Source organism: Gymnoscopelus microlampas, assembly GCF_963454915.1.
Source record: "Gymnoscopelus microlampas genome assembly, chromosome: 16".
NCBI classification, from domain to species: Eukaryota; Metazoa; Chordata; class Actinopteri; order Myctophiformes; family Myctophidae; genus Gymnoscopelus; species Gymnoscopelus microlampas.
Window position 1 is genome coordinate 43,703,615 of NC_139953.1, and position 64,863 is coordinate 43,768,477.

General features: G+C 42.3%; 1 protein-coding gene and 1 long non-coding RNA gene across 2 annotated transcripts; one reads left to right on the plus strand and one right to left on the minus strand.

Annotated features, from left to right (window-relative positions):
• Nucleotides 1-10,165: 10,165 nt before the first annotated feature.
• Nucleotides 10,166-60,108, plus strand: LOC311063901. The gene is made up of 2 exons (XR_014602652.1): nt 10,166-10,268; nt 59,721-60,108. It is a non-coding gene; the product is annotated as an uncharacterized lncRNA (long non-coding RNA).
• On the minus strand, nt 50,926-52,248 carry LOC311062756 (E3 SUMO-protein ligase ZBED1-like). Its single transcript, XM_084081976.1, has 2 exons — nt 52,185-52,248; nt 50,926-51,818 (listed from the first exon to the last, which is right to left on the minus strand). The coding sequence occupies exons 1-2, from the start codon at nt 52,244-52,246 to the stop codon at nt 51,164-51,166; spliced, it is 717 nt and encodes a 238-aa protein (XP_083938102.1). The 5' UTR covers nt 52,247-52,248; the 3' UTR covers nt 50,926-51,163.
• Nucleotides 60,109-64,863: the final 4,755 nt, after the last annotated feature.

Here is a 64,863-nt window from a genome sequence, read left to right on the forward strand (position 1 = left end):
AACAGTTCAGTAAGATAGATTGATTGTAATGGATGAATTGGACTGGGTCAGGCTGACCTAAAATGGTGTAACTAATCATGAGATTTCGTTTTATTGTGTGCCAAGATCTAGGGCAGTGTTTATCAACCCTGGCAAACGTCCCAATTTTGGTCAGCGAGTACTGCTGAGGTGTTCCGCGCCGTTTGAAGAAAGTGTGAACCCAGACCCTCGAGAACAACAGCATCGTCCGTCAATCGATACGGCCATCATCCGTTTCCCGAGTCCATTCAGTGTAGCGACCATCACCCATAGGAATGCAAATATGTTGTCCTACCTGGTAGGTACTGTATAAGGCAGGGGTAAAAAGCAAAGCAAAGCAAAGCAAAGCAAAGGCAGGGGTACTCAACAGGCGGACCGCGGTCCATGACTGAACCGCGGGACACCTCTCTGCGGACCCTGCGAAAATTATAATTTAAAAAATAAATAAATAATTTCTATAACCCTAGCCTACCCCTAACCCTAAAACCGAAATAAAGTAACAAAAAACGGGAGGGAAAGTACCCGATTCCGCCGAAATCCGCGGGAAAACAATCGCGCGTGCGTGCATGTGCGGACCCTAGCCTTATTCAAAAAAGTTTTTGTGGACCTTCAAGATATGTTGTTGAGTACCCCTGGTATAAGGGCACATGTACCGTACATACTTTGGCACTCAGTATTACTAAGTGGGTCGGAACGGGTCGATACGGCGGACCTGAACGTCGTAACTGCTAAGAGGGGCTGTCCTGTCCCAAAAGCCCATGTTATAACCTGCCATGATGAATGTCCAACAATAAAACAATACATAAGTGTTAGTTTTCTTATAAAGTGCTTCTAAATCACTCCAGTGTGTTTGTGTCAACGTTTGTAGTGTTTAATTACTCCTCCAAGCCACGGAGAGAATCTCTTGCAACTCAAGCCGTGGTGCCGTGGATATAACCGGAAAACTCGCCCCAAAACACGCTCGCCCCCATTTCTTTTCGCGGACCAGCGGTTCTTGTATTCCTGTATTTGTTTTACTGAGGATAAGGTTAGAAATAAGTTTACGGTTAGCCATATTATTAGTTTCACTGAGGTTACGTTTAGGAATAAGGTTAGGTTTAGGCATAGTTTAATGAGGTTACGTTTAGGAATACCAGGTGAATATCACCGGATTTCCCCGGGGGTGACTGTTTTGGGGCGAGAGTTTTGGTGGTCGTCTGTAGTGGGCAACAGCGCATGCGTCCGCAATAACGCTATCAGGATCAGATTATTAAATATTATTATCAGATATTAGAAGTATATTGGGTACCAAATATAAGTATATTTGGTACCCAATATACTTCTAATACCAAAGAAGAACTTGAAGTGAAGTGAAGTGTGTGTATGTGTGTGTGTGTATGTGTGTGTGTATATATATATATATATATATATATATATATATATATATATATATATATAAAAAATATATATAGGTTCACAAAACATCTACTGATGCACAAACATCATCAGTGTCGTTTCCTGAGTCACTGGGTGTTTCGGGTCTTGCAACAAGCACCCTCCTCCAGAAGTCCCAACCAAGGCTGATCAAACAACGGCCTTGTCCAAGTGGCATGTTACTGCCCCCACTGTCTCTTGGGGGCTTAGGGTACCCTCTTGAATGTTGCAGGTTTTACCTCAGTATGTAGCTTGCTTTGGGTTCTTCCCCTCAGAAGAAGTGGTTAGGGCTGCCAACCCTCTCCATCCCGGGTTGCCGTCTCTCCGGCCGTCCTCTGTCTCTCCAGATGTCAACACACTCTTCGTGGTCGCCACCCACTGGTCACTGGTACTCCCAGAGTATTTCAGTTAACAAAACATCTACTGATGCACAAACTTGGACACATCATCAGTGTTGTTTCCTGGAGTCACTGGTCAACAGTATACTTCTAGAATTGCATACAGTTGCTTCCAGTTTAGTCTTTTTTTTTCTCTTATGTGTTCCTTTCTTCTATATTATTTCTCTATTTTAAAATCTTCCTGTAACAGTAGATGTTGAGAGCTTGCACAAAGAATGATCTCACACACTCTTTTACATCTGTAATCATATGACACTAAAGTTGATTCTGAATTGTGCTTGCAGACTAAATTCTTCCACACATCCCAAAAATACTGCTCAAAGAAATGTAGGGAACACTTTGATCCCTTAATTATTTTGAGTTTTCATGAACTGTGTATATACTGCTAACAAGAACTGCTCAAAAGAATTAAGGGATAAGTGTGTTCCCTTAATTATTTTGAGCAGTGTAGTAATGTTAGGAGATTATAGCTTGTATTTCACTCTATTGATAATAATCCATTAGGCTTATAGCATAGTAATAAAACATCTTGCACATCTGTGTGTGCTATAGGGCTTTGCACAGGCTTTAATTTACTATCCCATCATAAATCATGTAATAAGACTTAATAGTGATCATAGTCATTAAATTAGGTGTCATTATTCGTCATAAATCATAAAAAATACATCCCTCAGTTTACCAGCATATAATTAAAATAATCAAAATGGTTTGATTGATTGATTGACATACTTAACAGACCTTAACGTCTCCTCCATAGTATATCATGTACAGTATACATCTGCTGCTATGCTCACACACCTTTATATCTTACCCCAGGTACTATGTGTAAATATGTAGATCATTTGTTTGTCTTTGATTGATCTCTCTCCCCCTGCCGGCCCCCTTCTTCTTCTTCCTTTCATTTTATCTATGGAAATAAAAACAGAACTTGCACAAAAACTAATTTCACCCCCTTTTTATTTCTGTAGTGTAAACCTGTTATGTGACAATAAAGCTTCACGTCACAATTTCATAATGTACAGTAATACAACTTAATAATGATCATAGTTATTTCATTAATTGTAACAATTACTGTCATACTTCATAAAACATACATGTAGAAAGGTAATTGAAATGGTGCCCCATTCATCGCACATGCACACAGCACAATGACATCAAATCATGATATAAAAACTCAAATTCTGGAAAACAGTCCTAGATTATATGATCAATATGGTTTACATGGTCATTTATATTCAGTGTTGGGAAAGTTCACTTAAAATATGAACTAGTTCAAAGTTCAGTTCATAATTCAAAATTTTGAACTAAAGTTCATGGTTCAAAAAATGAACTAGTTCAGTTCTTTTTCGTTCTTATATATATATATATATATATATATATATACATATATATATATATATATATATATATATATATATATATATATATATATATATATATATATATATACATATACATACATACATACATACACACATACATACAATGGGTAAATTAAGTATTGAACGCATCAACTCTTTTCCAAGTAAGTATATTTCCAATGATGCTATTCATATGACATTTTTACCAGACATTGGTATTAACTCTAGAAATCCACACATGTAAAAAAAAAAATACAAAAGTAAAGTACATAAATAATTGTATGTGGTATGAAGTGGAATAGCACAGGAAAAAAGTATTGAACACACCACGAAAAAGCTGTATACTTAGGCAAGGAAAGGCAAGGAACCATCTGAAATCTGTTAGTAATTAGAATTTCTACCTCCTATCTGTGCAAACCAACATCAGCTGGGTTAGTGCAAATGATGGGCTATAAAAAGGTGTTTTGTTTTACCAAGCAGTCAAACAAGAAACATCTCATGATGGGTAAAAGCAAAGAGCTCTCTCAAGACATTCGCAACCTGATTGTTGCTCAGCATCAGAATGGAACTGGTTACAGACTTATTTCAAAGCATCTGAATATTCCAGTAAGCACCGTTGGGGCCATAATCCGCAAGTGGAAGTGGCATCACTACACCATCAATAGGCCACGCACAGGAGCTCCTCGCAAGATTTCTGACCAGGGAGTCAGAAGGATGGTCAGAACAGTACTCAAAGAGCCAAGGACCACTCGGAAAGCTCTCCAGAAAGACTTGGCGGCAGCAGGTACAAGTGTTACAGAGACAACTATAGGCAATGCACTCCACCGCCAAGGCCTCTATGGACGCTCAGCCCACAAGACTCCATTCCTCAAGAAAAGGCATGTCGAAGCTCGTTTAAAGTTTGCCAAACAGCATTTGGACAAGCCTGTGGAATACTGGGAGAATGTTGTCTGGTCAGACGAGACAAAAATCGAACTTTTTGGCTGTCATACTACACACCATGTTTGGAGGAGAAATGGTACTGCACATCACCCAAATCACACTATACCAACAGTGAAGTTTGGAGGTGGAAACATCATGGCATGGGGTTGTTTCTCATCTTGTGGTACTGGCAGACTTCATATAATTGAAGGAGCAATGAATGGAGCCATGTATCGGGATATTCTGGAGAGGAATCTGCTGCCATCCACCAGGATGATGAGGATGAGACGTGGCTGGACCTTCCAGCAGGACAACGATCCAAAGCACACAGCAAAGTTGACTCTCAAATGGTTTCAGAGAAAGAAAATCAAGGTGTTAGAATGGCCCAGCCAATCACCTGACTTAAATCCGATTGAACATTTGTGGAAAGAACTAAAGAAAAGGGTTCACCAGAGGGCACCAAAGAATCTTCGAGATTTAAAGACTATCTGTGCGGAGGAATGGGCCAAAATCACCCCTGAGCAGTGTGGGCGATTAGTTAATACATACAAGAAGCGACTGCATTTCAGTTAGCGTGTTCAATACTTTTTTCCTGTGTTATTGCACTTATTTACACATAATTATTATTTATGGACTTAAATGTCATGATTTCTTTTCATGTGTGGATTACTTGAGTTAATACCAAGAAATAAATGTACTGAGAAAAAAGTTGATGCGTTCAATACTTATTTCTCCCATTGTATATACATATATAATAAGGGTCTCTCTCTCTCAGCTAAGGGTTCCTTGACTTGAAAAACGTTCAATACCCAGGCCTGTGTTATTATATTATATGAATATAATCCAGGATTATGCCATTTGTAGCCATACTGTTTTAATAGCAGACCTAAAAGCTCACAATGAGTTGCATCCACGACGCATTGTGAGATTGTATATCTGCTATTTTAGGCACGGGACACCGTCGTGCTGCGAAGTGTAAATTAGGCTTTATCCCAGAGAGAACAAGAGCAGCAGAGAGAGAAAAAAAAAGGCATCAATAGCGAAAAGTTGTGAAAAAGACTTTGTTTTAAACACAAGCAGTACACCCGCCAGCCGGCCCCAGCAACGTTGTTGTTGTTCATGTGTGTGTGTGTGTGTGTGTGTGTGTGTGTGTGTGTGTGTGTGTGTGTGTGTGTGTGTAGCTAATACAGCGCAGAAGCTTTCTTTAATTACAAAATGATCTTGCGTCGGAGACTCTGCTAGAAGAACAAACAGCTGTGGTCATTATCACTCAGCATGCTACAGTGACACAACAACTTATAAACGGACATTTATTTTATAAAGCTAAGTGTTGCTTCTCTTGCATTTTTAACCCGAGGGGCTATCTGTACGTCTGCACGTAGACTGAGTTCACTCCGCGCTGCGCACTGTGCGCAGAGGAATTGTTTTCTCTTTTTTGGCTGATGGTGCGTTCAAGACGCCTCGGAAACACAGAATAGGATGAAATACAACATGACAAACTGATGTAACCATGGAAATTTGGGACACTCTTGAACGAAGTTATACTGTGAGAGAACGCCGTTCACAAACGCCAGAATGAACGCGTTCACAATAACGTTCATCTAGCAGATATACAGTACGCTCAGTTCATGTTCGCCCAAAATATGAACGAGTTCATGAACGAAATTCATTGAACGCGTTCAGGCCAAACACTGTTTATATTATAAATAAATAACACCACAATCATTTGGAATAACTTTAAGTGAAAGAAGAAAGAAAAAAAGTTATTGTTAAAACTAAACTTTTGTAGATAGTAGTAATGTTTTAAAATAAGAAAAACAAAAGAGATGGAGAATGACTCCACAAGAAGAAGAGAGTCCTAATGGAACCTTCTACTGACAGGAGCATTATAAATCTCCATGATAGTTTTGCTTGTCTATCCAACTCCCTGACAACATACAGCTGTTTAATTTGATCCTCACAGTGAGCTGATTTATATTGGAACATTTTTTTTCTCTCCCTTAGTGAGAATCCACCGATATCTTTTCAGAGCACTTACCTGACTGAAACTCTTCTCACACTGTTAACACTGTGACAAGAGTTTTCTCCAGCGTGGACAAACTGGTGTCTCTTCAGTTGGCGTGATTCACGGAAACTCTTGTCACAATGTTTACAGTGGAAAGGTTTTTCTCCAGTGTGGATACGCTGGTGTTTCTTTAGGTCATGTGACCGACTGAAACTCTTGTCACAATGTTTACAGTGGAAACGTTTTTCTCCAGTGTGGATACGCTGATGTTTCTTTAGGTTATCTGACTTACTGAAACTCTTGTCACAATGTTTACAGTGGAAAGGTTTTTCTCCAGTGTGGATATGCTGGTGTGTCTTCAGATGACTTGACTGAAAGAAACTCTTGTCACAATGTTTACAGTGGAAAAGTTTTTCTCCAGTGTGGATAAGCTGGTGTTTCTTCAGATTACCTGAACAACTGAAACTCTTGTTACACAGTTTACAGAGGAAAGGTTTTTCTCCAGTGTGGACACGCTGGTGTGTCTTCAGATGACTTGACTGAAAGAAACTCTTGTCACAATGTTTACAGAGGAAAGGTTTTTCTCCAGTGTGGATACGCTGGTGTTTCTTTAGGTAACTTGACCGACTGAAACTCTTGTCACAACGTTTACAATGGAAAGGTTTTTCTCCAGTGTGGACATACTGGTGTCTCTTCAGGTCACCTGACTGACTGAAACTCTTGTCACAATGTTTACAATGGAAAGGTTTTTCTCCAGTGTAGACACCTCCACTTGTCTCCCCCCAATCATCACTGTCTTCAGTGACTTCAGTGTCAGATTCAAGTTCAACTTCAACTTCAGAGCAGTGTGAAGAGATGTGTTCATCATCAACTTCACTTTTCACTTCTAGTAATGTCAACATTGATCCATCAGACTCCTCTTGTCTTTGAAGTATCTCCTCCTGTTCCTCTTTAATGTGTGGAGTCTCTGGTTCCTCCTGGAGCAGACTGGGGCTCCTCTTCTGTTCAGGAGAAACCTCCTCTTTACACACAACCATGTGCAGGATGGCTAGGAGCAGAAAAATAACATGATAGTGAACACTGGATTCCTAAAATGTAAATCTATTGTTCTATCTTCCATGTACATAGCTATTACCTACTAAGACTGACAAAACAGTTACTAAATAAGTACAGGTTGTTACAGGTGGTTCTGGAAACTCTAAAGCAGACTCAAAAGTGTTAGCAAGATTATAGAAAAATCACACCCAGTGTGAAGAGAGTGGTGCCTTTCATGAGTTCATTTCATGCATGTACAGTATGTATGTATGTCACCTCCAAAGTAGACATATCATAGGTCATGCCACTAAGTGCATGACGTTATGAACCAGAAGCAGCTCCAAGCACAAAAGCTTGACATGTCTGGTGAAAGTTATTGGGTCGTAGTTTAAAATGTATGTACACTTATTCTTATGACCAGGCCCTGTACAGTATGTCTAGATATTCGTCTGTGAATCTGTCTGTGTGTCTGGGGCTAATTTCACAAACCACTGTACCGATCAGCGCCACATTTCTTGAATGCTGCCAATAGGTCAAGCAAGTTTTTTTCCACATCTGATGGAAGCCATTGTTCCCGCGTTAATACAAATACAAATTAAAAATATTGAAGAAAAACTAAGAAACCTTCCTAACGATGATGTCGCTGGTAGACACATTTTTGAAGTGTCCACAGACCTCCTACGAGACACAGACTGAGTAAAAAAAATGTCACTATTTTATCAGGAGCATTAGTGAGGATTTATTATATGAAGATAGGTTGAAAATGGGTGAAGTCGGCCTTTATAGACCAGCTGAAATGGCTTTTTGCAACCATATCTTAACGTAATTCCCAGTGAAACAGGAGCTGGGTGTCTCTGAGCCAATCACAGATGAGTTTTCCAGCTCAATATTTATAACAGTCACACAGCGAACAAATATATTAAATATGTGATCTAAACATGTTGCGTTGCACACTGCAACAAGGCAGTGCTGAATCAAGTGTATGTTACAGCATTGTCTATTTTTCACCTCAAATATTTTTGGAAACATTTAATGTACTGTTTATAACTCCACACCAAATCTCTTTGTTTGAAATCAGCATTTTATAAAATGCCCCCCAGCAAAGGGATGTTAGGGTTGAGGTGGATACACCTCAATGCAAGAAGCTTCTAAAAAGCTTGTCAAAGATCTGTTATCTCACACAAAACAGACCCATTTCTAGACCTCTCACCCCACCGGCTTCGAATGCTATCAATGCATTGAATGGGAGATTATCACGTTTTATCAGACCATTGAATGGGCGAAGTAGGCGAGCTACCGTCTACCCCGCGATTTGTCAGACCATTCATTGGGCGTAATCAGGAGCTACTGACCTACCGACGGAGGCGGAGCAGTCCCCACAACAATATTTACGATTCTGTCCATATCGGTACATAACTCGAACGGCGCTGAGTAGGCACAGGCGAGGGTCGCACCGCTCCGGACGGCAACTCAGTCGCCTTAGCTCCTTCGGTGGCCCGTCGCGGGGCTCCACCTCGCCTGAGACTGCGCGCCTCCGTCATGGTCCGAAACCGAAACAACCAAAACCAAAACCGAAACTAAAGTATTTAAGTCATCTCCGTCGGTAGGTCAGTAGCTCCTGATTACGCCCACTGAATGGTCTGATAAATCGCGGGGTAGACGGTAGCTCGCCTACTTCGCCCATTCAATGGTCTGATAGAACGTGATAATCTCCCATTCTATGCATTGATAGCATCCGAATCAGGTGCTCACCCCCTACAGAGGCACACCATAAAATCAGTTTTCATCTACTACAAAACTTTTACCAGGCATGTCAGGCTTTCATGTGCTTCTGATTCATGACGTCAAGCACTTAGCGGCTTGAGCTGTGTGACAGACAAACCCTGTTCTAGAAGCTTTGGTCTACGGCCACTCTGTAGAAAAATGTACAATTTGGTGCAGTTTTTCTTTTGTATTGCATTTGTGAAAAAGAGGACGTGCTTTTGGATATTGTAATGAGAATAAAACATGTTAAAAAGGAATATTGAGTGATATTTAATGATGGCTATGAATATCCAGATATTATCATTGTCATTATATTTTTTGCCGAGATTCTCTCTCTCTCTCTCTCTCTCTCTCTCTCTCTCTCTCTCTCTCTCTCTCTCTCTCTCTCTCTCTCTCTCTCTCTCTCTCTCTCTCTCTCTCTCTCTCTCTCTCTCTCTCTCTCTCTCTCTCTCTCTCTCTCTCTCTCTCTCTCTCTCTCTCTCTCTCTCTCTCTCTCTCTCTCTCTCTCTCTCTCTCTCTCTCTCGCATTGCATGCGCGCATTTTAAGCTGGAATATAGGCTCGATCAAACCTACCTACTGTTTATGCAGCGTTTCACTTGATGATGTTGAATCTAAACTAGTCAACTGGTGTCTACCATATTGACAGCAGAGGAAACAGTGAAATCAGCGTGCGCAGGGCAGGCATGGGGCATCACGGCCACTTGTGTTTTATTTAGTTCATTACTGTTACATTCAGTGCGTCCCATATTGGTTCACAACGGGACGATGGGACCCTGCCCTGGTCGGCAACGCGGAAAGTAACTTGCCTAATTATAATAGTAATTCCTCCACGCTGTAGATAGACCTTTCTACTAATTAGTATTCATTTCTAACAAGAAAAAAAAAACGGGAAGCCCGGGAACCGAAGTGAATTCCCGGGATGGTAAAAAAAACCGAATTCCCGGGATTCCCGCATCCCGGGAATCCCGGTGTTAAACACTAATACCCAGTGAAACAGGAGCTTGGTGTCTCTGAGCCAATCACAGATGAGTTTTTGAGCTCAATATTTATACCAGTCACACAGCGAACAAATATATGAAATATGTGATCTAAACATGTTGCGTTGCACACTGCAACAAGGCATTGCTGAATCAAGTGTATGTTGATTACATAATCAATAACGCACCATTCGGCCATCTTCTTTGTTCAGATTGAGTAGCACTGTCCTCTGGTATGTAGCATAGGCTGATGAATCATAGCTGTTTGAAACACTTGACAAGTGTTTAATATAATATGTTAAAATTGGTTAGTACCCACCGATTAGAAAACCCAGCTCATTGGCATGGTTAAAGTGTCCGCCCTGAGAATGGGAGGTCAGGGTTCAATACCCCCGGCCAGGTCAAGACTATAAATAGGACGCAATGTCTCCCCGCTTGACACTCAGCATAAAGGGTTTGATTGGGGCAAGTCCCTGTGTACATCATGGATCGGGGAAGTAATTAAGATTGGAAAAATTCTCAATAATTATAAATATATAATTGTTTTGGCATCTATTGCCAACTATGTCCCCATTACGACCACGGATATTCTCTGAAAGTGTGAAAAAAATGCTTAGTTAAAGGGCAAGACCACTTTGGTAGAGGTTTGGGTTGTGTAGTTACCAAAGTGTTCTTGCCCTTTAACTAATGCTAATGTTGAGCAGGGTCGACTCTGTACCCTCTACACCAAATCTCTTTGTTTGAAATCAGCATTTTATCAAATACCCCCCAGCAAAGGGATGCTAGGGTTGAAGTGGATACACCTCAATGCAAGAAGCTTCTAAAAAGCTTGTCAAAGATCTGTTATCTCACACAAAACAGACCCATTTCTAGACCTCTCACCCCCTACAGAGGCACACCATAAAATCAGTTTTCACCTACTACAAAACTTTTACCAGGCATGTCAGGCTTTCATGTGCTTCTGATTCATGACGTCAAGCACTTAGCGGCTTGAGCTGTGTGACAGACAAACCCTGTTCTAGAAGCTTTGGTCTACGGCCACTCTGTAGAAAAATGTACAATTTGGTGCAGTTTTTCTTTTGTATTGCATTTGTGAAAAAGAGGACGTGCTTTTGGACATTGTAATGAGAATAAAACATGTTAAAAAGGAATATTTAGTGATATTTAATGATGGCTATGAATATCCAGATATTATCATTGTCATTATATTTTTTGCCGAGATTATCGTATAGTGACAATACTTACTGAGGTGTGGATGGTCTTCAGGTTCCTCCTGTTTAATAGAAATGTCCCTGGCTGAGTCTGGAGAGTTCATCTTCACCTGCAGTCTGGACTCCACACACTGGTCTGAAATGAAGCAATTGAATAACTGGAGACCTAGTGGTGTCAAGAATAACAATAATATTTGCAGATGCTAAAGACAAGATGGCCTAAGCCCAACTCTGCAACATATGAATCTTGGGTGCAAAGATTATAGGATTCAAATTAGGGAATCATGCTTAACTCATTCTGTGCCAAGTAAATAAATGAATAATGGCCAGTAGTGCGATTTCTCGTTTGTCTTTGTTTTTTATCAGAGGAAAACAAGGGAGGCAAGTTACAGACGTTTGCCCAAATCGAATAACAAGGAAGCGAATGGTGACTAAGATTTTGCGATCACGTGATCTCCTGTTTCTTTGTGTGCCCGAGAGTGAAATGGCGGATCACAGGTTGGGGAACAGCGCCATCTAGCGTGAACACTGAAAACACTGTTTGCCCAAAATACATCCCCAAGTTACAACTAATGTTCACAAGTAGGGATGGGATCACATAACCAGCCTTTATTTGACCTCTGTGATTATATTTTTGCCTAAATCAGGTCCTCATGACACTGGCCACCTCTGGTAAAATCGCCCAACTCCTAATTGAAAAGGATCATGCTGTTCACGCCCTTTTTAGTATAAAACACGCCCCTTTTAGTATAATGGCCTAACTCCCTAGTGTGACTTAGGACAAAATAGGCCTTTTTTTTGGCCTAAGTCACATGTTTTTGTGACTTAAGCCAAATTATTTACTGATTTAGGCCATTTTGTAATTTGTTTTGCTTTTTATTTTGGCCTAAGTCAGATTTAATCCTATTTAAACCTATTTAAATCTCTTATGTTACATAACTGACAGACAGTGTTATTTCTATTTAAATAGTCATAATTTGTTATAAACATTTTGGGTGAAATGATTAAGAAATATCATATAGTTTTGTTCTGGATCAGTTTTTTATTTTTCCTGAAAACCTTGAAAAAATTACTTAGGCCATTAGTTTAATAAGGTGACGATATGAAATATGAAATCTAGCCTAGCTGTAGCAGCCTACAATAAGAAACATTCACCTCGATGAATAAGGAATCCATGATCACACATGCCACGGTGCACTTTGATTCCAGAGGTTTGATATGCTTTGTGCGTGCGCTCTCTGCTCTCACTTTAACTGACAGGGGAACAACTTTGTTCCCATAGCCTATTGAGCTGCAGTAATCTGATCCCTGGTCAGTCAGTCTATCATAGCAGCACTTGATTCTTGCAACAAGAGCCCCACGGGCTTCTGCTTCTTTCACACCCACAGGCGGAATACAGAGAACAACGATTTGTTGTGTATAAGCTTGTCTGGCACCTAGTTGATCGAGTTGAGAGAGCAACGTAGCACATGTAGCCAGTAACAGAACGGTCATTTCAGCGAGAGGCAAGCATGCAGCCAATACACAACGACGATTGTGCAACACAATGGGAACAGTGGGGTGTTAGACCAGCGCCATTCTGGGAAAAAATACATAAAAAATAGACCAGCGGGCGGCGAGATCGGCAAGTCAAGCGATAAATAGTGGGGGGACATCCGGTGCCTATGGTACGTACAACACAAGACAGCACGACCCATTTGTTTCATCATCGGAATATTATCATGATATATTTTGTCATGATTATTGCATAGTAAAAAATGTATATTGCGACAGCTCTACAATAGAACGAAAGAGAGAGAACATTAAACGTACTGAGGTGCGGGTGGTCTTCAGGTTCCTGTTTAATAGAAATGTCCCTGGCTGAGTCTGGAGAGTTCATCTTGACCTGCAGTCTGGACTCCACACACTGGTCTGAAATGAAGGAATTGAATAAGGACCGTGGACGTTAGGGTTCCATGGCTCTACTTCCCCTAAACCATGATCATTGGGTTATTATTAGTCCCGGAACAGTATTATTGAGAATATAGTCAATCCTGGGAAGAGCCGTCTCTGGTACTCGTCCAGGCTGCGTAAACACTGGAGAGTCAGCCTCGATGTATGATTTTATTTCTTGTTATGTATTTGTTGTGTGATATTTGTATGTACTCTATGGACCCCCTGTGTGCCTGGAATAAAGTTTGAATTGAATTGAATATTAACTAGAAAAAGTGCTCAAGTGCAGCACTTGAGTCTCCGCAAGCACAAGTCTCCGCCAGCAGACTTGTGTTGGGAATGTTCTACTTCTGTGAATGTTCTACTTCTTATGTTCTAATTATTATGTCCTATCCGTCCTGTCTATGTAAGTGTCCTATCCGTCCTGTCTATGTAAGTGTCCTATCCGTCCTGTCTGTGTAAGTGTCCTATCCGTCCTGTCTGTGTAAGTGTCCTATCCGTCCTGTCTATGTAAGTGTCCTATCCGTCCTGTCTATGTAAGTGTCCTATCCGTCCTGTCTGTGTAAGTGTCCTATCCGTCCTGTCTGTGTAAGCGTCCTATCCGTCCTGTCTGTGTAAGTGTCCTATCCGTCCTGTCTATGTAAGTGTCCTATCCGTCCTGTCTGTGTAAGTGTCCTATCCCTCCTGTCTGTATAAGTGTCCTATCCGTCCTGTCTATGTAAGTGTCCTATCCGTCCTGTCTGTGTAAGTGTTCTATCCGTCCTGTCTGTATAAGTGTTCTATCCGTCCTGTCTGTATAAGTGTCCTATCCGTCCTGTCTGTATAAGTGTCCTATCCGTCCTGTCTGTATAAGTGTCCTATCCGTCCTGTCTGTGTAAGTGTCATATCCCTCCTGTCTATGTAAGTGTCCTATCTGTCCTATCTGTCCAATTATGTATCCTATCTAATTGTTACAGTATCCACCATTTCTCAGCCATTTCGTGATGGTTCCTGTCTTACCTCACTTTGAAAGAGGCACAGACTCTTTCAAAGTGATGCCATGTATTTATAGGCCGCTATACGTCACTAGCCAATCAGATCACACTATTTCACCGTATTGTCACGTGTCACGTGAGGCTTGACCAATCGGTGTGTCATATTTAGAAAGTGAAAACAAAGTCTCCTGGCGGAGACAATGACGGCACCGACTAATCCTTGGCATATTTATCCTAGTGGAAGCGTTCGCTACACATGTGTTTTTTGTTTATGTTTTTTCACGGCTCACGCTACTCAAACACTAGCGGGATTATTATTTCTTGTCAACACTCAAGTAGAACTATGAGAAGGTATAAGCCAGCTAAAATAATGTGTCATTATAAAAAATATATAAATGATATATGATTAGCAGTCCACTTCCTCCTGTTGGTACGGATGGATTCAAATTGCATCGTTCCGTACCCGAGTACGCATGATCCAGATCCGAGACTACCTCCGGAGGTGGTCTCGGGTACGGTACGTGATCCGTTTCGGGGAACGATACGCAACGTTCACACTATCACAACATCAGCCAAGTGGTCCAGGGTGCGCACCCGGGACCATAGTGTGAATCCGCCCTTAGTCTCATTCCAAGAGGACAGCACTGGCTGGCTTTCCTCCGTGGTGGAAAACAGTCCTCAGGCACTGCCTGGGGTGTGGTGGGGGGAGATAATTAACGATTCTGTCCCTCCCTATCGGAACTCGAACGGCGCTGAGTCGGCTCTAGTGGACCTTGCAGCGTTTGGCGGTATCTCTCGTTGTTCAAGTCCACTAAAACCTATAATACTTTGGTGATCTGAAAATAGCAGATCTACAAGGTATTGAATAATGATGCATCCCAATGAGACCCGTTGCGCACTATTCACTAAGCTGTTTACTCCCATATCTTTTTTACGTAAAGGAATTTACACAACTTCCCATGTTAGTAGTCTGATTCATTTATCTTTTTTGACGGTGAATTTTACAGGAGGCACGCTCTTTCTCACGTCTGTTCGGAGGCAGACTTACATAGGACCAAAGCTTGCGTATGTTATTAGAATGCATTATTCTTCATGAAAAATCTATTACAATAGTGACAGTTTTGTTCCCTTCTTTTCAGTATTTAGAGCTGAATCAATGTTCCCTTTAAGTGTTGGCCTTTTTGTAAAATTGTGATTTAACAATAAACTTATGAAGTATACACGCTATATAATTTGAAGAAATTAGGAGAAAGCCTTGTCTATTAAAGGTGAGTTTGGAGCTAAACTGTCAATTTGCAGCCCATTAAAGACAGGGAAACTATCACATTAACATTACTGTGGACAGAGTAAAGATCCAACTGGTTTACAAGATACGTTTACACCTCATTGCTTATTATGGAGATTAACCACAGTAATGCTATACAACACTGATGTAACTATAGGGTTACAATGATAATAGTGACGTCAACAACAACATGCTACAAAACAATGTATATCAATGTCTTGCTGCTAATGCTGTGGAGCTACAGCCTTATATAAAGACTCTCGTAGATGTATTTTTCTATTGATTTTGACTTTTTTTTTTTTTTTTTTTAGGGTTAGTCCATATTATTTAACAAATAAGTGTTTTAACCCCGTTTGTGGCCGATCGCCATTTTTTCTCCTCGTTTACTTTTGGTTTACATCGATTGTAAGTCCGTCTTTCACCAGATGCGCCCCTCACTAACGCCCATTGATAACCTCCGACAGAATCGTCCACAAAGGGGATTAAAAAACGTCTTTGTTAAAGAATATGGACTAATACATTACACAAACACGATGGACACCAAGTTAACATTTGGGGCAAGCGGGTAATCGCCTTATATTTTGCATTTGTACATGTTTGGAGAAGTACGGGCTTTACTGGTGACATTCCAGGACAATCGAGGGGGGGGGGGGGTCACTAAGAGTAAGACTACTAACAAAACAGCCTGATCGCCAGAGAATTAGTATACATTGCACGGATTTGTGCACGTCATTCCGTGCATAGTCGCCTAGAAACCCCCAAATTCCGTGCATATGTACGGGGAGTCCCACGGTGGGCGTAACCAGTCGCAACCCGGAAAAAACAGGAAGTGGAGCAGTCCCCACAACAAAATGTACGATTCTGTGCCTATCGGTACGTAACTCAAACGCCGCTGAGTAGGCTCAAGGGAATGTCGCTATGTTCAGGACGGCAACTCGCGCGCTCGGTGGTCCTTCACAAAGCGACAATTCCCTTGAGACTGCGCGGCTCCGAAATGGTTTAGTCACAATGGGGGATATGCGAGGCGGCTATGCACGGAATTTGTGGTTTTCCAGTAGTCTATGCACGAATTTTGAGAAACGCTGAAAAACGTTCAATGAGAACGTTTCCTCTGGCGATCGGGTTGAACAAAAGGTCTAAATCGATCAAATACATCTATGAGAGTCTTTATCTAAGGCTACTATGGAGCTGTTGTTTGTGTTTATGATCACTTCATAACAACCTAACAACTAAGACTAAATAGATTTATGTTCCAACTTAAATTAGTTAATAAAGACAAATAGATTAAACAAAACGTGATCCGTTCATCTTAAATGTTATAAACAGATGAAAGCCAACATGAATGTGTTGATCTTTACCTGCTGTGTTTCAGTGGTTGAGCTGCTAACAAACGTCCTCCTGCTGCTTAACGACGACACTGTTTAGAAACGACACGTTTAAGTTTTCTTTGTATTTTACTTTTATATAAATCTATGGTATTTTAAAGTGTCAACAACAGTCAGTCAACACACCATGTTGTTTTCACTACTGCATTGTGGGTATGTTCTTCTTCTGACGAACACATTGTCTAGACACCAGTTGGTATATAGCTGCCCCCTGCTGTTGGTCTCGGGTACTGTCCATTGTTTATAGACAGTAACAGTACTATGTGAGCTTCCTGACCTGTAGACAAGAGAACATCCATCTAGGAGTAAAGCAGTTCATCCAAGTAAGCAAATTAAATGATTATTATAGAAACAAAGGGTGTTAATCATTAATTTAATAAATGAACCAATTAATAATCAATAGTTCATTCATTACAGGCAAAATCTTCCCACAAATGTAAAATCCAAAAGTATTGAAATTAGCAGATCTTCAAGCTCACGAGTCACGACACGTCACATGTTTTGAGCTTGTAGATCAGCTATTTTCACAAGTCTTACACAACACTGTTGTGCAACATAATATAACATAGGGCTGATGTCCTCAATTTGTTGAAAAAAATAAACACAAAGAAAAAAACTATTACAATTATTTGATTAATCAGAAAAGTAATCTATAGACGAATTGCTTAGAAAGTCATGGATAGTTGCAGCCCTACATCCATCACAGCTTTCATCAGTGCACATTGATGCTGCACAGGTCTGATCACGTCTCATAGAAATGCAGGATACAACATACACTAATATATACCATGTTACAGGATGCAACATATACCTTGTATTAAACACGTTATTACCCATATCATTTTCAAACGATATAACTATATCAATATGTCTATGAAAGATTCAGACTGTATGGTATATTCAGACTGTGACACAGTAAGATTATCACAATTATTTCAAAGCAATGAGTTTGTCTATTGTACCAGAATGTTCTGGGAAACAGGAAACAGTTCAGTAAGATAAATTGGACTGGGTCAGGCTGACCTAAAATGGTGTAACTAATCATGAGATTTCGTTTTATTCAAGATCTAGGGCCACAAGATGGTATAAAAACACACCCACAATCCTATTTCATCAGTCCTGTCTGCAGGTATGGCTCTGTTATATTAACAAATGTTATATAGGTTCACAAAACATCTACTGATGCACAAACCTGGACACATCATCAGTGTCGTTTCCTGAGTCACTGGGTGTTTCGGGTCTTTCAACAAGCACCCTCCTCCAGAAGTCCCAACCAAGGCTGATCAGACACCGGCCTTGTCCAAGTGCCATGCTACTGCCCCCACTGTCTCTTGGGGGCTTAGGGTAGCAGGTGAGCTGTTGGCAGCAGGTGTTGGCGACACTAGGAGGCTCTGGGCACTGTGGGTTGCCTCCGGGCCTGACCAGAAGTGCGTCTGACCAGAAGTGACTTCTGTGCGCTGTGTCGTCGTTGCCGCTTTCCAACATCTCATTCTGCCTTGATGGATTTCTAAACCCTCTTGAATGTTGCAGGTTTTACCTCAGTATGTAGCTTGCTTTGGGTTCTTCCCCTCAGAAGAAGTGGTTAGGGCTGCCAACCCTCCCATCCCGGGTTGCCGTCTCTCCGGCCGTCCTCTGTCTCTCCACATGTCAACACACTCTTCGTGGTCGCCACCCACTGGTCACTGGTACTCCCAGAGTATTTCAGTTAACAAAACATCTACTGATGCACAAACTTGGACACATCATCAGTGTTGTTTCCTGGAGTCACTGGTCAACAGTATACTTCTAGAATTGCATACAGTTGCTTCCTGTCTTTTTTTACCAGCTTGCAAAGCTGGTCTAAGAATCGACAGACCTACTTTCAACACATTACAGATTTGCATTCAACACATTACAGATTTGCATTCAACACATTACAGATTTAAATTCGACACATTTGTGTGATTGGCTGTCCTTTAAGCCCCCCCCCCCTCCCCCTGCAGCTAGCCTTAGGGCCATTACTGGTCTCAGCTGTGCAAACAAAAGACCTGCTTGAATGGAATGTTAAGTAGGCCTCTCTCTCTCTCTCTCTCTCTCTCTCTCTCTCTCTCTCTCTCTCTCTCTCTCTCTCTCTCTCTCTCTCTCTCTCTCTCTCTCTCTCTCTCTCTCTCTCTCTCTCTCTCTCTCTCTCTCTCTCTCTCTCTCTCTCTCTCTCTCTCTCTCTCTCTCTCTCTCTCTCTCTCTCTCTCTCTCTCTCGGAACACTTTGATCCCTTAATTATTTTGAGTTTGAGACACGCCCCCTTCCTATACAACCCCATTATAACTTCAAACTCCATTTTTAACATGTTAGATTTATCAAAAACATCCATCCTTGTTTCTGGTGACTCACCCTACCCTCCTAATACGCGAGGGGCCGTGTTTTTTCAATTACTTTTTTCATTTATTTTTAATATTTTTTTTTGGAAAATGAAAAAATTAAATACAATAAAAAAATTAAATAGAATAAATGAAAAAAGTAATCGAAAAAACACGGCTATATAATGGGTTTGTATAGGAAGGGGGCGTGTCTGATAAAATGATTATCAAATATCTAAATACTAAATCAAGCAACTTAAAAACGGTCTGGGGGGCTCACAAAAGCCTGAGTAGACGATAAAATGACCCAAAGTTTTTTTGAAAGTGAAATATCCCTTTAATTATTTTGAGCAGTGTAGTAATGTTAAGAGATCATAGCTTGTATTTCACTTTCTTGATAATAATCCATTAGGCTTATAGCATAGTAATAAAAAATCTTGCACATCTGTGTGTGCTATAGGGCTTTGCACAGGCTTAAATGTACTATCACATCACACATCACGTAATACGACTTAATAGTGATCATAGTCATTACATTAGGTGTAATTATTAGTCATAAATCATAAAAAATACATCCCTCAGTTTACCAGCATATAATTAAAATAGGGCTGTCAAACGATTACAATTTTTAATCAGATTAATCACAGCTTAAAAATTAATGAATCTATGATTAATCACCATTCGAACTATGTCCAAAATATGCACGTTTTTTCTGTATATTGTTGTGGGAATGGAAAGATAAATGAAATAAGGCTGATATATCCATTTAACATACAGTATGTATGCATGTTTATTATAACAAAATAAACAAATCCATCAATACAGCATGGAATTATGGACAAAATCGTATCCAACGATAACAAATTATTCTAAGTCTTGGGTCTGAGAGTCTAAATCTCATCAAATGCTCAAATGCTGAACAAATAATGCACCTTGATATGAAAAGGGTTGAAAACCACTGCTCTAAACAAAATAGGACGGTGTTAGGAACATTCTTTCTTTAACACACTAACTGGCCAATTTGGCCAAAAGCCATTTCTCTTATTTGAATGAAACCTCTTTTCTTTTTTTTGTCAAACCAAAAGGAACATGGCCAACACAACATGGCCTACACAATTACATGTGGCCCTCTTTATTCATCCTTTAGCCAGTTGCTGAGGCACACCAACTTGTCCACATTTTCTGAGAGTAAAGCTGACCGCTTCTTTTGCACAATGTGACCTGCAACTGAGAAGAGTCTTTCACATGGAACTGTGGATGCAGGAGTGGCTAGATATTTGCGAGCCAGTGGGGCCAGCTGGTCATGAGCTCCTGCATGAGATGCCCACCACTGCAAGGGACAGTCCTCCATACTAGTGGTGGGCTCTGCTCTGTACCTGTGTATGGCTCTGTCAGGCTGTAACTCTTCCTCCGATTCTGAATCTGAGCCCAACTGTAGAAGAATGTTCATTTTCTTCTTGGGTGGTCCATCTTCAGAAGTGTGGGGAGATCTTCTGGGTGGTGAATGCAGCATGCCTCCAAGTGTGGTCCACACCGCTTCTCTGTCTGTCTTGGGCAGGCTCTTTAAGTCTTTAAAGCGTGGATCCAGTGCCGTCGCCATCTTGAGCCATGCATTGTTGGTATGTTCTTGGCGGGAGGCTAGGTCTTCCTTGAATTTTCCCTTGAATCTCACCACATATGCAGGGTCCTCATCAGAAACTTCCATTACGCGACGCAAGTGGCAGAGGCCAGGTAGTACCACAGAACAGGAGACGTAGGCCTCCCCACCCAGAAGCTCAGTTAAATACCTGCAGTGGAATTCACTCACACACACACACACACACACACACACACACACACACACACACACACACACACACACACACACACACACACACACAGACAGACAGAGAGACAGACACACACGCACACAGAGGGAGAGAGACAGACAGACAGACAGACAGACAGACAGACAGACAGACCCACACACACAGGAGAGACAGAGACAGAGAGAGAGAGAGAGAGAGAGAGAGAGAGAAAAGGAACACAAGTAAATTACTTGGACACAAGTTGTTACATTTAAAGGTAGATTAACGTTCAATATGAATTTAATTTCAGCCTACAATGGATGGTCATTATATGATGGAAGGCTTACCTGCAGGGCTCTAGAAGGGTCTCCAGTTTCTGGATTTTGTCCCATTCTGGTGGCGTCAGCATAACAAGTTTATGCTGCTGTTGATCCAGGGTTGCTTGTATTGCAGCTTTGTTGCGGATCAAGCGCTTGACCATTTCCAACGTAGAATTCCACCGCGTTGGAACGTCTTGGATCAGTGGCTCCTCCGTCTGTTGGAGTTCCTTTTGTTCTACGTGCAGCTCCGCTGTGTTAGCCGGGCTGTGCTTGAAATGGCCCACAATTTTGTGACACTTGGCCAACGCACCGACGAATCCGCTGTCAGCGAGACTCACAGTGATGCTTCTCTGTAAGATGTGGGCAATACAGGGCATGTGCTCATACAGCATAATACGAGCCGCAGCAATCATATTGCGCGCACTGTCAGTCCCTACGGTTGTAACTTTCCCTTCAATGTCCCACTTGCGTGCAACAGTTTCGAACTGTTTTGCACACGCCTCCGCAAAGTGACGTTCTTCTGTTTTCATTACAGTTAGCGCAAATGATTGCAATTCCCATGTCTCAGTGATTTGATGTGCAGTTACTCCCAGGTAGTTATTGTTACTCACTGACGTCCAGTGGTCTCCTGTCAGGGCGACATAATCCGCTTGAGCTAAAGCCTCTTTTCTTTTCTCCTTTTCAGTGTCATAGAGTGTGTGGATTCTGGTCATTATTGTGCCTCTTGATGGTGGCTTGTAGGATGTGTCGAGGGACGCAACTTTCAAAACATCGGCAAAGCCCTTGTCTTCAACTATGCTAATAGGTCTACAGTCCTTTGCAACCCATTTGGCAATTGTGTTGGTTAATTTATCCGAGGTGGACTTGCTTACTGACCTGCGTTCATTCAGCGTGGTCTGACGCAGGCCAGGTGTTGCACTGGAAGCCGAAGCCCCAACAAACGCATGCTTAGCGTTGAGATGGTACTTTAAGCTTGAAGTGCTGCGGTGGAACTGAAACTCCTTCTTGCAGTGCCTGCAAACAACTATTTGCTTATTTATTGTTCCATCTACGTTCTTTTTTAACTCAAATTCCCCATCCAGAGGGCCAACCTGATCGTGTTTCTTCAGATTACTTGACTGAAAGAAACTCTTGTCACAATGTTTACAATGGAAAGGTTTTTCTCCAGTGTGGATACGCTCGTGTGTCTTCAAATAACTTGACTGAATGAAACTCTTGTCACAATGTTCACAAGGGAAAGGTTTTTCTCCAGTGTGGACACGCTGGTGTGTCTTCAGGTCATATGACCGACTGAAACTCTGGTCACAATGTTTACAATGGAAAGGTTTTTCTCCAGTGTGGACACGCTGGTGTTTCTTTAGGTCACCTGAACAACCGAAACTCTTGTTACACAGTTTACAGAGGAAAGGTTTTTCTCCAGTGTGGACACCTCCACTTGTCTCCCCCCAATCATCACTGTCTTCAGTGACTTCAGTGTCAGATTCAAGTTCAAGTTCAATTTCAGAGCAGTGTGAAGAGAAGTGTTCATCATCAACTTCACTTTTCACTACTAGTAATGTCAACATTGATCCATCAGGCTCCTCTGGTCTTTGAAGTATCTCCTCCTGTTCCTCTTTAATGTGTGGAGGCTCTGGTTCCTCCTGGAGCAGACTGGTGCTCCTCTTCTGTTCAGGAGAAAACGCATGCTTAGCGTTGAGATGGTACTTTAAGCTTGAAGTGCTGCGGTGGAACTGAAACTCCTTCTTGCAGTGCCTGCAAACAACTACTTGCTTATTTATTGTTCCATCTACGTTCTTTTTTAACTCAAATTCCCCATCCAGAGGGCCAACCTGATCGTGTTTCTTCAGATTACTTGACTGAAAGAAACTCTTGTCACAATGTTTACAATGGAAAGGTTTTTCTCCAGTGTGGAAACGCTGGTGTGTCTTCAGATGACTTGACCGACTGAAACTCTTGTCACCAGATGGTGGAATGGAGGCAGACAGATGAGCTGGCCATCTATCCTCCGGTTCCAATAGGAAAGGGGGTCTGGCAGTCCACCGACTGGGTTCAGCAAGGTGTTGGAGAGTTTTCCCACGGGTAATATCATCAGCGGGATTCTGGGCGCTGTTGACGTATTTCCAGTCATCGACCTTCGTCAGCTCTTGAATCTCTGCGATACGTGTCCCAACGAAGACTTTATACCTGCAGGATTCGGACTTGAGCCAGGTGAGTACTGTGGTGGAATCACTCCAGTAAGTGACTTTCTCTATTGGCAGGGTGAACTCGGCCATTAAGGTAGTGGCCAGCTGGGCACCAGACAGGGCGGCACTGAGTTCCAGTCGAGGCATGGAGGTTTGGCGCTTTGGTGCGACCCGGGACCGTGCCATGATGAAGGACACATGGATGTTTCGGTCTTCATCTGTCACACGGAGGTACGAGACTGCACCATATGCCCGTTCAGACGCGTCACAGAACACATGGAGTTCATATCTGGATCCCGGTCGGTCAGCACCTGATGGCACATAACACCTTGGCATTTGCACCTTCTCGATCTCTGATAACTCTGACTCCCAGGACGTCCATCTCTCCACCAACTCAGCCGGATGGATAGGTTCATCCCAGTCCCTCTTGGTGTGCCACAGGTCCTGGACTAGTACCTTGGCTCGAGTCGTATATGGGAGAATGTAGCCCAGCGGGTCGTATTGGCTGGCTAGGGTCCGGTATATGCTGCGTAGCGTGGGGGTCTCTGTGCTCAGAGCAGAGCGGTGCCGGTAACCCAGGGTATCTGGAACGCAGCTCCATCTCAGTCCTAGAGTGGACTCTTGAGGGTCAGTTCCGGATTGGGAGAGCCACAGGTCAGTGCTGTTTGACCTAGCTTCTGGTGGAAGATGCTGGACGACTTCTGCTGCATTGCTAGCCCACTGGCGCACCTCGAAGCCTCCTTTGGCCAAGACACAGCGGACTTTGTCCAGGAGGGCTTTGGCTTCTGCAGTGGAGGGCAGGCTCTGTAGGCAATTGTCCACATAGAATGCCTTCTCTACAGAGTCCTGGATTTCGGGACAACTGTCCGGATGGTCTCTGGCATGTCGTTGGAGAGCATATATGGCGCAGCAAGGGCTGCATGTCGTGCCGAAGGGGAGTACACGCCATTCATAGACGGTGGGAATAGCATCTTTCACTTCTCTCCATATGAAACGCAGCAGTGCAGTGTCTGAAGGCAGCAGGCGTATCTGGTGGAACATGGACTTTATGTCTCCGCTGATGGCCGTAGAATGCTGCCGGAACCGGATGAGGACCCCAAGCAAGGAGGGACCCAGGGTTGGCCCAGGAAGCAGACAGTCATTCAGGCTTTGTCCAGCAACCCGGAAGGAGCAATTGAAGACAAGACGGTTCTTTCCACCGTGCTGTCGGACGATATGATGAGGAAGATGCCAGCTCTCACTCTGAGAATTCTCCCCATCACCTGCTGGCACCACCTCGGATACATATCCTGCCTTCACCAGCTTCTGGATCTCGTTGTTGTGGACTTCAGCCAGCTCCGGGTTCCTTTCCAGTCTACGCTCGGTTCCACGCAGTAGTGGGAGGACGACCCCTGGTGTAGTGCAGAGAGGAGGGTGGTTGGGAACTCTCAACAGTGGGGTTGCGTACCGTTGGACTTCCTCACTCTCAGGGATGATGGTGGTGCACTTGTCCAGAAGGTCCATGGCATAGGTGTCATGCTTGGATCGTGTTACCTCCTTGGGGTTCCGATGTGGGAACGTGTCCATTTTCCAGAGTAACTCCACATTCCGAAGGAGCTCAGCGGAGAGGTTAGGGGATGGAGCTGGGCTGCTCCTTGTGAAGAGTGTCCATGCTTGCTGTACCCCATGGGCATGAGTGAAGGGATGGGCTGGACCTTGTACTGCCCAGCCCAAGGATGTGTGGATGGCGACAGGCCCTCCTGTAGGCCCCGTCACCACAGGCTCGATCGGGGTAATGAGACCCGGGTAGTCGGACCCGATAAGGAGGAGAGGCTTCACGTTGTCCAGGTTAGGCAGTGGGAGTCCCTCAAGGTGGGCATAGTGCTTCTGCAGGGCACTCCCTTGACAGGTGTGTTCAGCAAGATCGAGTTCTTTAGCAGTGAAGGCATTTTCAATCGGATACACCAGGTCAGGTCGACCGGTAGGGGAAATGGAGAAGGCTACTGTTGTGCCCTTCACCTGAAGCACATCTTGTCTCACCGTCCGTAGGTTAAGGGTCTCTGGCGTCCCCTTCAGGTTAAGCTGCTGGACTGCAGCCGGGAGAATGATGGTCCTTTCAGAACCATCATCTAAGACGGCAAACACATCTGTGCTTCGTTGTCCATTCCTTAAGGTGACCTTCACCACCTTTAACATGACCTTGGCTGAACAGCTGGGTTGGTCAACGTACAGCTTCTTGGTTGCTGCTCCCACCATATACATGCTCTGCTCCTTTTGGAAGTGAGGTATGGTATCATGCAGAATGGTTAGGTGGATCTCCTTGCATCGGTTGCAAGGTCTCTTTAAGGTGCAGGTCTCCACCTTATGGGTCCGGGCACACTTGCAGCATCGGTCACCGGCGGTGATCCAAGCGGTTAGCTGGGGCTGAGTGAGCTTTTGGGCTTTGGGACAGGAGCCCAGGAAGTGGCCTTTGGCATTGCAGTAAGGGCAATAGGGCTGGAATCTGGGGCTCTGGAACTTGGGGCTCTTGCTTTCCTGAGGAGAGGCGTTCTTCCCGTCCTCAGTGCTGAAGTACATGGTTGTGGGGTTAGGCTTTCGGGGAGGAGCTTTCCTGTCTTCAGACTCCTTCCTCACCGCCGCAGTAGTGGCTGAGGCGGTGGCCTGTTGGGCAATGATCTTGGCTTTGGCTTTAACTTCCAGCCAATTGGCCAGATCTTTAAGGACATATGTACGGCTTGAGCCCTCCTTCAGAATGCTTCGTTTCAAACAATGTTCAATAAAGTTGTCCCGGAGGTAAGGGGGAAGCTTGCAGAGCAGTTTTTCCACATGGGAACCACATTTAAGTTCATTGCAGTTTCCTCCCTCGACGGACTCCAGCATGGAAGTCAGGGACCGGACTGCTAAGGCAAGGTTCTGGAAAGCAGTAGCGTCCCCTGCTCTGACAGCAGGTCCTTCAAATATCCTATTGAGCTCATTTTGGACCAGCTGACGAGGCTCTCCATATCTCGCCTTCAGGGCTTGGAGGGCTGATGTATATGGAGTTGGGGAGTGCATATAGGATTTGGCCAGGGTGTAGGCACTGGGAAGATGGAGATGATCCAGCAGTACCTGGTATTTATATTGTTCAGAGAGATGACTGTGGATCCCGAGCAAGCTTTTCAGGGCCATCTCCAGCAGAATGAAGTCACTTTCCTTCCCACTCTCGAAGTAAGGGAGTTTGGGCCGGGGGACTCCATACGCTGAGGCCACCAGCAGTTCCATAAGTCCGGGTGCCTGTCCATCTTGGGCAAACTGTAAAGCAGCAACAGGTGAGGGGTTGTTCTGCACCACGTTGGTGCGTCCATGTTCACGGGATAGCTGATCTGCTGGTACATTGGAGAGAACAGATTCTGGTCGAGGGAGCCTCTGAACGGTAGGTGGTGGTAGTTGCCGATAAGGAGACAGATTGGATTCTTCATGCATAGATGGCGTAGGAGTTCTGAGCATCCCATCCGAGATGATGAGTCGGTGCGGCTGCTCTCTCCCATCCTCCCTCGACGACTCCGCATTGAAGGGTCCAACGCCAGGCGCCGCTCTCCCGCTCTCCTGTCTGCTGACGTTCTGTTGGTTGATGGACACTTGTTGGTCTGCGTAGGCCTGTGGGTCGACGGATGCCTGCTGTTCATCGACATCCTCCTGATGGTTGACGTCCTCCGACAGTTGGTTGACGCCCTCAGGTTGGTTGCCCTCCTCCGGTCCCAGATCCTCTTGTTCGTTCCTCTCCAGGAAGGAGGAGACGAGCCGGGCCTCTTCCAGTTTCTGTTTGGCATATCTTAGACGCCGCTGTTGAGTCAGGTGCTTGGCGATGTACTCCCGCTCCTGCAGGTCCCTCCGAGTCCGCTCCTCCAGGATGCGACATCTCTCGTCCGCAGCTCGGTCCTCTTCGATTTGACATTCGATCTCTTGTAACGCCATTAGTCGCTTCCTTTCCTTTAGTGCGGCAACTTGGGTTTCGAATAGGGCCAATGACCGACCGCTGTGGTGACTTCTCTGGCTGGAGGCTCCGGAGCGGTGGCCGGAACTTGCCCGGCTGGCGGCTACTTCCACCACCTGTCCGTTGGGTGCAGGTGGCCCTTGTTCTGGCACGAACGCTGTAGGTGCCGGTTCTGGCCGCTCCATCCTCCGGTGGTGGTGAGGCAACCCTTCAACCAATAAGGAGGGTGCTTGTTGACTCATCTGGTGTCTGGTTGACTTGGCTATAGTGGAAACTGAAGCCTTTCCCTGGAGCGGCTTCTTCGGCTTAGTTCCTGGCTCTTTCACCTCCACTTGAACCTCTCTCTCCTCCCCTCCATTCTCCTCTTCAGCTTCAAGCAAGGGTATGTCTCTGGTCTCCTCTTGACCTGCCATTGGTTCAGTCAGATCCCGTTCGAAGGACCATTGAAAGAATGTCTATGGGGTTATTGTTCAGGTGGAGTGACTGACAGGGGTGAGCAGGTAATGGCCACCGGCCAGGCTGACCATATATGGAAATGAGAGGAGGCAGAGACAGAGAGCTCGAGTTAACCCCGGTGGGGTATATTTAGTTTGTTTGGTAGACGCACACATGGACCGGTTTGGAGAATGGTGGATTGGTGAAGAACAGGAGGTTTACTGTTTGTGGTGAGGATCTGAACCAGAGTGAGTGGAGTAGGTGTGGTTAAATAGTCCCCAGCAGCTGGGTGCGGCCGGAGAGCAAGCTGCCATTCAATCCTGATTGATTGAGGTGATTTGAGATGACATCATGCAGTTTACATGTTTGACTAATAAAGTATTAAATCAATCAATCAATCAAGATGTGAGCTCTAATTTGGGAGTAAGTGAGGCTGTAGGCCAAGCTATATACAACTGGATGTGTCTGTCTGTATGTACAGTATGTATGTATGTCACCTCCAAAGTAGACCAATCATAGCTCATGCCACTAAGTGCATGACGTTATGAACCAGAAGCACCTCCAAACACAAAAGCTTGACATGTCTGGTGAAAGTTAATGGGTCGTAGTTTAAAATCAGACCCTGTACAGTATGTCTACAAGTTAGTCTGTGAATCTGACTGTGTGTCTGGTGCTAATTTCCAGACAATTGGACTCGAGTCATAGTGACTCGAGTCGAGTCTGACTCGAGTCGCATATTTGACGACTTGCGACTCGACTCGTACTTTGAATGTAAAGACTTGCGACTCGACTCGGACTCAGAAGGTAAAAGACCAACGAGACTTGAGACTCGACTCCGACTTGCTAGCCAATGACTCCCGACTCGACTCAACTCGAGACAAGATGACTCGGATGACTTGTTTTGTTTTTTCCCTGTGAATGATCTGTGTGTGTACTGTGCAAACGCCACCGCCACCCCCAGCGGAGGCATTGTGATTCTACGACGGCTGCCGTCCAGTTATCATCAGTGCCAGTGTTGCCAGATTCTGTGAGGAAAAACAAGCAACCAGGTCTAGGAAAACCAGCCCAAAAGAAGCGAGTCAAGCGACTATGGGCCACATGAGCATTCTAACATATACATCAGCTATTTGAAAATAGCAGATCTACAAGCTCACAACGCGTCGCGATGCGACGCGTTGTGAGCAAGACAGAACAAGGCCAGAAACTCAGCTGACCAATTATTATTAGTTGTCTCAGAGTTTGTGAGGCAAATAGAACGTCCCTCCCTGCACTTTCCCACGATTTTGTAACCCTTTTTCACCTGGTGCCAATTTTCTAAGTGAGCGGTGAAGTGGGCGCTACACTCCCCCCAACAGCCTAGGGAGCCCAAGGCCGAGCTCGTGCCTCCTTCAATGCATGAGAGCCATCTGACCTTCTTGTCACCTGACAAGGTGGGAGTTTCCCCAGTAGGACGTAGCGCGTGGAAGGAACACGTTATTCCAACCAGTTTCCTACCCCACAATCAGGCACCCCGGCTGTCATGGGGGAGGTGGTATAGCGACCAGGATCACTACATGTTTTTGTGAGGGTATTAACTACCCTAGGAGACACGGGGAGAACATGCAAACTCCACACAGAGTAGGCCCTTTCGCCAACCCCACCTAGGGTATGGGCGCTGATGACGCGGAGGAGAGAACACGCCCCCAGCGCCCACAGCCTCCCCGGCGGGAATCGAACCCAGAACCTTCTAGCTGTTAGGTGACAGCGCTACCGACTGCACCACCGTTCCCCCGGCTCCAAGCAGTTTTTCTTTTGTATTGCATTTGTGAAAAAGAGGACGTGCTTTTGGATATTGTAATGACACATAAAACATGTTAAAAAGAAATATTGAGTGATATTTATAATGGCTATGAATATCTGGATATTATCATTGTTATATTTGTTTGCCAAGATTATCGTATAGTGACAGTACGTACTGAGGTGTGGGTGGTCTTCAGGTTCCTCTTGTTTAATAGAAATGTCTCTGGCTGAGTCTGGAGAGTTCATCTTCACCTGCAGTCTGGACTCCACACACTGGTCTGAAATGAAACAATTGAATAAGGACTTTAATAACTGGAGACCCAGTGGTGTCAAAAATAGCATTCATATTTGCATAATGTAAAGGCAATATGGCCTAAGATCAACTCTCCAACATATGCATCTCGGGTGCAAAGATTACGAGGTTTATGCAGTATATTAGTGAATAATAATAATAATAATTTAAAGTAAAGATAATAAGCTGAAAGTAGCCCATCTGTTTTTAACATTTCTGCAGCCAAGCTTCCTTATACGCCCACCTCATCACCAAGAATGATTACTATAGGACAGTAATATGGACCTTTGATGTGTCAGAGTTGTAGCAATGAAAACACTGAAAACATAGGGAGGGTGCAAACAAAGTTTAAGTTATAATTACTTCATCAGTACTGAGGATGTCCAACAATTATAACAAATATTTAAACTAGAATAAGTGCTCCTCGGAGCACAGGTCTCTGCCAGGTCAGGTATGTTATTGTGGGACAGCAATGTTCGTAATTTACCAATCAGGATGGAATATGGACGGATTCGTCTTGATCACTTGACTATAGAGATAATGTGTACCGATTTGCACGATGTTGGAACGAAATTTGTAGGAGCAATTTTGTAATTTAGCAAAGATCGGCCTCCTGGTGGCGCTATAATAGGGCAATATTAAAAAGTTTGGCATTTGTTCCTCAACATAGTGCAAATGTGAGAGCAAAGTTTCACCAAAATCGGATGCTTCGTTCATGATTTGCGGCATTTTGTTCAAAACGAGCCACTCCTGCAAACTTTAGATGCCAATCTTAGCCAATCAGGATAGAATATGAAAAATCTAACAGATCCGTCTTGATCACATGACTATAGAGATCATGTGTACCGATTTGCGTGAAATGTAGATAAAATCTGAAGGAGTAATATCAAAACATGTGTTTTACATAAGTCGGCCTCCTGATGGCGCTAAAAAAGTCAGATGTGAAGCATTTAGGGCAAAGGTTTTTCCGTGGCGTCTAGGGAGTGTGCATACAAAGTTTTACACAGATCGGTGCAGTTATAGATTAAACAACAAACCGGCCTGTTATAGCGCCATCATGAGGCTGATTTAAACATTTTCAAGTGGTATTTTTTCCTTGGCCTAGTGGGAATGTGCGTGCAAAATTTCACGAAAGTTGCACACTGTGTTCATGATTTCAGGCATTTTGTTCAAAACGGAGCAATCCTGCAAACTTTGGAAGCCAATCATAGCCAATCAGGAAGGAATATGAAAAATCTGAAAGACCAAATTTGTTTAATGACTATATAGAGATACTGTGGACTGATTTGCGTGATGTTTGGAAAAAATCTGCAGGAGTACTGTCAAAAAAATTGTTTTGCAAAAATCTGCCTCCGGGTGGCGCAATAACAGGCCCATGTGAACCATTTGGGAAAAAGGTTCTGCTCTGGCATCCAGGGAGTGTGTGTGCACAGTTTCGCTGTGATCAAGGCAATGGTGCCGGAGATTAGCTGTTCACAGACGGACGGACGGACGGGCAGGGTGCAAAACATAGTCTCGGCCATGTCTTCGGCATGGATGAGACAAAAATGAATACATGAAAATATTGTGCTGCATTTCACAATGACACTCTAGTTTTGTCTTGTGTTTTGTTATAAGCACCCGCTAATTTACATATGTGTACTTTCACCACTCCCTGCAGCCCAAAGTCAAGTGCCAAAGTGTCAAGTCTGTTGTAACAGCTCGACTACAACATAACAGAAAATATGAAAGAAAGACACATGAAACTTACTGAGGTGTTGGTGGTCTTCAGGTTCCTCCTGTTTAATAGAGATAGCCCTGGCTGAGTCTGGAGAGTTCATCTTCACCTGCAGTCTGGACTCCACACACTGGTCGGAAATGAAGGAATTGAAAAGGACATTACTGACTGGACAAAGTAGTCTCCAGTTATGAAACTAGAGACTACTCCCCCATCTAAAAACATTTTGTGCCAGGGGCCTTACCAGATTTGTGTTGTAGAAATGTTTCAAGATTCTTTTTAAAATCGCAGATCTACAAGCTCATAACGTGTCGTGACTCGTGTTGTGAGCTTGTAGATCGTCTATTTTCAAATATCTGATGCATAGGTTTAATGTGGCCTATAGTCGCTTCTTTGGCTTGTTTTCATAGACCTAGTTGCTTATTTCTCTCGCAAAATCAGGCAACACTGTACAGCATGACAAATGTTTAACTTGACTTGACAATTACATTAACATTACTGTGGACAGTGTAAAGATCCTACTCATGTACTAGCCTTGATAGAAGACTGTCATATATTATCTGACAGTCTTGGAGTAGGTTCAAAATAGTCTTTGCACTTTCACACTTGGGGTCCGTACATCTACATACTGTAAGCGTTCAGATTTCATTCAAATATAAAGTGCTTATCCCATGGCCACGGATGTTACAATACTGTACGGGCCCTCAGAAGTACCCGTATCTGCCGTATTGTTCAATAAAAAGCATTTTAATCCTGATCGGTGGCAATTTTCTTCATAGTTATAAAAATGTATCAGAGTGCAATACACCTCCCAGCCGATAGGATCACGAAGCTGAAAGCATAGGAGGCCATAGCCCTGAAACATGACTGTCATACCATGACAGTCATGGTGCCGAGTCCCCCTGGTTTATAGTGGTGTTCGATTTTTTTACATTGCGAACTCTCACATGTACATAAACGTTCAGATTTCAAATATAAAGTGCTTACGAGCCTTGTAACATCCGTGGCTCAGGGTTAAGCACTTTATATTTGAAACCTGAACGTTTATATAGATGTACGGGTTGTAAATGGAGAAAGTGACAAAACCAGGTTGAAGTTCCGTCATGACGCTATAGTGACAGACGAGCGTCATGTGAACCATGTCTACTCATGTACAAGCTACGTTTGCACCTCATTGCTTTAAGTACTGCTTGTTGTGTTTTTCTGATCACATGAATTATAATCTAGCAAGTAACAACAATTACATTTATGTTCCATATTGAGTCAATAAATACAAATGAAACCCAACATGAATGAGTTGATCTTTACCTGCTGTGTTTCAGTGGTTGAGCTGCTAACAAACGTCCTCCTGCTGCTTAACGACGACACTGTTTAGAAACGACACGCTTAAGTTTTCTTTGTATTTTACTTTTATATAAATCTATGGTATTTTAAAGTGTCAACAACAGTCAGTCAACACACCATGTTGTTTTCACTACTGCATTGTGGGTATGTTCTTCTTCTGACGACCACTTTGTATAGACGCCAGTTGGTGTATAGCTGCCCCCTGCTGTTGGTCTTGGGTACTGTCCATTACAGTAACAGTACTATGTGACCTTCCAGACCTGTAGACAAGAGAACATCCATCTAGGAGTAAAACAGTTCATCCAACTAATACATTTCATTTATTATTAATTTATTTATTTTGGGGGTGTCATTATTTGAAAAAAAAAAAAGAAAACTTCCAGAGCTTAAAGAAAAGTGAAAAGAGCCGATCTACAAGCTCACAACGTGTTATGATGCGATGCATTTTGAGCTTGTAGATCAGCTACTTTCACTAGTCTCGTGGGACACTGGTGTGCAAAATAGTATAAAATAAGGCTAAAGTAATTGATAGATTTGTTGATCGATATATATATTAAAAAATATACAAATATATTCTTGATTTTTTGATTAATCAGGAAAGTAATGTATAAAATAATCGTGAGGAAATTCATGGATAGTTGCAGCCCTACATCCATCACAGCTTTCATCAGTGCACATTGATGCTGCACAGGGTCGATCACGTCTCATAGAAATGCAGGCTACAACATATATATACCAACATACCATGTTACATGATAAATATTTGTTAAAAAAAAAGAACATATATGTTCAGACTGTGACACAGTAAGAACATCACAAGTTATTTCTTTTCGCAGAAATATTGTTTATATGAATCATTGCAGGAGAAGAGAATGATGGAATGCATGTTCCAGAGAGTTCATAGTTTGGTTATTGTACCAGAATGTTCTGGGAAACAGGAAAAAGGTTCTTAAGATTTATTGAATGTAATGGATGAATTGCATTGGGTCAGGCTGACCTAAAATGGTCTTAACTAATCATGAGATTTCATATTATTTAGTGCTAAGATCTAGGGCCACAAGAAGGTATAAAAACACACCCACAATCCTATTTCATCAGTCCTGTCTTCAGGTATGGCTCTGTTATATTAACAAATGTTATATAGGTTCACAAAACATCTACTGATGCACAAACTTGGACACATCATCAGTGTCGTTTCCTGAGTCACTGGGTGTTTCGGGTCTTGCAACAAGCACCCTCCTCCAGAAGTCCCAACCAAGGCTGATCAGACACCGGCCTTGTCCAAGTGGCATGCTACTGCCCCCACTGTCTCTTGGGGGCTTAGGGTAGCAGGTGAGCTGTTGGCAGCAGGTTTTGGCGACACTAGGAGACTCTGGGCGCCTGGCTCCTCCTGCATCTGACCAGAAGTGACTTCTGTGCGTTGTGTCGTCGTTGCCGCTTTCAAACATCTCATTCTGCCTTGATGGATTTTTAAACCCTCTTGAATGTTGCAGGTTTTACCTCAGTATGTAGCTTGCTTTGGGTTCTTCCCCTCAGAAGAAGTGGTTAGGGCTGCCAACGCTCTCCATCCCGGGTTGCCGTCTCTCCGGCCGTCCTCTGTCTCTCCAGATGTCAACACACTCTTCGTGGTCGCCACCCACTGGTCACTGGTACTCCCAGAGTATTTCAGTTAACAAAACATCTACTGATGCACAAACTTGGACACATCATCAGTGTTGTTTCCTGGAGTCACTGGTCAACCGTATACTTCTAGAATTGCATACAGTTGCTTCCTGTTTAGTCTTTTTTCTTATGTGTTCCTTTCCTCTATATTCTTTCTCTATTTTAACTCTTCCTGTAACAGTAGATGTTGAGAGCTTGTACAAAGAATGATCTCACCCACTTTGATCCCTTAATTATTTTGAGTTTTCATGAACTGTGTATATACTGCTAACAAAAAACTACTCAAAAGAATTAAGGGATATGTGTTCCCTTAATTATTTTGAGCAGTGTAGTAATGTTAAGAGATCATTGCTTGTATTTCACTTTCTTGATAATAATCCATTAGGCTTATAGCATAGTAATAAAACATCTTGCACATACTGTATGTGTGTGCTATAGGGCTTTGCACAGGCTTTAATTTACTATCACATCACACATCATGTAATACGACTTAATAGTGATCATAGTCATTACATTAGGTGTAATTATTAGTCATAAATCATAAAAAATACATCCCTCAGTTTACCAGCATATCATTAAAATAATTGAAATGGTTTGATTGATTGATTGACATACTTAACAGACCTTAACGTCCACTCCATAGTATATCATGTACAGTATTAATACATCTGCTGCTATGCTCACACACAACAACAGATTGATACTGTAGCTATGAGGTCTATGAAGATGCTTGGCATATTGCGAATAATCTGTCCACTGGTTCATCCCTCGTCTCATTTAACTCTTTATTTTAGTTTAATTTTCCCACATATTAACTGCTGTAATATTGTTTGGGCTGCTACTTATCCTACATATTTAACTAAACTACTCATCATTCAAAAGAGGTTTTTGAGATCTCTCACTCAAATAGACACGAGCCATCTGCACCTCTCTTTATTGCCCTTTGACAAGGTTCATGTTTTTCAAACCTGCTTATTTATGTTCAAATTTAAAAAATGTAAACAAGACCTTCCTTATTCATTTCATATTTTATTTTCATGTTACTTCTGATGTTCACTCTTACCCCACAAGGCAAAGTGATGATTTTAATTTACCTTTTTGTCGTACTTCAAAACATAAACATTTCATCACATTTAGAGGCCCTCAGTTGTGGAGCTCGCTAGATGCATCTCTCAAGTCTTCACTATCCTTCCCAATATTTAAGAAACATCTAAAACAATATCTAATTTCTTCCTTACTATAGTCCATTGATTTAGTCATCTTCACAAAATTGTTTATTCTTTTTTTGTTTTGTTTGTCTTTTTCTTCTTTTGAGCAGTTTTTGTGTTTTTATTTCTTTATTTGCACTACTGCTCCCCTTGGAAATTTGTGTTTTTTTTGTTTTTATTGGTTTTTATTGAACTTTTAATCCAGTTGTTTTAATGAACTCTCCCATGAAGGAAAGGATTCCAAATAAGCCATCCGGCTTCTTCCTTTCCTCGCACAGCAACTTGTCTTTCAATATGTATTGTTTCTATACAGTATTTGTTATATAAATGTGCTAATAAACTATAAACTATAAACACACCTTTACATCTTACCCCAGGTACTATGTGTAAATATGTAGATCATTTGTTTGTCTTTGATTGATCTCTCTCCCCCTGCCGGCCCCCTTCTTCTTTTTCCTTTCATTTTATCTATGGAAATAAAAACAGAACTTGCACAAAAACTAATTTCACCCACTTTTTTATTTCTGTAGTGTAAACCTGTTGTGTGACAATAAAGCTGATTCTGATTCACGTCACAATTTAATAATGTAATACAACTTAATAATGATCATAGCTATTTCATTAATTGTAACAATTACGGTCATAATTCATAAAACATACATGTAGAAAGGTAATTGAAATGATGCCACATTCATTGCACATGCACACAGCACAATGACATCAAATCATGATATAAAAACTCAAATTCTGGAAAAACAGTCCTAGATTATATGATCAATATGGTTTACATGGTCATTTACATTATAAATAAATAACACCACAATCATTTGGAATAACTTTAAGTAAAAGAAGAAAGAAAAAACGTAACTGTTAACACTAAACCTTTGTAGATTGTAGTATTGTTTTAAAATAAGAAAAACAAAAGAGATGGAGAATGACTCCACAAGATGAGTCCTAATTAGGGATGTCCGATATTATCGGCCTCCCGATATTATCGGCCGATATTAGCATAAAAATTGATATCGGGAATTTCTTTTTTTTTTTGCTTTATAAATAAGTTACAGGAGTTCTTACTGTATATGGTGTGTGTGATATGAAATTTGAGCTTACCCTAATCACAATAATCCCCGCATATATCGGTATCGGTTGATATCGGTATCGGTAATTAAGAGTTGGACAAAATCGGTATATCGGTTATCGGTAAAAAAGCCAATATCGGACAACCCTAGTCCTAATGGAAACTTCTACTGACAAGAGCATTATAAATCTCCATGATAGTTTTTCCTGTCTATCCAACTCCCTGACAACATACAGCTGTTTAATTTGATCCTCCCAGTGAGCTGATTTATAGTGGAACGTTTTTTTTCTCTCCCTTAGTGAGAATGCACCGATATCTTTTCAGAGTACTTACCTGACTGAAACTCTTCTCACACTGTTAACACTGTGACAAGAGTTTTCTCCAGTGTGGACACACTGGTGTGTCTTCAGTTGGCGTGATTCACGGAAACTCTTGTCACAATGTTTACAGTGGAAAGGTTTTTCTCCAGTGTGGATACGCTGGTGTTTCTTTAGGGAACCTGACCCACTGAAACTCTTGTCACAATGTTTACAGTAGAAATGTTTTTCTCCAGTGTGGATACGCTGGTGTGTATTCAGATTACTTGATGAAATGAAACTCTTGTCACAATGTTTACAGTGGAAAGGTTTTTCTCCAGTGTGGATACGCTGGTGTGTCTTCAGATGACTTGACTGACAGAAACTCTTGTCACAATGTTTACAGTGGAAAGGTTTTTCTCCAGTGTGGATACGCTGGTGATTCTTTAGGGAACCTGACCCACTGAAACTCTTGTCACAATGTTTACAGTAGAAAGGTTTTTCTCCAGTGTGGATACGCTGGTGTGTCTTCAGATTACTTAATGAAATGAAACTCTTGTCACAATGTTTACAAGGGAAAGGTTTTTCTCCAGAGTGGATGCGCTGGTGTCTCTTCAGATACCTTGACTGAAAGAAACTCTTGTCACAATGTTTACAAGGGAAAGGTTTTTCTTCAGAGTGGAAAGGTTTTTCTCCAGAGTGGATACGCTGGTGTTCCTTTAGGTCACCTGATCCACTGAAACTCTTGTCACAATGTTTACAGTAGAAAGGTTTTTCTCCAGTGTGGATACGCTGGTGTGTCTTCAGATTACTTGATTGAATGAAACTCTTGTCACAATGTTTACAATGGAAAGGTTTTTCTCCAGTGTGGACACCTCCACTTGTCTCCCCCCAGTCATCACTGTCTTCAGTGACTTCAGTGTCAGATTCAAGTTCAACTTCAACTTCAGAGCAGTGTGAAGAGATGTGTTCATCATCAACTTCACTTTTCACTGCTAGTAATGTCAACATTGATCCATCAGACTCCTCTGGTCTCTGAAGTATCTCCTCCTGTTCCTCTTTAATGTGTGGAGGCTCTGGTTCCTCCTGGAGCAGACTGGGGCTCCTCTTCTGTTCAGGAGAATCCTCCTCTTTACACACAACCATGTGCAGGATGTCTAGGAGCAGAAAAATAACATGATGGTGAACACGGGATTCCTAAAATGTAAATCTATTGTTCTATCTTCCATGTACATAGCTATTACCTACTGAGACTGACAACACAGTTACTAAATAAGTACAGGTTGTTACAGGTGGTTCTGGAAACTCTAAAGCAGACTTAAAAGTGTTAGCAAGATTATAGAAAAATACATATTTTAAAAAGTAACCTGAATCAATATATTTAGTTTTATTACCCAACAAATGTTTTACTGTACCTCCATGCAGTTTACAGTTTTTGACTGATAAAGTATTAAATCAATCAATCAAGATGTGAGCTCTGATTTGGGAGTAAGTGAGGCTGTAGGCCAAGCTATATACAACTGGATGTGTCTGTATGTACAGTACATGTACGTATGTATGTCACCTCCAAAGTAGACCAATCATAGCTCATGCCACGAAGTGCATGACGTTATGAACCAGAAGCACCTCCAAACACAAAAGCTTGACATGTCTGGTGAAAGTTATTGGGTCGTAGTTTAAAATGTATGTACACTTATTCTTATGACCAGGCCCTGTACAGTATGTCTAGAAATTAGTCTGTGAATCTGTCTGTGTGTCTGGGACTAATTTCACAAACCACTGTACCGACCAGCGCCACATTTCTTGTGCATGCTGCCAATAGGTCAAGCAAGCAAGCTTTTTTCCACATCTGATAGAATGCGCTGCAAGTCATGGTCATTATATTATTCAGTTTTATTATTAAAGTGCAGACTGTAAGCTTTCGAGTGATGTGCCATGCACTGAAATCTGGAAATAGTTGAAGAAGATATACTTATTTTAATGTTGTTAACCACTTAAAGGACGACTTCACCCATTTTCAACCTGTCTTCACATAATTGAACCTCACTAATGCTCATGATAATATGGCAACATCGTTGCGACGTAATACCCAGTGAAACAGGAGCTGGGTGTCTCTGAGCCAATCACAGATGAGTTTTCCAGCTCAATATTTATAACAGCCACACAGCGAACATATGTGATTTAAAGTATGTGATCTATAGAGACATACGGCCGGAAACGGAAGGCCTACAAATTTACGCCCACTTTTGAGATAGCGCCGCTACTCGGGGTCCGAACGATGAACTGCAGCTCTCAATGCATTCCCTATGAGAGGATATGAGAGTTAGCCTACTTTTAAAATATTCCTACATTAACTGGAGACGATATTGATTTAAATAAAAATATGTTTCCAAATGTATGGAGTGTCTTTGTCAACATATCTTCTTGTTTTCTTAATAGTTGATGTGTTTCACATTTAATTTGCCACTTTAACGAGTTACCCATAATGTTAACACAGCAGAGGGTAGACGGCAGACAGACAAGTTGTCGCATTTCAGTGACATCACTGCCTTTACGAGCGCGGAGCGCGCCGAGCGCTGACCAGTGGTGTACCCACTGTAGAGACAGGACAGGCGGTTGCCTGCCCAACTAAAATCTCGCCTCCGCCAAAAAAATATATAAAAAAGAACCCAAAAATGTGTCATTGTGTGCTTAATGTCCTCAAAGTCACGCATCCAACAAGCTTTGAACTGAGCAGATTGGACCTTCTGTTCCAGAGATAATGACCAAAACATATTGAAAACGGACACTTTCGCCAGTTTTCTGGGTATTGAAAACCCCAAGGGATGCGTCCGTGACGTATATACCATGCGACCACTTAAACTCTAAATCTCCAATGCTAGCGGTTTTGACATACTGGTGGAGTATATTATAGTATATTGTGGGTAGTATATCGAGATGACAGATATGGGACATTAAAAAGGATAAATTAAACAAATGGGACAGTTTAATAGAACACAAAAAAAATCGCTACAGCTTCAGTAATTAACCAGTGAAATTACGCTATTTTACAATGCCTCTCATAGAGATTGCATTGAGAGCTGCAGTTCATCGTTCTAACGGACCCCGAGTGTCAAAAGTGGGCGTGAATTTGTAGGCCTTCCGCTTCCGGCCGTGTGTGTCTATGCTTTGGTCTACGGCCACTCTGTAGAAAAATGTACAATTTGTTGCAATTTTTCTTTTGTATTGCATTTGTGAAAAAGAGGATGTGCTTTTGGATATTGTAATGAGAATATTGAGTGATATTTCATGATGGCTATGAATATCCAGACATTATCATTGACATTATATTTTTTGCCTACTTACTGAGGTGCGGGTGGTCTTCAGGTTCCTCCTGTTTAATAGAAATGTCCCTGGCTGAGTCTGGAGAGTTCATCTTCACCTGCAGTCTGGACTCCACACACTGGTCTGAAATGACACAATTGAATAAGGACTTTAATAACTGGAGATCTAGTGGTGTCAAGAATAACAATAATATTTGCAGACGCTAAAGGCAAAATGGCCTAAGCCCAACTCTCCAACATATGAATCTTGGGTGCAAAGATTATAGGATTCACATTAGGGAATCATTCATGCTTAACTTAAAGTAATACTAGGTAACTTTTTCAACAAAACTAAAGCTAAATTGTATATCTTTTGTGAGTGCCAAATGTTGCACAACACCCACTCCATGAATGTCACCCCCGAAAGCCTTTTATTTATATATTTTCTATTGAACGGGGTCGGGGTGGACTTTCCCGCGAAATTGACGTCATCCGGCCGGGAAACGGAAGCGGAAATGCACCGGTTTCCTGTTTGGCCAGGAACTACCGCATCGGTTTCCTGTTTGGCCAGGAACTACCTCGCTAATAACAAAAAGAAACTCATGCTGATTTTAAGAGATTATATGATTTGAAGATCGAAAAACAACAGAAAACACAGCTCACGGTAACTAAAGCTCCACTGGCTAAAAGAAACGATCCACAGATCGTATAAAACAATTAAAGGACCCTTTTTGAAACGCTTCCGTCTTCCGGTGAAAACAAATGGAATTCTGGGTAACAAAGGAAAATGAACGGCCTGCAGTGACGGTAATGACCAGCTGCTAAAAATCTTCTTTTTTTTTTAAATCTGCACTGTACAACTTTATCTCATGCTGTGCCAAGTAAATAAATAAATAATGGCCAGTAGTTTTCTCGTTTGTCTTACCTTTTTAAGTAGTCACAGAATATTTATCTCCAGTATGATCGATCCCCTGATCGTTGCTAAACACGGAGGTTTTTAATGTGCTTCCGCAAAAACAATCTAAATCAAAACGTCTCATTTCGACCGTCCATTCTCTAGTTATTGGCCGTTTAATATAGCATGTCAGGCCAAAAATTCAGACGAGAACAAGGGAGGCAAGATACAGACGTTTTCCCAAATCGAATAACAAGGAATCGAATGGTGACTGAGATTTTGCGATCACGTGATCTCTTATTTCTTTGTGTGCCTGAGAGTGAAATGGTAGATCACAGGTTGGGGAACAGCGCCATCTAGCGTAAACACTGAAAACACTGTTTGGACATGTTACACGTCATTGGCACTCTGGGCTTTGGAAAAAATGGACGTGTTACACGTCAATAGCACTGAATGAGTTAAGACTACACATGGAAATGTGTCAAAAGATGGACTCCTGCGATGCATCATGATATATTTTGTCATGATTATTGCATAGTAAAGAAATTATATTGCAACAGCTCTACAATAGAACAGAAACAATTTAAGAAAGAGAGAGAACATTAAACATACTGAGGTGCGGGTGGTCTTCTGGTTCCTGTTTAATAGAAATGTCCCTGGCTGAGTCTGGAGAGTTCATCTTCACCTGCAGTCTGGACTCAAGGTTCTGGTCTGAAATTAAGGAATTGAACAAGGACTTTAGTGTTCCACGGTTCTACTTCCCCTAAAACATGATCATTGGGTATCAATATAATATAAGGAGAAAGAATGTTTTTCCAAAACTTGTACAGTAAACTGTGGAGTGTCGCTAGGCAACCGCCTGTCAGGTAAGCACCTCAACAGGGAGAGTCAGTGGGGCAGAGGCGGTGCGGGGCCAAGCAGGCCACGCCCCCAGCTGGGCTGCGCCATCGAGGGACACTACCTGCCAATCCACCAATGGAATCAACCTGATTTGAGCGCACCTGCGTTGCCCAGCTGGGGAGTGCACCAGCAGAACAAAAGCACCGTCTCTGTCTCAGTGTGGCCTGACTCTCCACGTTGACCAGACAGGTGCACAGGCAGTAAGTGAACCTCCCCACTTATTCTCCTCCTCATTATTTGGTGTGATAACTTGGAGTCTAATTATAGTGTTTCTGTTCTAGGCAACATAGGACCCGACACTGACTTATGGAAATGTTCATGGACTGGAACCCCACGCAGTGGGCGTGAAGGAGAAACGCATGGACAATTACAATCTGGGAACCCATCGCCAAATAAGAAGTAAAAACAGTGCCCCCTGCTGTTTTTTACTCTTTCACTTGGCTCTGGGACGAGCTGAATGGAGCACCCGTGCGCAAGGAAACCGGGGTTTTGGTCTGCCCTCAGCGCTTCACTTCCGGTGATGCGCTTATGTTTTCATTCCCACTAACAATATTTCTACACGGAACACTTCTCCCAGAGAACATGGATCGTTTTGGTTATAAGCCCACTTGTTAAAATGTGAATATTTTTCTGTGGTTTTGTCTGCTCCAAGGACGCTATATTTAAACGAGTTTTGGTTTGTTTTCAGTGGGAAGGGAGCCCACAGACAGTAAATCCCGCCCACTACATTTGATTGGGTAAAGCGCGGTCTGCTTCCTGATCTGAAGGCACGCCCACTTGTAAGCTAACGCGCACACGTTCTGAACGGGGCTCTCAACATATTCAGTAGCGTAGCTCTGAATCTGTTCTTGAGAGATTAGGACAATTATGACACTGTCAAGTCAAGACTCAGAAAGGGAGATTTGACTTAGTGGTGAGAGCCTAGGGCAAATCCTCTTCCTACTGGCCCATGTATAGTCAGAACTGAACTACACCCCTGCTCTACTACTGCCCTGCTCCACACCACATTTCCCAGAATGCAACAGCAAAATGGCCGCTCATTACCTGATCAGAAGCGCGAACAGTCTTCTACCGGGCTGTTGAAGGCGCAAGGGGGCGTGTGGGGAGAGAGTCAGCACACTGAAGTCAAGGCACAGACTACTGTGCTGTTGACAGACAACGGATGCACGCTTATGAGAAACAACAAAAATAAAATCTGGCAAAACAGTTGCGTGCATTAGCGCAAGATTAGGATAAGGAAACATTCAGTCTAAATGTCCTGCTTGCTAATTCACAACTACTGTGCCAGATAATAATCACCAAGAGAGTAAAAAAAGAAAAAACGTTTCAGTCATTCAGTCCAACTTCACTGTAGCCTATAGTAGCCTTTTTATAAATGATATATATATTACGCTGCCCTGAAAGTTTATAATATTTAGAGAAATGTAAAGTTTCAAATACAAAAGTAGTGGTAGTAGTTGCAAATTACTATACATTTAGACTGAATGTTTCCTTTATTCTCGACTTGCGCTAATGCACGCAACTGTTTTGCCAGATTTTATTTTTGTTGTTTCTCATAAGCGTGCATCCGTTGTCTGTCAACAGCACAGTAGTCTGTGCCTTGACTTCGGTGTGCTGACTCTCTCCCCACACGCCCCCCGCCCCCTTGCGCCTTCAACAGCCCGGTAGAAGACTGTTCGCATCAGAAGCACCTGAAAATGAATGGAGGTGCTCAGTCATACAAACACACTTCAAAGAGGAGAGAAGGCACTCCAAGTTCTACAAGAAGTTCAGCCCAAAGACGCCAATGGTCGGTGAACTGGTTTTATTTATTTTGTTTTTTATACTGCTTATGTGTTTGAAATGTGGCTTGTTATGTGTTCATGTTTAACTGGCTAATTTAAATTAAGGAACACATTGCAGCATTGCACACACATTAAGTAGCATTGTCCTCTTTTTGTGTTTGGAAAGAAAAGTATGAAATACAAAAGAATAATACAAAGTTAAAAAGGTTAAAATTCTGTTTATGATTTAAAACTACTAAAATGTAGAAAATTCATGAAATGACCATGTTATGGTTTATTTGAGTTAAGACTACTAATATTTGGAATTCATGAATTTGCCATGTTTAAAAAATGCTTAAAATGCTAAGTGAAAAATAGCCGATCTACAAGCTTGTGGGTCTGCTATTTCCTAAAATGTGTCTTTATTCCATTTAAAGGACTTAAAATGGTTTATTCATTTTAAATGTTTAATTCATTTAAAATGTTTAAAATAATTTACTTTTAAATAACTTGTTTTAAGGCATTGATTGGTTAGACACTTTTGTTTGTCTAAGGGCTGTAATTGTTTTACAGCATTTATTGTTTTAAGGCAGGGGTGTCAAACTCAATTTGGTGTCCGGGCAAGATTGGTCAAATTGTGACTTGAGGTGGGCAGGAACCAGTTGCGGATACACATGCGCGCTCACGCATTCAGTTATACAGCATTGTTTTTCAATCTGTTGTCTGAACTTGTCTCAGAAAACAAACAATGCAATTTGTAACAACCAGGCAGGTGAACACGTCATCTGCTGTTGTAGTGTCTGTCATAGGCACCAGCCCCACAAACTCATCAGTGACGGTCAAAGATGCATCAACACCACGAATTTCCATGATTTTTCAAAAATAGCAGATCTACAAGCAGATCCACTTTATATCTGCTATTTTTGAATAGCCAAATAAATCTTAAAATTACAGAGATGCTTTCCCCAGATAGAATGTTAAATACACTCTGAGTTCAAATAACACTGAGGATTTCACTGGGCAAGCTCCTGAGAAATAAAAGAAGCAGCTTTGATACATTTATTTTTTAACACATATATGATTAATGCTTCTAACTACCTATTATATATATAATAATATATAATATAGACATAAAAAAGTTAGAGAACCACGTTATAGCAACATAAGTGTTTCAGAAAACTGTTAGCATGTAGGAGACATTTGTAAAGATTTCCATGATTTTTCAAAAATAGCAGATCTACAAGCTCACAGTGCAGCACTCAGTGCAGCACTATGAGCTTGTAGATCTGCTATTTTTGAATAGCCAAATAAATCTTAAAATTACACAGATGCTTTCCCCAGATAGAATGTTAAATCCACTCCGAGTTCAATTAACACTGAGGATTTCACTGGGCAAGCTCCTGAGAAATAAAAGAAGCAGCTTTGATAGATTTATTTTTAACACATCTAAAAGTCACTTGCTGCTTCAGACAGAGAGAGAGAGAGAGAGAGAGAGAGAGAGAGAGTCTGACTCCTGTGTGAGGATCAAAGAGTATAGCCATTACTACTCGACTAGTAGTTGAATAGACTCTTAACGAGCCAATCAGCCACAACATTCCACAGCTGGGGAGAGACAAAGCGGGCCATCAAAGGTACTTGCTGCAGCCAAGTAGCCCGTGGCGGAGATCTGCTTGGACGCTCAGCAAGGCAATGTAAACTCCGACTCTATGTCTGTTAGATGTAGTATCAATTTACTATTTTTAAAAGTATTTCCTGGGCCGCCATCGACCTTTCCGTGGGCCGCAAAACGCCCGCGGGCCGCGAGTTTGACACCGCTGTTTTAAGGCATTTAATTATTTTAAAACATTTATTGTTTTAAAGCATTTATTGTTTTAGAGCATTTATTGTTTTAAAGCATTTATTGTTTTGGAACATTTATTGTTTTAAAGCATTTATTGTTTTAAAGCATTTATTGTTTTAGAGCATTTATTGTTTTAAAGCATTTATTGTTTTAGAGCATTTATTGTTTTAGAGCATTTATTGTTTTGGAACATTTATTGTTTTAAAACATTTAATGTTTGAAACATTTATTGTTTGAAACCCTAAGTTGGAGATATGAGTTGTTTAAAAAATACCCTAATTTTGTTGTAAAACGGCAATGTTGTTAAACCTTGTTTTCTTTCTGTCTTTAAGGTTTACAACCTGACTGATTGACCAATCAATGAAAAGAAACCAACAAAAATGAAATGAAAGAGTTGGAAAAAATAAAGAAGTTGATTGAGTTTAAGACTGAGTTGTGTCCTTGTCTTGGGTTTGGAGCTGAAGAACTTGACAGACACAGAGCCACAAAGGGGAAGAAGTTGTTTGTTCATTTAAAATGTCTTCACCTCCATGGCAGCAGGGGTTTCCCCCCTTCCACTGTGCCATTTATTTAAATAAACAACAATAAACGTATGAAGTATACACGCTATATAATTTGAAGAAATTAGGAGAAAACCTTTGTCTATTGAAGGGCAAGACCACTTTGGTAGAGGTCTGGGTTGTGTAGTTACCTTGCCATTATGTAACTCCAAAGGTGGACAAGAAATAATTGCTCCATTGATTAGAAATTGACAATTCTAAATATGCTCCTCGTTGACTTACATTGTACGGTGAAACAGCTCTCAAAGTCACTCTTTTAGCACGTAAACGGACGCAAACAGACCTGATTCAGACAATATAGAACATCACCAAACCCAGTACTGTTAGTTTTTTTTAATAAAAATGTCAACTTCCTGTTGATTTTACTATTTGAAGATCCGGATCCGGATCCGTGGTAGCCTGGGACCAGACGAATCTGCGAGTGCAAAAAAAAATTGCACTCTGCGATTTGGGTCTGGCACCGCTCCATAGAGAATCCATTTCCTGTTCCAGAAGACGTGGGGCACCAATCAGGGCCCAGTATTCGAATATGGGCGACTGTAATTGGTAGTTGGTTGTAGGTCTAACCAATTGCGTCGAGGGACATTGTTTTGATCCCGCCCCTTGGGAAACAAAACGTCCTCATGGAAGCACCAGACTCATATCCACGCAGTGATATAGTCTAGCTACGCCAGGCTAGATCCGTGGATCCAGTCCGGGTTTTCTTCTACATAAAAATAGCAAAATCAACAGGAAGTAACATTTTTTATTAAAAAAACAAATAGTACTGGGTTAGGTGATGTTCTGTATTGTCTGAATCAACTTTGTTTGCGTCCGCTTACGTGCTAAAAGAGTGACTTTGAGAGCTGTTTCACAATGTAAGTCAATGAGGAGAATATTTTCAATTTTCAATTTCTAATCAATGGAGCAATTATTTTTGATTTCTTGCCCACCTTTGGAGTTACATAATGGCAAGGTAACTACACAACCCAAACCTCTAACAAAGTGGTCTTGCCCTTTAAAGGTGAGTTTGGAGCTAAACTGTCAATTTGCAGCCCATGAAAGACAGGGAAACTATCACATTAACATTACTGTGGACAGAGTAAAGATCCTACTGGTTTACAAGATACGTTTACACTTATTATGGAGATTAACCACAGTAACTATAATGCTATAAAACACAATGATAATAGAGACGTCAACAACAAACATGTACAAATGCAAATTATAAGGTGTTTACCCGGTTGCGGGGGGTCACTAAGAGTAAGACTACTAAAAAAAAGTCTAAATCGATCAAATACATCTACGAGTCTTTATCTAAAGCTACTAGGAGCTGTTGTTTGTGTTTATGATCACTTCATAACAACCTAACAGCTAAGACTAAATAGATTTAACTTAAATTAGTTAATAAAGACAAATAGTGACCCGTTCATCTTAAATGTTATAAACAAATGAAACCCAACATGAATGAGTTGATCTTTACCTGCTGTGTTTCAGTGGTTGAGCTGCTAACAAACGTCCTCCTGCTGCTTAACGACGACAATGTTTAGAAACGACACGTTTAAGTTTTCTTTGTATTTTACTTTTATATAAATCTATGGTATTTTAAAGTGTCAACAACAGTCAGTCAACACACACCATTTTGTTTTCACTACTGCATTGTGGGTATGTTCTTCTTCTGACGAACACTTTCTCTAGACACCAGTTGGTGTATAGCTGCCGCCTACTGTTGGTCTCGGGTACTGTCCATTGTTTATAGAAAGTAACAGTACTATGTGACCTTCCTGACCTGTAGACAAGAGAACATCCATCTAGGAGTAAAGCAGTTAATCCAACAAAGCAAATGATTATAGAAACAAAGGGTGTTAATCATTAATTTAATTAATGAACCAATTAATAATCAATAGTTCATTCATTACAGGAAAAATCTTCCCACAAATGTAAAATCCAAAAATATTGAAAATAGCAGATCTACAAGCTCACGACACGTCACATGTTTTGAGCTCGTAGATCAGCTATTTTCACAAGTCTTTTACACAACACTGTTGTGCAACATAATATAACATAGGGCTGATGTCCTCAATTTGTTGAAAAAAATAAACACAAAGAAAAAAAATATTACAATTATTTGATTAATCAGAAAAGTAATCTATAGACGAATTGCTTAGAAAGTCATGGATAGTTGCAGCCCTACATCCATCACAGCTTTCATCAGTGCACATTGATGCTGCACAGGTCTGATCACGTCTCATAGAAATGCAGGATACAACATAGACTAATATATACCATTTTACAGGATGCAACATGTACCTTGTATTAAACACGTTATTACCCATATCATTTTCAAACAATGTAACTATATCAATATATCTATGAAAGATTCAGACTGTATGGTATATTCAGACTGTGACACAGTAAGATTATCACAATTATTTCAAAGCAATGAGTTTGGCTATTGTACCAGAATGTTCTGGGAAACAGGAAACAGTTCAGTAAGTTAGATTGATTGTAATGGATAAATTGGACTGGGTCAGGCTGACCTAAAATGGTGTAACTAATAATGAGATTTTGTTTTATTGCGTGCCAAGATCTAGGGCCACAAGACGGTATAAAAACACACCCACAATCCTATTTCATCAGTCCTGTCTGCAGGTATGGCTCTGTTATATTGACAAATGTTATATAGGTTCACAAAACATCTACTGATGCACAAACCTGGACACATCATCAGTGTCGTTTCCTGAGTCACTGGGTGTTTCGGGTCTTGCAACAAGCACCCTCCTCCAGAAGTCCTAACCAAGGCTGATCAGACACCGGCCTTGTCCAAGTGCCATGCTACTGCCCCCACTGTCTCTTGGGGGCTTAGGGTAGCAGGTGAGCTGTTGGCAGCAGGTGTTGGCGACACTAGGAGGCTCTGGGCACTGTGGGTTGCCTCCGGGCCTGACCAGAAGTGCGTCTGACCAGAAGTGACTTCTGTGCGCTGTGTCGTCGTTGCCGCTTTCAAACATCTCATTCTGCCTTGATGGATTTCTAAACCCTCTTGAATGTTGCAGGTTTTACCTTAGTATGTAGCTTGCTTTGGGTTCTTCCCCTCAGAAGAAGTGGTTAGGGCTGCCAACCCTCTCCATCCCGGGTTGCCGTCTCTCCAGCCGTCCTCTGTCTCTCCACATGTCAACACACTCTTCATCTACTGATGCACAAACTTGGACACAGCATCAGTGTTGTTTCCTGGAGTCACTGGTCAACAGTATACTTCTAGAATTGCATACAGTTGCTTCCTGTCTTTTTTTCCCCTTATGTGTTCCTTTCTTCTATATTCTTTCTCTTTTTTAACTCTTCCTGTAACAGTAGATGTTGAGAGCTTGTACAAAGAATGATCTCACCCACTCTTTTACATCTGTAATCATGTGACACTAAAAATTCTGAATTGTGCCTGCAGACTAAATTCTTCCACACATCCCAAATATACTGCTCAAAGAAATGTAGGGAACACTTTGATCCCTTAATTATTTTGAGTTGTCATGAACTGTGTATATACTGCTAACAAAAACTGCTCAAAAGAATTATGGGATAAATGTGTTCCCTTAATTATTTTGAGCAGTGTAGTAATGTTAAGAGATCATAGCTTGTATTTCACTTTCTTGATAATAATCCATTAGGCTTATAGCATAGTAATAAAACATCTTGCGCATCTGTGTGTGCTATAGGGCTTTGCACAGGCTTTAATTTACTATCACATCACACATCATGTAATACGACTTAATAGTGATCATAGTCATTACATTAGGTGTAATTATTAGTCATAAATCATAAAAAATACATCCCTCAGTTTACCAGCATATAATTAAAATAGGGCTGTCAAACGATTACAATATTTAATCAGATTAATCACAGCTTAAAAATTAATGAATCTATGCTTAATCACCATTCGAACTATGTCCAAAATATGCAAGTTTTTTTCTGTATATTGTTGTGGGAATGGAAAGATAAATGAAATAAGGCTGATATATCCATTTAAAGGGTCTACACCATGAATTTTAACTTTTTCTTCATTTTTGTGTGTTTTTGGTCTCCCCCACCTCTCTTCTGTTCCAACAAATACCCGACTTCGAGCATGCAGGCTTTCATAGGCTATCTGTGGTTTTCATGTAAATTGGTCTGAAAACAGTCCGTCAGATTTGTTCCCCCACCCTACGTCACGTCTGGGAACAATTCCTCCCGTTTTTCAGTTCTAACCAAAAAAAAAAAATCCCCCAAAAAAAAAAAAGGACATGACATGCATACGAACTGTCTCAATAGCGCCCCGTGCCAAACAGGACAATGTGGTATTGCAGGTGAAAGTGCTTTATAAGCCAGAGAGAAGTTAGTTGGAATGAGTATATCTGAGGCTTGATTTAGGCTCAAACCTTTTGAAAAACCGTTTGAGGGACATAAACAATATGATATCAAATATTATTTTTTTTTTTTAAATTCATGGTGTAGCTCCTTTAACATACAGTATGTATGCATGTTTATTATAACAAAATAAACAAATCCATCAATACAGCATGGAATTATGGACAAAATCGTATCCAACGATAACAAATTATTCCAAGTCTTGGGTCTGAGAGTCTAAATCTCATCAAATGCTCAAATGCTGAACAAATAATGCACCTTGATATGAAAAGGGTTGAAAACCACTGCTCTAAACAAAATAGGACGGTGTTAGGAACATTCTTTCTTTAACACACTAACTGGCCAATTTGGCCAAAAGCCATTTCTCTTATTTGAATGAAACCTCTTTTCTTTTTTTTTTGTCAAACCAAAAGGAACATGGCCAACACCACATGGCCTACACAATTACATGTGGCCCTCTTTATTCATCCTTTAGCCAGTTGCTGAGGCACACCAACTTGTCCACATTTTCTGAGAGTAAAGCTGACCGCTTCTTTTGCACAATGTGACCTGCAACTGAGAAGAGTCTTTCACATGGAACTGTGGATGCAGGAGTGGCTAGATATTTGCGAGCCAGTGGGGCCAGCTGGTCATGAGCTCCTGCATGAGATGCCCACCACTGCAAGGGACAGTCCTCCATACTAGTGGTGGGCTCTGCTCTGTACCTGTGTATGGCTCTGTCAGGCTGTAACTCTTCCTCCGATTCTGAATCTGAGCCCAACTGTAGAAGAATGTTCATTTTCTTCTTGGGTGGTCCATCTTCAGAAGTGTGGGGAGATCTTCTGGGTGGTGAATGCAGCATGCCTCCAAGTGTGGTCCACACCGCTTCTCTGTCTGTCTTGGGCAGGCTCTTTAAGTCTTTAAAGCGTGGATCCAGTGCCGTCGCCATCTTGAGCCATGCATTGTTGGTGTGTTCTTGGCGGGAGGCTAGGTCTTCCTTGAATTTTCCCTTAAATCTCACCACATATGCAGGGTCCTCATCAGAAACTTCCATTACGCGACGCAAGTGGCAGAGGCCAGGTAGTACCACAGAACAGGAGACGTAGGCGTCCCCACCCAGAAGCTCAGTTAAATACCTGCAGTGGAATTCACACACACACACACACACACACACACACACACACACACACACACACACACACACACACACACACACACACACACACACACACACACACACACACACACACACACACACACACACAGAGACAGACACACATGCACACAGAGGGAGAGAGACAGACAGACAGACAGACAGACCCACACACACACACACACACACACACACACACACACACACACACAGGAGAGACAGAGAGAGAGAGAGAGAGAGAGAGAGAGAGAGAGAGAGAGAGAAAAGGAAAGACACGTAAATTACTTGGACACAAGTTGTTACATTTAAAGGTACAATGGATGGTCACATTATATGATGGAAGGCTTACCTGCAGGGCTCTAGAAGGGTCTCCAGTTTCTGGATTTTGTCCCATTCTGGTGGCGTCAGCATAACAAATTTATGCTGCTGTTGATCCAGGGTTGCTTGTATTGCAGCTTTGTTGCGGATCAAGCGCTTGACCATTTCCAACGTAGAATTCCACCGTGTTGGAACGTCTTGGATCAGTGGCTCCTCCGTCTGTTGGAGTTCCTTTTGTTCTACGTGCAGCTCCGCTGTGTTACCCGGGCTGTGCTTGAAATGGCCCACAATTTTGCGACACTTGGCCAACGCGCCGACGAATCCGCTGTCAGCGAGACTCACAGTGATGCTTCTCTGTAAGATGTGGGCAATACAGGGCATGTGCTCATACAGCATAATACGAGCCGCAGCAATCATATTGCGCGCACTGTCAGTCCCTACGGTTGTAACTTTCCCTTCAATGTCCCACTTGCGTGCAACAGTTTCGAACTGTTTTGCACACGCCTCCGCAAAGTGACGTTCTTCTGTTTTCATTACAGTTAGCGCAAATGATTGCAATTCCCATGTCTCAGTGATTTGATGTGCAGTTACTCCCAGGTAGTTATTGTTACTCACTGACGTCCAGTGGTCTCCTGTCAGGGCGACATAATCCGCTTGAGCTAAAGCCTCTTTTCTTTTCTCCTTTTCAGTGTCATAGAGTGTGTGGATTCTGTTCATTATTGTGCCTCTTGATGGTGGCTTGTAGGATGTGTCGAGGGACGCAACTTTCAAAACATCGGCGAAGCCCTTGTCTTCAACTATGCTAATAGGTCTACAGTCCTTTGCAACCCATTTGGCAATTGTGTTGGTTAATTTATCCGAGGTGGACTTGCTTACTGACCTGCGTTCATTCAGCGTGGTCTGACGCAGGCCAGGTGTTGCACTGGAAGCCGAAGCCCCAAAAAACGCATGCTTAGCGTTGAGATGGTACTTTAAGCTTGAAGTGCTGCGGTGGAACTGAAACTCCTTCTTGCAGTGCCTGCAAACAACTATTTGCTTATTTATTGTTCCATCTACGTTCTTTTTGAACTCAAATTCCCCATCCAGAGGGCCAACCTGATCGTGTTTCTTCAGATTACTTGACAGAAAGAAACTCTTGTCAAAATGTTCACAATGGAAAGGTTTTTCTCCAGTGTGGACACGCTGGTGTGTCTTCAGGTCATATGACCGACTGAAACTCTTGTCACAATGTTTACAATGGAAAGGTTTTTCTCCAGTGTGGACACGCTGGTGTTTCTTTAGGTCACCTGAACAACCGAAACTCTTGTCAAAATGTTTACAGAGGAAAGGTTTTTCTCCAGTGTGGACACCTCCACTTGTCTCCCCCCAATCATCACTGTCTTCAGTGACTTCAGTGTCAGGTTCAAGTTCAAGTTCAACTTCAGAGCAGTGTGAAGAGATGTGTTCATCATCAACTTCACTTTTCACTGCTAGTAATGTCAACATTGATCCATCAGGCTCCTCTGGTCTTTGAAGTATCTCCTCCTGTTCCTCTTTAATGTGTGGAGGCTCTGGTTCCTCCTGGAGCAGACTGGTGCTCCTCTTCTGTTCAGGAGAAAACGCATGCTTAGCGTTGAGATGGTACTTTAAGCTTGAAGTGCTGCGGTGGAACTGAAACTCCTTCTTGCAGTGCCTGCAAACAACTATTTGCTTATTTATTGTTCCATCTACGTTCTTTTTGAACTCAAATTCCCCATCCAGAGGGCCAACCTGATCGTGTTTCTTCAGAAAACTTGACCGACTGAAACTCTTGTCACAATGTTTACAGTAGAAAGATTTTTCTCCAGTGTGGATACGCTGGTGTGTCTTCAGATAACTTGACTGAATGAAACTCTTGTCACAATGTTCACAATGGAAAGGTTTTTCTCCAGTGTGGACACGCTGGTGTGTCTTCAGGTCATATGACCGACTGAAACTCTGGTCACAATGTTTACAATGGAAAGGTTTTTCTCCAGTGTGGACACGCTGGTGTTTCTTTAGGTCACCTGAACAACCGAAACTCTTGTTACACAGTTTACAGAGGAAAGGTTTTTCTCCAGTGTGGACACCTCCACTTGTCTCCCCCCAATCATCACTGTCTTCAGTGACTTCAGTGTCAGATTCAAGTTCAAGTTCAATTTCAGAGCAGTGTGAAGAGATGTGTTCATCATCAACTTCACTTTTCACTACTAGTAATGTCAACATTGATCCATCAGGCTCCTCTGGTCTTTGAAGTATCTCATCCTGTTCCTCTTTAATGTGTGGAGGCTCTGGTTCCTCCTGGAGCAGACTGGTGCTCCTCTTCTGTTCAGGAGAAAACGCATGCTTAGCGTTGAGATGGTACTTTAAGCTTGAAGTGCTGCGGTGGAACTGAAACTCCTTCTTGCAGTGCCTGCAAACAACTATTTGCTTATTTATTGTTCCATCTACGTTCTTTTTGAACTCAAATTCCCCATCCAGAGGGCCAACCTGATCGTGTTTCTTCAGAAAACTTGACCGACTGAAACTCTTGTCACAATGTTTACAGTAGAAAGATTTTTCTCCAGTGTGGATACGCTGGTGTGTCTTCAGATGACTTGACTGAATGAAACTCTTGTCAAAATGTTCACAATGGAAAGGTTTTTCTCCAGTGTGGACACGCTGGTGTGTCTTCAGGTCATATGACCGACTGAAACTCTTGTCACAATGTTTACAATGGAAAGGTTTTTCTCCAGTGTGGACACGCTGGTGTTTCTTTAGGTCACCTGAACAACCGAAACTCTTGTTACACAGTTTACAGAGGAAAGGTTTTTCTCCAGTGTGGACACCTCCACTTGTCTCCCCCCAATCATCACTGTCTTCAGTGACTTCAGTGTCAGGTTCAAGTTCAAGTTCAACTTCAGAGCAGTGTGAAGAGATGTGTTCATCATCAACTTCACTTTTCACTGCTAGTAATGTCAACATTGATCCATTAGGCTCCTCTGGTCTTTGAAGTATCTCATCCTGTTCCTCTTTAATGTGTGGAGGCTCTGGTTCCTCCTGGAGCAGACTGGTGCTCCTCTTCTGTTCAGGAGAAAACGCATGCTTAGCGTTGAGATGGTACTTTAAGCTTGAAGTGCTGCGGTGGAACTGAAACTCCTTCTTGCAGTGCCTGCAAACAACTATTTGCTTATTTATTGTTCCATCTACGTTCTTTTTGAACTCAAATTCCCCATCCAGAGGGCCAACCTGATCGTGTTTCTTCAGAAAACTTGACCGACTGAAACTCTTGTCACAATGTTTACAGTAGAAAGATTTTTCTCCAGTGTGGATACGCTGGTGTGTCTTCAGATGACTTGACTGAATGAAACTCTTGTCAAAATGTTCACAATGGAAAGGTTTTTCTCCAGTGTGGACACGCTGGTGTGTCTTCAGGTCATATGACCGACTGAAACTCTTGTCACAATGTTTACAATGGAAAGGTTTTTCTCCAGTGTGGACACGCTGGTGTTTCTTTAGGTCACCTGAACAACCGAAACTCTTGTTACACAGTTTACAGAGGAAAGGTTTTTCTCCAGTGTGGACACCTCCACTTGTCTCCCCCCAATCATCACTGTCTTCAGTGACTTCAGTGTCAGGTTCAAGTTCAACTTCAGAGCAGTGTGAAGAGATGTGTTCATCATCAACTTCACTTTTCACTGCTAGTAATGTCAACATTGATCCATCAGGCTCCTCTGGTCTTTGAAGTATCTCCTCCTGTTCCTCTTTAATGTGTGGAGGCTCTGGTTCCTCCTGGAGCAGACTGGGGCTCCTCTTCTGTTCAGGAGAATCCTCCTCTTTACACACAACCATGTGCAGGATGTCTAGGATTAGAAAAATAACATGATAGTGAATACAGGATTCCTAAAATGTAAATCTATTGTTCTATCTTCCATGTACATAGCTATTACCTACTAAGACTGACAAAACAGTTACTAAATAAGTACAGGTTGTTACAGGTGGTTCTGTAAACTCTAAAGCAGACTTGAAAGTGTTAGCAAGATTATAGCAAAATACATATTTTAAAAAGTAACCTGAATCAATATATTTAGTTTTATTACCCAACAAATGTTTTACTGTACCTCCATGCAGTTTACAGTTTTTGACTGATAAAGTATTAAATCAATCAATCAAGATGTGAGCTCTGATTTGGGAGTAAGTGAGGCTGTAGGCCAAGCTATATACAACTGGATGTGTCTGTATGTCAGAGCATTTGAGCGGAGCGGAGCGACGCGATTTTGACGTGAGCGCGGAGCTGGTTATAAAAAGGTTGGAGCGCTACTCAGAGCGAGGACCGCCTCCCGCTCCAGGCCGCACTCGCGGGGGCCGCGCACCGAATGTTTGAGCATGCCCGGTCGCACGGACTCAGAGACACACAGACATCCGCAGTGCACAGCGCACCGAGATGTCATTAGAATTTCTACTTTCTTTTTCTTTTCTTTTTTTTACTGTTGAGCGACCCGGTTTGAGCGGAGCGTGGAGCGAGATTTGCGCAAATCAACGTGAGCGAGGAGCGACGGGGAGCGGAGCGCGGGGGCGTTTAACATGAGCGAATAGCGAGCGGAATTTCAGCCCCCTGGAGCGCGGAGCGGCATTTTCACCCGCTCCGCTCCGCTCACATGCTCTGCTGTATGTACAGTATGTATGTATGTCACCTCCAAAGTAGACCAATCATAGCTCATGCCACGAAGTGTATGACGTTATGAACCAGAAGCTCCTCCAAACACAAAAGCTTGACATGTCTGGTGAAAGTTATTGGGTTGTAGTTTAAAATGTATCTACACTTATTCTTATGACCAGGCCCTGTACAGTATGTCTAGAAATTAGTCTGTGAATCTGTCTGTGTGTCTGGGGCTAATTTCACAAACCACTGTACCGATCAGCGCCACATTTCTTGTGCATGCTGCCAATAGGTCAAGGAAACAAGCAAACCTTTTTCCACATCTTGCGCTGCAAGTCATGGTAATTATATTATTCAGTTTTATTATTAAAGTACAGACTGTAAGCTTTCAAGTGACGTGCCATGCACTGAAATCTGGAAATAGTTGAAGGATATATACTTATTTTAATGTTGTTAACCACTTAAAGGACGACGTCACCCATTTTCAACCTGTCTTCATATAATTGGACCTCACTAATGCTCATGATAATATGGCACCATTTTTGTCTACCGAGTCTGTGTCTCAGAGGAGGGCTGTGGACAGTTCAGAAACCTGTCTACCAGTGATATCACTGATGGGGAATCCAACTAATAGAAACTACAGGCTTTCTATTGCTGGAAAGTTAGCATGCTATAATGGAAGCCATTGTTCCCGCGTTAAAAAAAATATTGAAGAAAAACTAAGAAACCTTCCTAATGATGATGTCACTGGTAGATGGATTTCTGAAGTGTCCACAGACCTCCTATGAGACACAGACTGAGTAGAAAAAAATGACACCATTTTATCAGGAGCATTAGTGACGATCTATTATATGAAGATAGGTTGAAAATGGGTGAAGTCGTCCTTTATAGACCAGCTGAAATGGCTTTTTACAACCATATCTTAACGTAATTCCCAGTGAAATAGGAGCTGGGTGTCTCTGAGCCAATCACAGATGAGTATTCCAGCTCAATATTTATAACAGTCACACAGCGAACAAATATATTAAATATGTGATCTAAACATGTTGAGTTGCACACTGCAACAAGGCAGTGCTGAATCAAGTGTATGTTACAGCATTGTCTATTTTTCACCTCAAGTGTTTTTGGAAACATTTAATGTACTGTTTATAACATAATCAATAACACACCATTCAGCCATCTTCTTTGTTCAGATTGAGTGGCACTGTCCTCTGGTATGTAGCATAGGCTGATGAATCATAGCTGTTGAAAGACTACTTGACAAGTGCTTAACTCATTGAATGCCATTGAAAAAAAAAGTAAACTAGAAAAAGTGCTCCTCGGAGCACAACTCTCCGCCAGAAGACTTGTGTTGGGAATGTTGGGAAAGTGTACTCAGATCTATGGCACGAATAGATCTGAGTACACTGAGTAACAGTGATGTACATGACATCACTGTTACAGTGAGTAACAGTGATGTCATGAATAGTTCGCTATGCCTATTTATTCATGTGAGTGCCTGAGTGTAATGTGAATGTCCTGAGTGTAATGCACCGTGTCATTAACTGTGATCTCAATTTATAGTTGAATCTACTGTTCCTATTAATCCTGTCTAATCTATTTATAATACATATTGTGATGACATCAATGTGTCTACATGATGTATTGCTCCACCATTTCTCAGCCATTTTGTGATTATTCCTGTCTTACCTCAGTTTGAAAAAGGCTAAAGTAAAATTCCGTTCCCAAAAGCTCGGTCACTCACTCCCTCTCCTCTCTTCCTCCACTAGCGCCTTCCAATGTGTGTGATGATGTGGTCGGCAGTCTGCTCAGGTTCGCCACACTCGCATACTGCGCTGTCTGTCAGGCCCCACTTCTTCATGGGCGACTTGAACCGGCCAACCCCAGTACGGAGGCGGTTCAGCAGTGTCCACTGGACACTGCTGAACCGTAGGTGTTCTCCTTGGACTCCATCCCCAGGGTCTATGTGATGGTGCATCCGTGACGGCTCAGCCAACTCCCACTGCCAATTATGTATCAGCCATGCAGCCATTTCGTGTCTTACCTGGTTCCAACCCCAGTACGGAGGCAGTTCAGCAGTGTCCACTGGACACTGTTGAACTGTAGGTGTTCTCCTTGGACTCCATCCCCAGGGTCTATGTGATGGTGCATCCGTGACGGCTCAGCCAACTCCCACTGCCAATTATGTATCAGCCATGCAGCCATTTCGTGTCTTACCTGGTTCCTGTCTTACCTCATTTTGACAGTGGCAAAGACACTGTCAAAATGATGCCATGTATATATAGGCATCATGTCGTCACTAGCCAATCAGATCACAGTATTTCACGTGTCACGTGAGGCTTGACCAATCGGTGTGTCATGTTTAGAAAGTGAAAACGCGGTGATAACAATACTCTCCTAGCGGAGAGTAAAAAATGTTCAGAACCCAAGATATCATTATCTTAAGATTTGCAGCTCCATCCACTCCTTGTTTAACTTATAACTGAAAAGGGCTGTATCTCGCTTCCGAAGCACTTTTTTTTTTACTTTGAAAAAAAAAATCGCACTGCCCAGAAATAGCCACAAATAATTCTGGCACTCAGTGAGTAAATATAATGTGTTAAAATTGGTTAGTACCCGCCGATTAGAAAAGCTCATTGGCATGGTTAAAGTGTCCTTCCTGAGATTGGGTAACCTGACTTTGTTAAATGGAAGAAGCTTGCGACACACATTTTGTTTCACAGCCTACTTCCATCTGAGACTCCGGTAGCAGAATCGATGCCAGACGGCGTTTCATTTTTTCAAGCTACTTGGCAGGTGATTGGATGATCCCGCCCCTAGCAGCCGCTGATTGGTTCGTACACGCAGAGACCGGGCAGCTTAACTCCCTGAGAGATTCCAGATCAGGGTGTATTGTGAAACGCCCTCATCTGGCTGGATAGAGATCGGGAGGTCAGGGTTCAATACCCCGGCCGGGTCATACCAAAGACTATAAATAGGACGCAATGTCTCCCCGCTTGACACTCATTATCAAGGGTTGGATTGGGGTAAGTCTCTGTGTACATCATGGATCGGGATATACTTGTACTGTACATCAAGCCACCTCACACCACAGAAACAGGAGATAAGCTCCTGCCTATGGGCCACATGGCTCCGGAATAATTAGTTCTCAAGGCTACCTACTTACCCGCCGATGTTATCTCATATTATGTTCTTTTTTTTGTTTGACAGGAAGTAATTAAGATTGGAAAAATTCTCAACTATTATACATACATATGTTTTTTGGCATCTATTGCCAACTATGTCCCCATTACGACCACGGATATTCTCTGAAAGTTTGGGGGAAAAAAGCTTAGTTAAAGGGCAAGACCACTTTGGTAGAGGTTTGGGTTGTGTAGCTACCAAAGTGGTCTTGCCCTTTAACTAATACTAATGTTGAGCAGGGTCGACTCTGTACTTGGTCCTTTCTCTTTTCCCTCTACGCCAAATCTCTTGTTGAGTTTTTAGATCAGCATTTTTTCAAATCCCCCCGCCAGCAAAGGGATGCTAGGGTTGAAGTGGATACACCTCCAATCAACAAGCTTCTAAAAAGCTTGTCAAAGATCTGTTATCTCACACAGTGCAGTCTAAACTCGGTCTGAATAAATAAAATAAGCTTTTTCGCAGTCCGAAACTGATGTGGAAACTTGCATTGACTTTATAAGGTTTATAAAAAACGTATTATTCACATGAAAAAAATCACCCCCGGTGTGTAAGGACCTTTACAGACCCATTTCTAGACCTCTCACCCCCTACAGAGGCACACCATAAAATCAGTTTTCATAGTTTTCACCTACAACAAAACCTTTACCAGGCATGTCGGGCTTTCATGTGCTTCTGATTCATGACGTCTTGCACTTAGCGGCTTGATCTGTGTGATATAGACAAACCCTGTTCTAGAAGCTTTGGTCTATGGCCACTCTGTAGAAAAATGTACAATTTCGTGCAGTTTTTCTTTAGTTTTTTGTTTATTTTTTATCATTTTTTATCCCTTTTTCACCGGTGCCAATTTTCTAAGTGAGCGGTGGGCGCTACACTCCCCCCAACAGCCTAGGGAGCCCAGGGCCGAGCTCATGCCTCCTTCAATGCATGAGAGCCAACTGACCTTCTTGTCACCTGACAGGGGGGAGTTTCCGGTAGGACGTAGCACGTGGAAGGAGCACGTTATTCCAACCAGCTTCCTACCCCACCATCAGGCGGTATAGCGACCAGGATCACTACATGTTTTTGTGAGGGTATTAACTACCCTAGGAGACACAGGGAGAACATGCAAACTCCACACAGAGTAGGCCCTTTCGCCAACCCCACCTAGGGTATGGGCGCTGATGACACGGAGGAGAAGACACCCCCCAGCGCGTCCCCGGCTGGAATCGAACCCAGAACCTTCTAGCTGTGAGGCGACATCGCTACCGACTGCGCCACCGTTCTCCCGCAGCAGTTTTTCTTTTGTATTGCATTTGTGAAAAAGAGGACGTGCTTTTGGATATTGTAATGAGAATAAAACAAATCAAAAAGGAATATTGAGTGATATTTAATGATGGCTATGAATATCCGGATATTATCATTGTCTTTGTATTTTTTGCCAAGATTATCGTATAGTAACAATACGTACTGAGGTGTGGGTGGTCTTCAGGTTCCTCTTGTTTAATAGAAATGTCCCTGGCTGAGTCTGGAGAGTTCATCTTCACCTGCAGTCTGGACTCCACACACTGGTCTGAAATGAAGCAATTGAATAAGGACTTAAAGGAATAAGGACATTCTTGGTGATGAGGTGGGCGTATTGTAGATCGTCTATTTTCAAATATCTGATGCATAGGTTTAATGTGGCCTATAGTCGCTTCTTTAGCTTGTTTTCATAGACCTGGTTGCTTATTTCTCTCGCAAAATCAGGCAACACTGTACAGCATGACAAATGTTTAGACAAATGTTTAACTTGACTTGACAATTACATTAACATTACTGTGGAGTGTGGACAGTGTAAAGATCCTACTCATGTACAAGCCTTGATAGAAGACTGTCATATATTATCTGACAGTCTTGGAGTAGGTTCAAAATAGTCTTTGCACTTTCACACTTGGGGTCCATAAATCTACATAAGTGTTCAGATTTCAAATGTAAAGTGCTTATCCCATGGCCACAGATGTTACAATTATGTACGGGCCCTCAGAAGTACCCGTATCTGTCGTATTGTTCAATAAAAAGCATTTTAATCCTGATCGGTGGCAATTTTCTTCATAGTTATAAAAATGTATTGGTGCAATACATCTCCCAGCCGATAGGGTCACGAAGCTGAAAGCATAGGAGGCCATAGCCCTGAAACATGACTGTCATACCATGATAGTCATGGTGCCGAGTCCCCCTGGTTTATAGTGGTTCGATTATTTTACATTGCCAACTCTCACATGTACATAAACGTTCAGATTTCAAATATAAAGTGCTTACCCCCGAGGGGTAAGCACTTTATATTTGAAATCTGAACGTTTATGTACATGTGAGAGTTGGCAATGTAAAAAAAAGATCACACCCAGTGTGAAGTGTGTGGTGTGTGGTCATCACAACATGACTCACTTTAAAAAAAGGATAAATGACTTTTTTTAAAGTCCATACTGCTATTCATAGGGCTGCACATGTGTCATGTGTTTCGCTAGCCAATCACAGTCCTGAATTTGCAAAGTCAGCCAATCACATTACAGTTAGTGGTGATGACACTAGCTGTAATGTGATTGGCTGACTTTGCAAAAGTATCGATTTGCATTAACAATGGAAGGGTTAGGCGGTATACAAATCTTTTGGTCGGTGTCCAAAACTCACTTATAGGGGGCGGCTACACCGCCCCGAAAATCGACCACCACTATAAACCAGGGGGACTCGGCACCATCACATCAAACGTGAGGTAGACTCGGGCAAATACTGCGGCATGGTCATGCTGGACCTCCAAAAGGCATTTGACACTGTAAACCACGAAATTCTACTTGATAAGCTGAGGGCGATTGGTTTTGATTGCACATCACTAAATTGGATGAGATCTTACTTGGAGGGTAGAGAACAAGTGGTTGACATCAACGGAACCATGTCCTCATCCCTCCCGGTGAGCTGCGGGGTTCCTCAAGGCAGCATTCTAGGGCCGTTACTGTTTCTTCTATACATTAACGACATGAATGCTGCCTGTAACTGCAAACTGTTCCTGTTCGCTGATGACTCGGCACTCCTGATTTCGGGAGAGGACAAGTTGCAAGTCGAGGAAGCTCTCAGCTCTGAACTCTCAAAAATCCGTACCTGGCTTACCGATAACAAACTGTCACTACACCTTGGGAAAACCGAATCCATCCTATTTGGGACCAAACATTCCCTCAGTAAAATGAAGGTAAATGACTTCAAGGTCAAAGTCGATGACACAATCATCACTAGCAAAGAAGAGATTACCTATTTGGGATGTATTCTTGACAAACACCTGACAGGTGAAAGCATGGCAACAAAGGTGTTCAAAGGAGTAAACCAGAGAACCAGATTTATGGGCAGAGTTTCCTCTTTTGTCAACCCTCAGGCACTCAGGACCCTCTCAGGGGCCCTGATTCAGCCCCTTTTTGACTATGCTAGCTCCTCTTGGTACTCCAACACCTCAGTGTCACTGAAGACTAAGCTTCAAACCTCCCAAAACAAACTGATTCGACTACTTCTCGGACTGGGGCCCATGACCCACCTCTCTCCCACTCACTTTGCCAGCCTAGGCTGGCTCAGGGTGGAAGACAGGGTTATACAATTAAAAATGGGACTGGTCTTCAAAATTGTAAATGCAGATTTGCCCGAAATGCCCCCTATACCTGCATATCTGTATAAGTACCTCGAAAAAGTTAGTGACACCCACAGTCACAAAACTAGAGGGAGCGTAAACAACAATCTGGTAACACCCACCCATAAAACAAACATGGGCAAATTCTCCTTCTATAGCACTGCCACCAAGCAATGGAATAGTCTAACCCCATCCCTCAAAAAATGCAGTTCGCTGGGCTCATTCAAAACAGCCCTAAAAACTCATCTTTCTGGAGGCCTAAAGAGGAGCTAGTACCAGTTTCCCTGTAGACAGACGACCCCCCCCCCTCCCCCTTTTTTGTACACACTTTTTTTTTTTTTTTTTTTTTTTTTTTACTTTGATCATGTTTTGTTTTGTATATATTTCTTTATTTTCCCATGACCTTTTTTGTACATAATGGTATATATTTTTTTTCCCCTCTGTATTCTTATGTTGTTTTTTGAACTGTTTGGTTGCTACTATATATGTCTATGAAATTAATTCAAGGACCCCAATGGAAACAAGCCCGCAAGGACTTTTTTGGCCGGACCTTTTAGTCAAAAGCATTATAAATGTAACTGTGTTGTTTTACATTCTTTTTGCCTAATAAAAATTTCAATCAAAAAACCATGACACCTGTATACAAGCGTCATATGAACCATGGCTAAGGAGAACACCGATTGGAAACCTGAACGTTTATATAGATGTACGGGTTGTAAATGGAGAAAGTGCCAAAACCAGGTTGAAGTTCCGTCATGACGCTATAGTGATAGACGAGCGTCATGTGAACCATGTCTACTCATGTACAAGCTACGTTTGCACCTCATTGCTTTAAGTACTGCTTGTTATGTTTTTCTGATCACATGAATTATAATCTAGCTAGTAACAGCAATTACATTTACTAGAAGTTCGAGCCGCTGCGCGGCTCTCACATCAAGCGTGACATAGCGCCCACTTCGCATCGCATATCCACTTGACATTCACCTCGCAGTGAGGTTACCATTTTGTTAAAGTTGACCAAAGGAGCTTATAATTTTCAGACATGGCAACACAGCTGAGAGCGCTGTGAAAAGTAGGTCAAAGTCGCTTATAATTACTGTACATGGCAACACTGATGTGCACGCTTGTTTCTGTCTGTCTCTCCCCCCCCCCCTCTCTGTAGCTGTCCTCCTCTAGCCTCGCGTAGCCAGACAATATCACACGACACACTGCCGAGGGCTAAAGTGCATGCAATTTTGCAAAGGCAGATTCGTCTGGAACCAGGCT

Coding starts and splice junctions, on each gene's coding strand:
- LOC311062756 (XM_084081976.1), bottom strand. CDS start 52,246: ATGCTGACGCCACCAGAATGGGACAAAATCCAGAAACTGGAGACCCTT. Junction 51,819..52,184: donor ACCCTTCTAGAGCCCTGCAG/GTAAGCCTTCCA, acceptor ATTCCACTGCAG/GTATTTAACTGAGCTTCTGG.